Source organism: Nuphar pumila, chromosome 6 (genome assembly GCF_984573655.1).
Source record: "Nuphar pumila chromosome 6, dmNupPumi1.hap1.1, whole genome shotgun sequence".
Lineage (NCBI taxonomy): Eukaryota > Viridiplantae > Streptophyta > Magnoliopsida > Nymphaeales > Nymphaeaceae > Nuphar > Nuphar pumila.
The window spans coordinates 7435481-7507569 of record NC_143254.1 but is presented as its reverse complement, the minus strand read 5'-3'; the positions used below and the strand labels follow the sequence as shown (position 1 = coordinate 7507569).

Genomic DNA, 72089 nt, shown 5'->3' with positions numbered 1-72089 from the left:
TATCACGCATGGCATAAAGCAGACCAACTTGCCTTAAGTTTGATCAAGGCTACGGTCTCTGAGGCAATCCTTAGGCAAATAATAAGAACTAAGTCCACCCTTGAAGCTTGGATAATGTTGGAAAAAGTCTATGGTTTGTAATCACCTTTGTGTATCATGATGTTGAAAAAAGAACTAACCTTCATTAAGAGAGAATCGATGAACATGTTGGCCTATCTCTACAAGATCAGATTTTTATCTGACTCGTTGGCGGCCTCAAGTCATCCTGTCAACGATTCAAATCTTACTCAGATAACTCTAAATGGCCTCCCCATCAAATACGAAAGCTTCATCACGCCAGGCATGACGGACTCCACTATTTACGAGTTTATTGATTTATATGATTTACTAATCAACCAAGAAAAAAGAGTGCTCATGTTGCACTCTAAACCGACTAAAGTCCAAGAAATCAACCAAAATCCGTTCTCTACCTCTCGAGGTAGAGGCTGCGATTGTGGCTCCTATAAAGGATGGTGGAATCAAGGTAGGGGGAATGGACGTGGTTCGCCTTTGAACAACAACCAAGGCTACTCCAACTCTCGAGCACCTATAACCTGTCAATACTGTGTCAGACGATGGCACATTGCTAAGGACTGCTGGGACATTCCAAAAGTTTTCTCAGTAATGTTTATGCAATAAGGAGAAGATGATTATTGGTATCCCAACACAGGTGCCATGAATCATTTGACTATACATGAGCAAAATCTTACCAATAAATCTTCATATCTTGACAGTGACTCTATTATGGTAGGCAATGGTAAGACTCTCCCTATTTTCAATATAAGAGATATGGTTCTCTCATCTAAAGGAACTCAGTTCTCGTTAAAAGATGTCTTGCATGTTTCAGCCATCACAAAGAACTTATTATATGTTGGTCAATTTACTCTGAAAAATGATTGTATTTTTTAGTTCTCACAATCTCACTTTATTGTTAAGGACCGTCAGACAGACAAGATTAAGCTTCAGGACTCGAAAATCAGTGCGGGACTATATCCTATCAAGGCAAGCAATGACCAGTTATTTTCAACAGCATATACAGCCAATCGCCAGTCCTTCGGCCTATGGCATCAGTGGCTTGAACATGCCAACAAACTCTTGTTTCCTTCCTTGGATCCAATAATAGTATTTTTTTAAATAAAGAGAGACATATAAAAACTTGTATTAATTGTCTCACCGGCAAGGCTCATAAATTACCTTTTGATCATTCTCAATCTTGTAGTTCACGAGCTCTAGAACCTTTGCATGCAGACGTCTGGGGTCCTGCAACTGTGGTGTCTAGAGAAGGCTTTAGATATTACTTATTATTGGTTGATGATTATTCAAGATTTTGTTGGTTATTTTCCATGAAAAATAAATCTCAAGTCTTTGACTGCTTCAAAAGTTTTAAGCCTATTGTTGAAACTCAAGTTAGCTTTACTATTAAGTCTTTTCAATCTGATAATGGTGGTGAATTTACTAGTTCAGAGTTCAAGAGCAATTTTCAACAACACAACATACTCCATCGTCTCTCATACTCACACACACTCGAGCAGAACGGTCTGGTTGAGTGCAAGCATCGCCATGTTGTTGAAACTGACTTGAGCATGCTCTGTGGTACTTGTTTAACTTTTGAATATTGAGTCGATGCGTTTTTAATGGCTGTTTACATCATCAATCGACTACCAACCCTTGTCCTAAAACGTCGTATGCCATATAAACTCTTCTTCTACCATAAGCCCGATTACTCTCACCTACGCTTATTTGGATGCCTCTGTTACCCTTTACTCACGCCTTACAATAAGTCCAAGTTTCAACCCAAAATCCTACCTTGTATTTTTCTAGGTTATGCATCTTGTCAAAAAGGCTATATTTGCTTTCATCTTCAAACCGTCCGTACATGCATCTCTGGTCACGTATATTTTGATGAGCCTTCTCCTCCTAATATATATCCCCGTTTTATCCAACTCATCTTCCCTCCCTTCGTCAGTTGTGTCTCAGTGGAGTCCTCTGTCCGCTTCACCTGTCGTACCTTCCAACCCATACTCTACCGCTTCTTCCCTTGTGCCCTTCTCTTACCCACCTACTACCAAAAATATTGTGCATGAGTCACTGCCTCAACCGGCTTCCCCTCCTGTTCCAGATTCATCTTTAGATGCCCCCTTGTCTCCTACTTTCCTTTCAACTCCAACTCCCATCTCTCCCCCGCCTTTATCCGGTTGTTACTCGTCCACCGGATCACTCCCATCTAATGGTCACCTGATCCATCCATGACTGGCTCCCTAAAGCCCAAAACTTTTGTGACTTCTCTTTACCCACTTGTCCTTACCGGTCTCCATGCCTCGTTCCTTGAATCGGAACCCACTACCTTTAAACACGCCTCTCAACTTCCTCAATGGCAGCTAGCGATGCAACAGGAATACAATGGTTACAATACATTGAGTTATCTAATTCAACGATAACTCATATCATTTGTGAATCTTGATCAAACTACCTTGGTGGCCTCGTTTGGAATCTGATAGTTGGGATGGACGTTTATGCATTTGAGATGAGGAGTGAGGCACTTTCTCCTTTGTGTTTACACTAAAGAATGGATTTGGCAGCTACCACCTAGCTGCCAAATCCAGTATTTGACAGCTGCTACTTCTTCAAATGGGTAAACTCACATGATTTCATCCCAGCTACCAGATTCCAAACAGGGCCTAAGCTATGATAAGACAGCAGTCCACAGTTAATCTCAAATTCAGCATGCTCTCATACAAGGCAGCTCATCCTGGACACGATTGTTTTGGACACTTTTGCCAAGAGGTGCGACAAAGGTATCCACAACTGAAACTTGTAGAAACTTAGTATACCCCCCAACCTCTGCTTTTCTTGGCAACCGAACTGCTCTCCCTGGACTCAGAGTTTCTCCTATTTTGGGCAGCACTGGTCCTCAGCTTACATGCTACATTAAACATTGTTGGTGCTAGTAATGTTGCACGAAATATAAGCTCTGGTGGTGGATTGATTGTGCCTGCATTGCCATCACGTGTAAATCTGACGGCTAATAGTGACACTGGTGGCCTAAATGTGTAAGGACCAAGTAGACTTATGGTTGGTGTGCTTCAGCAAGGTTTTTCTCTCATCCTATGGTCATCATTTGGTTTTGGTTGAAGCCTTTTTTTTCTTCTCCATTTTGTAAACAGATTCTGATTATATTTGTTCTGTTTCAAGTAGTTGTATGGTTCCTGAATGTGGTAGCAAAATATGTTATGTTGGAGTTAAAAATGGCATTATGCTTACCTGGAATCAGGGGAATCAAAGCCTTGATTATGCCTCTTCATTGTGTTAGTGTGGGGAAATTAACACTGTTAACAGTAAAATGGAAGTAGAAAATTTGATTGAGAGAATGAAGAGTGTTGTCAAAGAATGGGATCCGTTTTGTAGCATCCATGACATCATTTGAGCCATCCAATCCTATTCGATCTAATGGCTCATATCTATTTTTGAAATTCAAATATTCATAAGTGAAAACTCATTGTAGCCATCATTTGTGGTACCCTTGTGCATGGCAATCCACTTACAAATATCATATACTGTGCATGGCCCATGTCTGAATGGCTCTTGGGGTTCCATTTTGTAAGACCCTATGTCAACAATTAGGATCCAGTACTTCGATCCAACATTATTGTTTTTTCTTTTTTAGTAACAAATCTTACATGGTCAGTTTATTAAATCTGAGTCAATAGATTAGATTCAATATTTAATGAATAAAAAATGACTGTATTGTACTACAAAAATAACACATTTTTCAAAAATTCTTACAATTTTAGAATTATTCTTTGTATCCAAATCTACAAATGCTTGACTTTTTTAAAACTATTTTACCTTTTGCACAAGCGAACCCCCTAAAGTTTGTGTGATATATCGGACACTCTCCAATTATCGTAAACTCTCACTGAAAGGTAGATTCATGCTTTTTTTTGTACCTCATGAAATCTGCATAACTATATATGCAAATTGCTTGTAACTGAAACTTATTGAAACTTTGCAAATATTTCACTAAATTCACACACACACACACATATATATATATATATATATAATACAAAGTTTGCTTAAACATATTTGTAGCTGAAACATGTAAAAACTTAGCAAATATTACACAAAATTCACATATATATATATATATATATATATATATATATATACAAAGATTAGATAAACACATCTACGAACTTTCGTAACTTTGTATATATAATACAAAATTCGCATAACCACATCCATGAACTTTTTGTAATAGAAACCTGTCAAAACTTTTACATATATAGTATCAAGTTTGCATAAATAAATTTATGAATTTTTTGTTAAATATTTTACTTAATTTGCATATATAATACAAAGTTTGAATAACCAAATTCGTGAACTTTTTGTTACTAAAACCTTTCAAAACTTCATAAATATTTCACTAAATTTGTATATATAATATGAAGTTTGCATAAATAAATCTACAAACTTTTTATTACTGAAACTTCAAGAAAGTTGATTTTGCGTAGGATAAAATGGTCCTAAAGAAGTCAGACATTTACAAATTTGGACATGGGATAGATTTTGAAAATTATAGGGCATTTCAAAAAATGTGTCATTTTTGCCTTATAGCACAATCATTTTTCGTTTAATAAATACCACCTAACCCCATAGGTGTTTGCCAACGGGGGTTTTGGGAGAAGAATGTTGTTGAGTAGGGATGGACATGAGCTGAGCCTGTGCTGTTTGAACTCGGCTCATTTCAAAATGCCCTTGTTCAAGCTCGAAATTGAGCTTCAACAACATTGTTCAGGCTTGACTTGGTTTTGAGCTCGAGCTGAGCCAAGCTTAAACAATATTCTAAAAATATAAATACATGGAGAAGGTGAGATTTGATCCCTAACCTATCCAATCGCTGCACAAACGACCCACTACTCTGCTAGAACATGCTTTTTTATTATTGTGACCCCCAAACATGTATAAATACTAAAAAAACGTAGATTATTCAATCTCAACACCAATTTCAAAAGAGGCTAATGCCCCACCCAGTAAGGTAGCAATAATACTTATGAATTAAATTAAAACATAATATATATATATATATATATATATATATATATATATATATATATATATATATATATATATTCAAGCTAATTGAGGTTTTAGAGCTTAATTAAGTTCAACGACTTGATCAAGCTCGACTTGTTTATGCACGCCGAGCCTAGACTTGTGTTCAAGCTTGGCTCATTTATGCTCATAGACAAGCTTGGACCCAGCTTAATTAAACAAGCTGATCACGAGCTCGTTGTGCTCCCCTAGTGTTGAAAGCATATATGAGAGTAGAGATGGACCATTTTCAACTATATCCTCACAAGAATGTTATCGTGAGTCTCATTTCCTATTTTCTTCACTCCCATCCCCTCTTATTTCCTGCCCAACATCTACATGGAACTGTACACCTTTTCCCACATGTGGGTAAATATATGTGACAAAAGTACATTCCAAAATTGTGTTTTTATACAAGTGCATATTAAGTAAAATAGTGTTTTACAAAGCTATTGTAAAATTTCATCACAAGATGTGACATCTGTCTTGTTTGCATACTAAGTAGCCAGTGGATTCACTACATAGGACAGGTTTCATTTATTTGTTGGTTGGTTTGTATAAAACGTTTTACCGGTTTTCGTAAAGAGGCAGAGATGCAAATCGGTCGGAGTTCCAACCCGGGTTTAAATTGGATCTGGTTCATATTTTCAGATAGGTAGCACATATCCGAATATAAGTCGGATTCAGAACATACATGTCAAATCTGGCTCTAGAATCAACTAAATTAATGCAGTTAGATCCTAGATTCAAATTCAGAATTGGAGCTCTACTATGCGATCCAAGTTGGATCCAGATTCTTGACTCACTTTTTCAAATTCGGATGTAGTATCAAGTCATGCATGACTTGACTCATAGCCAACCTATTTAAATCCCCTGATGGCAATTTCAGCCTGGCTACATAGGGTCAAATATATATTTTAACATATAAAAAAGCTTATCCGAGTCAGAGAACCAAACTTGGCCACTTTCTGTGAATGACTTTGCTTTATACAGGACAGACAGAGATGAGACTTTCTGCAAAATGTGTATCCAAATTCTGATTCACATAACTATACAAGTAATCCAATAATAGGATCTGGATACTTTTGGATTTTTATTGGACTTGGGATTTTAAAAACTCAAATGGGACAGTATCTAACCCATTATGATGCATCTGATTTGCCCAAATAACATGTAGCCAGGTTTGGTTTTGGTTAAGGTTATGTTGGTCAGGAAAATGGGAGCTCAAATCCAACCCATACAATTCAAAGAGGATATATTTTTTACTTAATACACGCGAGTACCCAGATTGGATCTGGGTCCAAAAATGGATCATATATCAAATGGGACCCTAAATTGTATCAGGTTTAGTAAAATTTTAGTTGATCGATTTTTTATGCCCATGTATGATAAATTGTATTTTTCATGTAGTTGAGATAAGGCTTGTTGATAATGATGATGATGATAATGATGAGAGAGAATCGTTTCCAAATTTAAACTTAACTATATAAAAAAAATCTAAAAAATATCAATAACAAATTGTGAGGTGTAGTGGCTAGTTTCTTGTTTTCTATTAGGAAGGTCAAGAGTTCAAATTTATTGGAACTTAATAAAGTTTTTACATTAAATAAATTGTTATAGGGGTAAAATGTTAACTTTAAAACATGAATTAGTGTGTTCGCCCAGGAATAATCCAACTTAGTTTATGATTAGAGTAATTTGATTAAACAATAATAAAACTTTGATGAGCATTTGGAAACTCTCAAACGTTTTGTGAGCACATGACATTTGGTGGGAGTATTTGAAAATTTTTGTATTATTTATATATACATTTAACAAGAATGATTTTATAATTTATATTTCAATAGCTTACGCTTTATCGTAAAATCATTCAGTTGACCATTATTATTAAAAAAAAATGACTAACATGCTTTTTTTATTCAATTAAGGGATGTTTGACTGCTCGATCTCATATATGAATTTGAGACCTTAAGACAGGAAAACATTATTTTATCTTTGGTCCAACCCTCGTGGAAAACATTTGTATATTTTTATTTAAAATTTGAGGCATGTTTGGTTTGCTGGTCCAGGCGTGACTCCATATTAGATTTGGAGTAAGAATTACGGGTGTCAACTGGTCGGGTTTATCCGGACCTGATATGTACCAAACCCTATAGGGTTCGGGTATGGTGATAAATAAGAAGATCCCATTAAGATCCAGGTCCAGACCAGAAGGTCCGATTAATACATGGAGCCAGGTATATTTTGTGAAATTTTATACCAGACCCGGGCCCGATCCGAATTCTGAATAAGACCTGCAATTTTTCAATGTAAAAATGATAAAAAATATTATTTTACCGGGTATGACCCGAGTCTGATTCATGTAGTTCTTATCGGGTCCAGGTGTGGTTTCTCTTATGTTAAATCCGATTAAACCCGGGTTCGGACCCAAAACCATACCCAAAAATCGGAGCCAGGTCTGGTTCAACCTGGGTCTGAACCAAATCCGACCCGTTGACACCAGTAGTAAGAATCTCAAGGGGTCTGATTCTCACCCAAATCAGAAAATGCCTTTGATTATTTTTTCACGTTTGTTCTGATGTGAGAGAATGGGACCGATAAGAATCATTCTCTCATTTGTATGTGATTTGAAGTTTTGTGAATTAGAATTTCAAGGGGTTTGATTCTCACCCAAATGAGAAAAAGACTCTCATTTATATGAAGAAGTAAATGAGAATCATTTTTCGAACTCTGTTTGTATGTGATTTGAAGTTTTGTGAATTAGAATTTCAAGGGGTTTGATTCTCACCCAAATGAGAAAAAGACTCTCATTTATATGAAGAAGTAAATGAGAATCGTTTTTAGAACTCTGTTTGTATGTGATTTGGAGTCATGTGAATCAGAATCTCAAGCAGTCTGATTCTCACCCAAATGAGAAAATGGCTTATTCATTTGCAAAAGTGAACGAGTCATTGTTCTCAAACTCTTTTTTCGCGTTGGTTCTGATGTGAGAGAATGGGGCCAATAAGAATTATTGTCATTTGTATGTGATATGGAGTTGTGTGAATCAGAACCTCAAGGGATTTGATTCTCACCCAAATAAGGAAACGACTCTTATTCATTTGAAAAAACGAATGAGTAAATTTTTCTCAAACTCCATTGTTTCATGTTTGTTCTGATGTGAGAAAATTGGGCCAATAAGAATCACTTTTGTATGAGAGAATGATTCTCATGGCGCAAAAACAAATGTCTCATTGAATATGAAATCTCTTTATTTAAGTTTCAACGTTTGAAAACTCACATGCTAAAATAATTATTGTTTCTGTTAATTTGTTTAAGAGTGACATAAGATCGAGTTTTTTTATAAGTTGTATAATTAATGGCCCTGAGCCTAATCATGTTTATGTTAATATTTTTATGAGAAATAAATAAGTGAAGACATATAAATATATATGTGTTAAACACACAATATACCATATTTTTTGTTACACAACAAAAAAATAACAAAAATAAATACCCTTTATATGGCTTAATATATATTTAATTTGAAACATGCAATTAAAAAAACTAAAGCAAATACATAACATTATACAAAAGATTGTCTTATCTCTTTTACCCATTCATTTAGTGAGAAAAAAAGAAGTTAATATTTTGTTTCTATTTTTTTTTTCAACAGAGAAAGCCGGGGTTAGGCAGACCCCAACCAGTATTACAACCATAACATTTGGGGTTCGAACTTGCAACGTCCCAACACAAGGTGACGTGCACTAACTGCTCCTGCCAGATCACTTTGATTAGGATTTATTCCCAAACACTATTTTTAAATGCTCTGGTAGTGCGATTCTCTCGCTTTCAAAGACTGACAGAACAATCCACTAATGGATGTCATACCACCCAATGAGAGATCCAACGAATCAATTCAAGTATTCATTGATTTCCCTGCCGGGTAAGCTAGGTTCATTGCTTGCATGGTTCGGTCCGTGTGCGTAAACACGCTTTACCTCTACCCCTCTAACGCTCACTTCGTGTCTTTCAGTTTTCTTTAAGAATAAGAATGGAGAATGGGAAAGCCAAAAGAAATATTCGATTTAGACTTCGTGGATCCGGTGTTGTTGTGGACCATGCGTAGGGTCATTCCCCCCTCTTGTCCTAGGGCGTAAAGGGGTTTTTGTTTTGGAACAGGTGACAATATTTGCTGATGCGTTATTCAGATGACCACCACCTAATAGTGATCGAAGCAGGTTATATGTTACCCCCCGAACAGGGCCGGTACCTCCATCTCATGTTCGGGGGTTCCCAAATAGCGCCACGTATAAGATGCCGAGCGCCACGTATAAGAAAGATGACCAACTTGTTAACAGAAGAGCTAAGGGTGAGGATGGGTATATTGGGCACGATAATGCTAAGGTCAAATGCGGGCACGATAATGCTAATGGCGTCAAGAATATTGGATACGATAATGTTAATGTTGATAAGGTCAAATGTGCAGTCACTTATGATAAAGATCATGACAAACTCAGCCATGATAGTGGGACTCTCACGAGAGATGCTGATAAGGCCAAATGTGAAGCCCGTCCTGATAAAGATTCCAATAATATCGGACACGATAATGAGACTCTCATAAGAAGTTTTGATAAAACTACACATTGAAGCCAACATGATCAAAACCACCCACAATGGGATTCTCTCAAACGATGAGATAAAGACCAAGAATATCGACAATATCAAGTGTGAAGCTAATACCAAGATTATCATTGATAACAATAATCTTGATAATTCGGTTAAAATGAAGAGAGGTCAAGGTAGCAAATGTAACAATGTTATAAAAAAGAAGAATCTAAAAAAAATGACAGAAGTCGATAACAATGTAATTCTTTTAAATAGTGAAAAAAACTCCACACGTGAATTGTTGAGTGGAGTACCGTGGATAGTTCACCGAACCATATGTTAAAATTTGTGTGTGAATCTTTTCTTTTACAACTTTCCTACTTTTGGTGCCATATCTTCCAAAACCAATGTCTCGTTTCAGGTATCCTAAGGCAAGTCAGAGAAACTCAAGCGTGAGATGAATGAGTTATCATAGGGAAGCTTACCTTGTTCTCTTGCATGCCTAGCTCTTTTTTCAAATCCTCGCATTCTTCTCTTACTTTTCTGTCTCCCTCCTCGCCGAAAGGCAAAAAGAACTGTTCACTGTCTTGAAGAGAGGCTCTGAGAAACAGACAAAGCAAAGCACATCACTAGTTGAGCTAATATGCTTACAGAACGAAGTGAACACAAGGGAATGAAGAAAAAGTTGAGCCAAAGATGTGATTCAACGTTAAGATTATATTGGTTAGTACAACTGATCTCACATCCAAGAGAGATGTTTGAAATAAGGAGAGATATGTACTTGGTTTATACTAAACTATTGAGCTGAAAATCATACGTTCAAGCCTTATCAACTCAATTTGACTACATAGCATAGCATAAAGGTTTGTTTGCTAAGAATCAAACCTTGAATTGTGTGATATTTTGAGTAATGAAATTTTAATGCATTGTAGACGTTTATTTTTATTTTTGAAGCCCTTAAAAAGCTTGCATATAAGTCACAGGACTCATTTTTCACTAAACAAACATTGTAGATCACATCATAAGATTTAATAAAAAAAACTAAAACATATGATTTTCAGCTCAATAGTTTCATACCATTTGTTGTCTTCAAAAGCACTAAATAATAACCCATATATATATATATATATATATATATGTGTGTGTGTGTGCACGCGTGTGTGTGTTTTATTTTGGACAGGAAGAAGAGGCTTTATTAGAGAAAGAAAGAGGTTTGGGATACAAATGTAATAACTCTTTCTATGTCATCACAAGGACACCATTTTGGTGGCATATCTCCATGACATGATCAAACACACAGACACTCATACGTATGGTTAATATTTTGTAATAACTTTAAGTATTATTAAATTTTTTAATATTAAAATATCAAACAATAGTTTTTTATTAATAAAAAAAATAAAAAATTCATGTTTTATTTTCAAAAAAATTTCAAACTTGCACATCAAGTCCTTGTCATACGTACGTGAAAAAAATTACAAAATGGTGTGTAACACCTTTTTTATTTGGAAAAAATTTATTCAAAAGACCGAACAAATTGATAATGACATTTTCAAAACACACGTGACAAAAATATCGATTAATAAAAGATCATAAAACATTTAATGTTTGGCACCTGTTACCTTTGGCCTGCTTTTGTAATATTTAGGATTTAGAAAATAACAAAAATACCAATTATACTTCAGCTTCAGCACGGAGTCACGGATAACCGAATATGATAGCTTAAATGTTGGGAGTTTTTTTGTAAATTATTGATAAATTTGAGGTTTTCTATAAATAACTGATAAGTTGATCGGATTTTATAAATTGCGCTTTTAACCGGCTGCGATCCCTCAAACTTGACAAACCCATTTAGTAAATTTCTCTTCCCGAAAAGCCGTGTTTTGGAAAAAAACAGAAAGGCATTCCTCGGTATGAAAAAATTACTTTCCTTTTAGTAGCGGACTGAAATTTTCTTTTTTTTCGTTGGAGGAAGCGTCTGCCTCGACGCCGTCTTAGAGAGAGAGAGAGAGAGAGAGTGTGTATGTGGACAAAGGGGAAAGAGAAAATAAAAAGGGGAAAATTTTAAAAAGGAAGGAATTTCCTCTCTCTCTCAGATCTGAAACATATTCTCCGGGAACGATAAGGCTCTCCTTTTCCCTCACTGCGTCTCTCTCTCTCTCGCGCTCGCTCGGTCGCCTTTTCGGCTTCCACTGCACGCTTTCTTCGGGTAAGTGTTTCGTCTCCCTTCTCTCTTCATTCAAGCCGTTGCTTTTTCCTCTGCTCGCATTCTGATGTTCGTGTTTGGATTGATCGGATAGTGGGAGAAGACTCTGACGATAGAGGAGTTTTCGCGGGTTCGAAGAGGTCCGGGAGCTGGAGCAGGTCAAGTTTGTGTTTTTTTCGTTTGGATTTTGGTGTTATATTTCTAATTCTGCTGGATTTTTCGAGTGTTTAGCTGTTGAGACAGGTTAGATCCGTGTAAAAGGTTCTAGGGAGTAGGAGAGAACGGAATTTCTGTTATTTTTTTGTTGGTTCCCTGATGATCTCTGTGCTTGAGCTCCGATGGATTCCAATTCGTTGAGCAGCTGGAAACTCGCGAGATTGCTGATATTCAAAGTTTTTGCAAAAACCATCCAATTTATGATTTTGTTTCCTTTTTATCTGGATTTTTGATGTTCGTATACATATCCTGTTCGAATTTTCATGGATCAGAGCCATGGGAGTTGTTGATGGTTAGGATTTTAGATAGTGGAAATCCGTTAGTTTATGACATGTTTTGATATTTTGTTGCTTTATTTTGTTTTTGAGGTTTCTGTCGACCTCTGTTGGATTGTTTCCAGGTGAAATATGATCTCTGACTAGACTGTCGGGAGTTTCGGAGTCGAGATGTAATGCATCTATGAACGTTTCCAATTTTTTGGCTGCTTCCTTTCTGATTAGCATGCGCATTGCTAAGGAGACTATTCTATCTAAAGAGTAGTGTATGACGAGGGACATTAAACTTTTGGCCGATCTTTCTCCTTTGCTGTCTTTATTTCACGATGTGGATCTGTTTGTTGATCTGAAAACTTTTGTATTTTGGCTTGTCTTGACTGCTGCGAATTGGTACTTTCACTTTATTATAGCTTCAAAACTTTGACGAGAAGGATTAGACTTTTGCATTAAATTTATCAGAAATTGTGGCAGGGCACTGTTGGGAGTTTTGGTATACTGCTTTGATGGTGACTTTTTGAGCGAGGCTTGGCAGAGAGGAATTGAAGACATGCAAACGCCACGCAATAGATCATCTAAGAGGCCATTATGGATTATTGTCTTAGTCACCATGGTGTGTATGTCTCTGATAGGTGCTTATATTTATCCTCCTCGCCGGTATGCAGCTTGTTACTTCTTTGCTTCAACTGTTTGCCACCCTTTCGGGATAAGCGTTCAGACTGTCCCTGCAAGATCTTACACTGATAATGAGATTGCAGCTCGTGCTGTCATTAGTGATATACTTAAGATGCCTCAAGTTCCACCCAAGAACGCAAAAATTGCCTTCATGTTTTTAACCCCAGGTTCTCTGCCTTTTGAGAAGCTCTGGGAGAAGTTCTTTCTTGTAAGTAATTCCTCTTGCATTTGTTAATATTCGTGGTATATGATATTAGAAGACATCAAAACGTGCATTTGTTGTGCTTCTCAATTATGTTCCCTAATTCAGTAGATTGTAGTATACAGCTTAAAGTCATAAAAGTTTTGGCTAAATTATGGTTACAAAAGCAACGGTTTATGGATTTTCTATGCCTTATTGTAAAGTTGTAGAATATTATTGAATGATGTTGGTCCATGGTTCACGTGATACATTAACGTTAACTGAACCATATCTCACATAAGAGCATGCTACAGCAAGCTGTTGCTTAACATTTCTGCTTGAACGTTCATAATTGTATCTCAAGTTCTTGTCGTAACTGGTCTTCTTAACCATTGTTATGGTTCGACAAATTCTTGCTAATTCTCGGATGAAGTCTTGGAAAAGAAGACAGCATCAAGAAATTCATATCAATCATCTCCAAGTGAGGAACAGAGAGGGATATCAAAACAAAATACTCTGACATGATCTTTCAACGTTCACTCTTTATATGCTTTGTCCCATAACAAGCTGAGATGCTAAACTCCTTTATCTGGTGACTGGTCAAGATAGGGGGTCTATAGCTGGTGAATGCTTATTTAAGTTGGGAATAATCTTGCAAATCCCTGGAAGATCCAGAGTTGTTTTACAAGGTTTATTCAGTAGACATCAACGAGTGGCTGGAAAAGATGGAATTGCAGAAGTTATGCCACTGGTTCTCATCTAAAATATCAAATCTAAGTGCAAAATCTTTCTGCTACACTTGTAACTAAAGAGTGCCCATGCATCAATGGATGTGATCTAATAAATCATGTAGCTACAGTGCAGTGGTAAATGGGCATGTACATGGTGTTACTGCTGTCTAATGAATGCAGTAGCTTCCCTGATTAAGGTACCTACTAAATGGGTAGGCATAGGCAAGTATTCCACACACTAAAATAGAGGGGCAGTTGCATGACTTCTAGCCTATGAGTAGGATTCATCATTCAAGGGGTTACTTGATGTTGACATGAATATTGGTGTCGGAAAGAAAGAGAAGTACTTAAATAAAGAATGAAATAGCTATTTCAAAAGAAGAGAGGGAGACAACATTGATTTCCTTTCTCTTGTATGTGGCACCAAATAATTTAATATGCATTAAAATGAAAGGAACAGGCAGGGGGTCGGCTCTTAAATCAGGCTGACCGAGGGTTAGTTGTGGTAATAGCGAAAGGGAGAGTCCTTGCATTGACTGGCTTGATGCCTTTCTTCTTGGGTAGCAACAAAGAGAGAGAGAGAGAGAGAGAGAGGTGTCAATGGGTTGAGCCCCTATAAATATAGCTGTTGGGATCTCCCAACAGCTATATTTGGGCAATGCCAATATTGCCCATTACAAAAATAGGAATTTACAAAACAAAAAAATAAAAGAAACAAAAAATATACAACGACACTAGTGCCCCTAGTGAGCACAACCTATACAGTGAAAAGACTGAAATGCCCCCATTGGGTATTACCTATTACATCATTATATATATATGCACACACACACACATGTACAACTTAATGGTAACATGCTAAGTCATAGGGATTCTGCCAACCAGGTGCCGACTCGACGCGGGTGCGGCACCTGGTGCGATCAACGTACCTAGGATCATAACTGTCCAATGTTTAGACTTAAAAAAAAATGAAGCCCGATAAAAAAGGGTTGAGGGGAGGATTAGGGCAATTTTTTTTTGCCCTAATTCCGACCTCTCCTTCCCGATCTCGACTGTGCGACGACCCCGACGCCGGCGATGGCCAGTCTCCCTACCCTGATGCCGGCGACGACCTCGAGCGACACCGTCCGGTATGCATCCTCTCTCTTTCAATCTCTCTCATTTAGATTGATGAAAAATCTGTAATTTTAGGTGTTGAAAAATCTGGTTTTATTTATAGATGTTCACGTTGGGTTTTAAAGCAACGAAAATCAGTTTTTTTTTTACAGAGGTTCACGTTGGATTTTAGGGAAAAATTTGGTGTTATTTATAGATGTTCACGTTGGGTTCTAAAGCAACAAGAATCAGATTTTTTTTATAGAGGTTCACGCTGGATTTTAGGGAAAAATCTGGTTTTATTTATAGATGTTCAGAGGTTCACGTTGGATTTTAGGGAAACATTTGGTTTTATTTATAGATGTTCACGTTGGGTTTTAAAGCAACGAGAATCATATTTTTTTTATAGAGGTTCATGTTGGATTTTAGGGAAAAATCTGGTTTTATTTATAGATGTTCACGTTGGGTTACTGTTGTTATTTGTTAACAGTTAAAACTTAAAAATTATATTATATATATAATTTTTTATATTTTTCCGCACCCCCGCACCCACACCTGCACCCATGTGACATAGGTAACATGGGTATGTGTGGGAGCCAGAGTACCTATTTCGAGATGGGTGCAGGTTGGGTTGTGTTAAAATGTATTCCTATATATATATATATATATATATATATATATATATATATATATATATATATATATATATATATATATAGAGAGAGAGAGAGAGAGAGAGAGAGAGAGAGAGAGAGAGAGAGAGAGAGAGTATATATGTATACGTATCTCTCTCTCTCTCTATATATATAAACCCCATAAATGGTAATTTAGACTGTTCACATTTTATGCATATTCCAATGGGAATATGCTTGTACTTTTTATCAAGGTTTTAAAACCCGTGACTCGGGACTCGACTCGTTCTTTATTGACTCGGCAGGTCAACTCGGTGACTCGGACCGGGTTTTGTTAACTTTTGATTTCAAAAGAAAAACAATATATAATTTGTCTCAAACCATGTTTTTCAGTAAACATATAGTCTAAAGAGTTGACAGAATAAAAAATTGCAAGTTCAGAGAGTAGAAAAAGTACAAACTTCTTCATAACAAGGTCACATGGAAAGATCAAGTTACATGAAGAAGCTGATGAACCATAATACAACTACAGCGAAAGATAAATAGAAATAAAAAGGACATTAATGAATACCTTAAATTCAAAGGTGATTAGCTTATTGAGCCAAAGCATGCTGCTCATATTTGACTCAGGTTTAGCTAGATGAATATTGATTGTCCCCAGCTAGAACCTCTAGGTAGAAGAAATGGTTAGAAGAGGCAGGACAAAGGAGGGACTGAGCAATTTTCATTTGCATGTCTTTGGTATTCAATGAAGGCCCCATGTAACTGAGTCTAGAAACATACTTAAAATCAAGTTTCTAAATAGAATGGTTTAGGAATTTCAGCTAAACTTCTCCAGAAGACACCCTAGCTTTTGTTAGCTTTCCTTTCTAGTGATCTCACCTCAATGAGAACAACAACACATCATCTTGCATAAAAAACCAGATTGAATTAGTTGCAACAAGGTAAAACAACAATAAGAGAATGAATCACCGGAAGAAATTCCAATTATGACCAAGGGAAATGCTGTCACATGGATACATGTACAAGCATACTGTACAAGATCAGCACAACTGGTATGATATGGGTGTTTCTGTCAAAAAATAAGGATGCCAGGGTACAGATTGTTATGCACAGGTGTGGGTGCAGGTATATTTAAGATTGCAAAAAAAGAAATTCACAAGAATATAAAGATACAGAATTTCAAACTTTGTACAAGAATATATTTGTATATACAATGAAGGATATGATATGAGTGCATAAAGTGAGAGGTGTATTTAAGATTGCAAATAGAGAAATTCACAAGAATATGAAGATAAGCAAATACAGACTTTGTACAAAAATGTATTTTTATATACAACGAAGGATATGATGTGTTCATAAAACAACACTCAAAGGCACCCAACACCAGAACATGAAGTACAAGCACCGATATGTGTATGCTTCACTTTTTTGTTAGATCTTTGAATCATTTCTTTTGCCAATATGTTTAATCAATACATAAAGATTGATAGATTATTGTATCTTTGAACTGGTTTGTCTTGTAATTTATTATTTATTATTAAACTGTTATTTTAAAATACCCAATAAATCAAATTTCAAATATCCCAGAACTCGGCCGAGTCAAGGCAAGCCGAGTTTACCCTGCCGGGTTGACTCGCTGGAGGGCCGAGCCGAGTCACCGAGTTGACTCGGCGAGTTTTAAAACCTTGCTTTTTATTTTCTGCTTATTTTCTTCTTTATTTTTTCTTCCTTTTTCTTTTTTCCTTTTCTTTTTTTTATCTTGTACTTGCGTTGGGGGGGGGCAATCTAGTCGTTGGGCCCCTCCAACGGTCACAATAGTGATCGTTGGAGGGGCTCCAACGACTGGATTGGAGCCCCTCCAAGGGTCCCTCTTTGGTTCTTATAAATAGGGGTTCTCTCCTTGTACATTGGTGTCGTTTTTATGTGTGAGAGCTCAAGCTCCTTTGCATTTCAATAAAGAGATTTATTTTTATGCCTTTGTGCATGTGTGTGCTACTTTTATGCCTTTGTTCATAATTATTCAAGTGTTCTTTGGGTGCCTTTGTGCACATCTCTTGTGAGGAATTAGTGCTTGTATGCATACTGTCTCTTTGAAGACATTTTTATATGATATCACAACTTGGTTATTATAGAAGTGAATAGTGTGCCACTTCATTTCATTGTGCGCCTCGAAAGTTGTGCACTCCTCTCTCTCTCTCTCTTGGATTTCAGCGTGAAGACCTCTTGCCATTTGTATCAAGTAAGCTCCAAGGAACTCTTTTTGTGGTAAGAATTTAGTAAGCAACGAAGTAGTGATGGGAGTGTAGTGAAACTTGGTGAGCACGAAATACCGGTGGATGATTCTTTCAAATATTTGGGATCTATCATTCAAAAGTATGGAGAAATTGATGGAGATGTAAATCATAGGATAAAGGTTGGGTGGATGAAATGGAGTGCAACTGGAGTGTTGTGCGATCGTAGAATGCCATTGCGGTTGAAGGGAAAGTTTTATAGGACGACTATTAGGCCCGCTTTACTATATAGTACGGAATGTTGGGCTGCCAAGAGACATCATATTCAAAAAATGAGTGTAGCTGAGATGCGTATGCTGAGATGGATGTGTGGAAATACAATAAAAGATAAGATTCGGAACGAGGAGATACGTAAGAAGGTAGGCGTTGCACCCATTGAAAATAAGATGAGAGAGAATCGTTTACGGTGGTTTGGGCATATTCGACGAAGGCCTAATGATGCTCCAGCTAGAAGGATGGAGAAATGGAAAAATATATTAGTTAAAAGAGGTCGGGGTAGGCCTAGGAAGACATGGATGGAGGTGATAAGAAAGGATATGAATGCTTTGAACCTCACTGAGGACATGGCATTGGATAGAAATGAATGGAGGAGAAGGATTCATGTGGAAGACCCATAATGATTTTCTTTGTTGGTTCATATCGCCGACCCCAATTGTTTTGGGATGAAGGCGTAGTTGTTGTTGTTGTTGTTGTTCTTCTCTTCTTAAATGGGGGAAAATGATTTACACTTTTCTCTTGGGTTCAAATTTAATGGCTCAAATTATCATGTTTGGGCCGGAAATATGGAAGCTCATATCAAGGGCAAAGGGCTTTGGGGATATGTTCAAGGCTCAATACCGAAACTGGAATCAAAGATTACTTTGGTAGAAAGAGGAGAAATAAAAATTCTTGAAGGTGAAGAAAGGGATAAAGCTCTTGAAGACTATTCCAAGAAGCATGAGGAATGGGAGATGAAAATTTTTAAAATCCTATCGTGGATTTTCTCATCCGTTGAGATAAAGATCAATGCCAACATTATAAAATTCAAAAAAGCTTCTCAAGCATGGCAATATCTTGAAAAGATGTATACTTCAAGAGATTTATCTTACAAGTATTATCTTCGAAAAAGGGCCTTGACCCTCCAACAAAATGAAATGACTATTAGATAATATTTTGCAGAATTGTCATCCATTTGGGTTGAACTTGCCATGCTTGAACCCAAATGGAGTTGCGAAGCCATTGAGCTTAGGCATAAGCAACTGGAGGGGGATCGATTTTTCAATTTTTTAAATGGGCTTAGATCCGAATTCGAACAAATACGATCCTTCCTTCTTTCCTCCTTCACTTCCTTTTCTCTTGAGGATGTTATTACCAAACTAAGTGGGGAAGAAACCCGTATGGGTATAAGCAAAAACAACCCAAGTGTCCTTGCAACACCCTCCAACCAAGAAGAAAGTGATGGTGTAAATGTCGTTTCAAGACCGGAGAACAATTTGAGAACCTACAAATCTCCCCACTTCAAAAATCAAAATCAATGATCACACCAAACCGGTTTGTCCAAAATGGAAGAAGTTGCTAGCTATGACTACCACATCTCAACTTTAAAAGGAAGGAAGTTCATCTTCTTCAAATGGAGCTATTTCCTTGCATCAAATTGTGGAAGCACTTCAACCACTTCTTAAGAGGGCAATTTCCGGAGCGGACACATCCACCTTTTCTCCTCCCAAGAAGACTTCTTGGCTTTTGGATTCGGGTGCCCCTTTTCATATGTCTCCAAATATTTGTTCTCTTTTCGAATATTTAAAAAATTCCTCTCCAACTTGTGTTTCAACCGCGAATGACACTTCTCTTGAAATCAAAAGAATCAAAAATTTTAAAGAAGGTTTTTTTATCCCTAAAATTCAAGATTTATACCAAAATTGAATTTAAATTTGCTTTCGGTCTCTCAACTCTCGGACCATGGATGTGATATAAAATTCTCATCTAATAAATGTTGGATACAGGATCGCCGATCCGGGAAGTTAATTGGAAGAGGCTCTAGGAAGGGAGATCTATACTATGTAGACTTTCTTCGTATTCCAAAGAATCCATTTGTAATGTTGTGCAACATAAAGACATTAATGTATGGCACCAAAGATTTGAGCATCCCAATGTCACCAAGATTTCTTATTTACCTTTTGCCAAACACCTATGTAAGAATAATTTCACTTGTAATGATTGCACTCTTGGAAAAATGTGAAGTTTGCCTTTTTATCAAAGATCTGTGTTTACTACAAAACCATTTGAACTTGTTCATTCGGATGTTTGGGGATCGACACCCGTTACTTCAAAATGAGGGTTTGCATATTATATGATCTTTGTAGATGATTATTCTAGATATTCTTGGATATACTTTCTCAAACATAAACATAAGGTTTTCTCAACGTTTAAAACCTATCATATGATGATTAAAAATCAATTTGACGAAAATTTGAAAATTTTTAAAACTGATTTAGGAGGTGAATATCTCTCAAATGAATTTAAGAGTTATCTTGAAAAACATGGGATAATCCATCAAAAATTTGGTCCCAAAACACCTCAACCCGAAAGAAAATATAGACACATCATTGAGACATCTAGAACCTTACTTATCTCTAAGACATTCCAAAAAGATTTTGGGCTTAGGCGGCTCTTGCGTCCATCTATCTCATCAATCGTCTTCCATATAAAAGATTAAATAAGGTTTCACCCTTTGAAATTTTGTATAAAAGAGACCCTGATTATAGTAGGATAAGAATTTTTGGGTGCAAGTGTTTTGTTCTTACAGATAAGAACGATAAACTTTCACCAAAGGCCATTCCATGTGTTTTTCTTGGATACTCCGAAACTCAAAAAGGGTTTCAATGTTATGATGTTGAAAACGATAAATTGTATGTGTCTAGAAATGTAAGTTTTCTAGAAAATGTTAGTGGGTTTGAAAGATATGAATTGCATGAGGAAAATGTAGATTACTCTTTCCTATTCGATCATAGGAAAGGGATAAAGCCCTACCACCATGATCATAGGAGGAGAGAGTTTTCCAAAGTGTAGTCTACAAGGCATATCATGCATGTACTACAGACTATTTCTAAACCCAAGGGAGATAAGAGAAGCTATTGGGGGCTTTTGGATGTTACAAAACTAATAACATAGAGAAGTTGGTATTATGTGAATCCTCTAAAGGTAGAGTGACACCTTAAGGCATCACTTGATGTAATTCAAGTGTTGTAATTGAATGAAGTTTTTTTATAAATTTCATTCTCGAAGGTACAGGAAAATTGACTGAAGTTGGCCTTATGTGAATTGTCTAGAGGTAGAGTGACACCTAAGGGCATCACTTGATGTAATTCAAGTGTTGTATTTGTATCAAGCTTTTTATGATTTTTTTTTCATTTATGTAATTGTGTTTTGAAGTATTTTGTAGTCAACATGTTTCTGACTTCAATAAAGATAGCATTGCCATCATCATGAATATTGATAAATCAGATTAACCTGAAAATCATTTTCTTCCAACGGTTTTGCATCTTTGCAAAACCTATGCGATATATTTCTGTAGGTAACACATGCTTTGTACTCCTTATGGTGACTATTAGTTGCATGTATGAAAGATTTGAAAGTGAGTTCCCTTTCACACTAACACAGGCTCACTATCGAGAATGATGGTTTTCTAATTCATCTTTACATCTGAGCCTCAGGGTCATGAAGAGAGGATCTCGATCTATGTACATGCATCTAAGAAAAAACCAGAGCATCAGAGTTCTTTGTTCATGAACAGAGAAATTCCAAGTGAGAAGGTATATCTTCTCTTTCTTTTGGGCCACCATTTCTTTGCTTTTGTATCAAATTCTCAGTGTTATCCATTTTTGTTATATGTGCTTCATGCCTTTTAATCTGATGCTTGATATGCTGTACTCTGAAAGTAGAGTTCATTGGTGCTTCATACAGTGATGTGATGGCAGGGCTGCTGTCCTTTTGGCTGTTGGTGATCTTGCCTATATCTCCATTTGATAAATGGAAAGAGGAAAGTCACCACATATCACTCATGGACATAGGATCTAAGCCAGCCATCGGTTGCCAGCCAATGGGAGGGGATATTGTTGGTCGGATTTGGTCAGTAGTAGGGCTCCGCCGGATGTGGCCTATGAAAATCATACCTGACACTTTTTTCTAGATTTGTTAAAGGAAGAGGGGTTGCTGGGTTCCATTAGGGAATTTTCAATTGGTTTTTTAGATCTGGCTTAAAAATAAGTTGGAAAGAAAACCTCCTGTAACCAATGGGGAACTTTGGTCCAATGAAAAACCAACAGATGGATTTGTTTGCAAAAAGCAGATTGCCTGCCAGTGTACCTTTGTTGGATGGATTTGGGTAGGGACAAAAAAACAGCATTTATAAATTGTTGTGGCTGTTGATCTTGTGCATGTGTCCTATGTGAGCATTCGTTGTTTTTGACATGTTTTGGACAGTCTCATAATACATAGGATGTGTTTTTTTTTTTTTTGGATTCAAACTTGATAATGTTAATTTTCCTTTCCTTTCAAACATGGCAAGAGGTATAACATGAGAACTTTTCTATTGCCTAATTGCTTTGATTGTTCCATTGGTTTGTTTCTTAATATATTAAATTCTTCATCTACTTCAAATGGAGTTAATTAATATGTTGTTTGATCACCTCTACTGCAGAATTTACCCATGAACTTTCTTTTGATGTCATGAATAAAGAATTGGAGACAAAAACTTTGCACTAATACCATTTGATGCAAACCAAAGAGTATCCACTAGTCTGGGATATAAACTTACTATCCGTTAACAATTAATGGATTACTATAAAAAAATCAGAAAATAATCGAAGCGAAATGATAAAAAAAAAATCAATCTCCATTTTATTGTGTTTCGTTTGACCTTCTATTTAAAGCTTTAAAATAGCATCATTCTTTAATTGAGTTGGGTTTGAATCTAGGATTAAACCAAATTTGATACTACTTCATATGCCAGTTGGATCTGGAGTCAAGTGTTGGGGTAATATGTCAAGAATTTATTTCATGGATATCATATTAGACAGTTTATAATCTTAAGCTGTGTGAATAATGTATTATGCTTGATGCATGCTGAAAACATCAATCATTCTGATTTACCCGGGGATGCATCCTCATGTCATAATGGTGTTTTAATAGATGTGCTTGATTTCAATTTGTTTTTTAAAGAATGGTAATCTTAATATAAAAACTTTGCTTGTTTTTTCTCTGTTGTGGACTGCGAAACTTAGGGGTGTGGTTTACATTTTGGATTTTTTTTGTCATAAAAAAGGTTACATTGTCACATTTTTCAAGCTGTGTGCATTTATGGATCAAGTTTGATAATGTGGCTGGATTTTAAACTTCAAAACATATCAAATTTTATGGTTTCCAAAACATCTTGATGCGATATTGCCCTTTCTTCCAAAAATTATTGTCTTGCTTGGCCGGATGTTATGCCTCATATCAAAGAGGATTCCATTAGGGATCTTCTTGTCAGACTAACCAAACGTTTGGAAGTCAAGGAGTTCACAAACTGTTTGGAAGTGGTGGCTGCATTCTGTATAGTGGTTTATATACCTTGAAAGGAGTAACCGAATTTCCAAAAATCAACTTTGCAATCTGAAAATAATACATATTCAGATAAATTGAATACTGACACGTGCTGGGAATAGGTAGTCTAATTTGGATTTATCATGGATTGGCTAACATCGATTCCATTGTAAGGTGTGATGCCTTGTCACCTTACTGATTACTTAATAAACTACTTCAAAATGGAAAAGCCCTTTAAGCCAGCAAAGATTGTTCCTTGGCAATATATATAAATCAGACTGACATCTTGTGTACAGCTCTTTGACCTATGAATGAAATTAATGTGTAATCAATGTGGTTTGGGGGTGTTTGTTGCTTAACTTGGATATAAACACACAATACAAATTTATTCTTAAATTCATTTTTCCCTTGGTTTGCGATTTTTTTAATAATCTGCAAGATCTTATTGAAGAGATAAAGAAGGTGCATCAGAAAATTAGTTCCGTCAAGCTATGTCACATGGGTGTGGGTGCGGGGATGCGGCACTTTCAAAAAACCCGGGTGCGGGGGTGCGGCAAAAAAAAAAAAAAATATATATATATATATATATATATATATATATATATATATATATATATATATATATATATATATATATATATATATAAAGTCCAAAAGTTGGACATAAATGACCCTGGGTGCCTGACTGCACCCAGGGTCAGGTTGACCACATCGGGTGCGGGTGCAGGTGCGGCACCTAGTTGGAGAATCTCTATGACATATAGGGCAAACAAAATTTTCTTGGCAATTTTTTTTAAGTCCGAAAAATTGGACCAAAATGACCCTGGGTGCGTTGACCGCACCCAGGGTCGGGTTGACCGTTGACCACACCTGCACCTGCGTCGACGATGCGACGTGGGTGCGGCACCCTGCTAGCCGAATCCCTGTGACATAGCCGTCAACCATGAGAATGCAGGCTCTGCTATTAAATCTGTGGGATATTTCAAACAATTGAGCTTTCTCTTACAAGCATCTCTTTTGGCATCAGCCATTCTCGGTTTATTGAATATTATATTCATGTTATTGAGACAAGCAGCATCATGCAGGTTGACTGGGGCAAAATTTCAATGGTTGATGCAGAAAAGAGACTTCTGGCAAATGCCCTTCAAGATCCTCATAACCAACATTTTGTTTTGCTTTCTGACAGGTTTGGAATTTATCACTTTTCCCATGAATCACTCGCTTCTTAATATTTTTTCAGTTCAGGATTACAAATACTTTATTTATTCTCTGTTGCTTGGTTGCAGCTGTGTGCCGCTGCATAATTTTGACTATGTGTATAGGTACCTCATGGAGACGAACCTTAGTTTTATTGACAGGTAAGATATCTGTGGAATATTCAAAACGGCATCATTCCACCGTCAAATAGTAACAGCTTGTTTTTACCTGCCTTTTACATGGCTTGGATAAGTTAGAAACTGAATACTTTATGATGGCTACACAAGAAGGCTCTAGTATCCATGTTTTGGAAGTTTGGATCAGAGTTACCGGAAGCGCCTAGCTAAAAGGGGAAGCGCGCTTCGGAAGCGCGAAACGTCGCGCTTCCGAAGGGTGGGGGGAAGCGTCCCCCTTTTTTGGGAAGCGCGCTTCCCTTTAATGGGGGACGCGTTTCCCTTTAATGGGGGACGCGCTTCCCTTTAATGGGAAGCGCGCTTCCCCCACGCTTCCCCAACGCTTCCCCCACGCTTCCCCCTCGTTTCCCCCACGCTTCCCCCACGCTTCCCCATCGCTTCCCCTGTTTTTTCAAATTTTTTGTATTTTTTATTTTTTATTTTTATTTTTTTCGCTTCCCCCTCGCTTCCGAGACGCTTCCTGGGTCGCTTCCGAGACGCTTCCTAGGTCGCTTCCGAGACGCTTCCCGAATCGCTCCTAAGTGGTCCCACGCTTCCCCGCTTCCTAAAATTTTGAAAGTGCCTCGCTTCCCGCTCCCGCTTCCCGTATCGCTTCCCGCTCCCGCTTCCTCAACTGGCAACCATGGTTTGGATCACCTGCAAATTGTAACCTTCCATGAACCATGCTTATTGAATTCAAGAAACATTCTTCTGGTTTCTGAGAAAATTCCTCCTTTTAGAATGACCTTTTGGAATGCTAAGATTTGCACAACAGATAGTGCCATACAAGAATGTTTACTTGTTCATTAACTTATTTCAAAACTTTAATCAAGAAGCAGGAATAAGGTTCTTTAAATTGATAAATGCACGTCATATAAAATTATCTCCATTCCCAAATTTGTAACCTGACCTACATGATTGTTGGATAGTAGTATTAACTCATTGAATCGGTACCCGTATTGGTTAGGCCCAAAATAAGATATGTATCATAAAAAGTGATAATTTTTAATATTTTTTTTTCAAAAAATCATGAAAAATCAGAAAAAATAAAAAAAAATTATAAAAAATCATAACACATGAAACAATAATGAACGGCACAAAATACAACAATAAAAATCCAATGTTGCAAGTATCGTACCACATCGTACGATACAACATGGTACATATCGTTACTATGGGAAACTATGTCACATGGGTGCGGGTGCGGGTGCGGGGGTGCGGCAAAAATATAAAAAATGATATATATATATATATATATATATATATATATATATATATATATATAAAGTTCAAAAGTTTGACATAAATGACCTTGGTTGCATTGACTGCACCCAGGGTCAGGTTGACCACATTGGGTGCGGGTGCGGGTGCGGCACCTAGTTGAAGAGTCCCTGTGACATAGATGGGAAATAACGATACACATTCGTATTGCAATACAAGTATCATATATGTATAGTACAATACAACCCTATATCGTATCGTATCAATACAAGGTGTATCGTACGATACACCTTCGGTGCACTTTAAAAAAGGGCTGAATTGTTATTTTATTTTTGAGTTTTAAAGACCTCTTTAGGGCCGACTCCCTCATTTGTGTAGAGGCCATTAGAGGGGTATCCACGCACCCTAGGATACGTGAGAGTGATTTGGGGGGCCGATCTATGTGCAAGGGAGCGATCTTTTGTGGTTTGCTCTAGTAAGCGTGTATTTTCACCATTTTTTCACTCAAGCAAGTGAATTAAGGTAAAAAATCTCTATTATGAGTAAAATTAAAAAATTACCTTAATTTTTTTTTGCCTTAGGAGGCGCTGCCCCCTGCAACCCCCACCAACTTCCCACTGTGGAAATTAGGGATTTATATCAAGGTATAAATCAGGCTTCACACTCCAACAAAGATGACATCAAATGATCTGGAATGACAATGGGGCATGAAAATCGATTAAAAATCATGTTTAACTATTTCCATAATATTTTTATTTATGTAATATGAAAGTATGCGCCTTGTGGCATGTTCTTAATTGCAAGATATTTAATACTTTGCATTGTTCTTGTGAGATAGTTGATGTTTGATGATGTCTTATGCATCTCATAGAGACATAAATGATTCATATGTGATTTTATGGTTGTATTTTGTTCAATTCATCATTGTTTTGTGTTATGATTTTTTTGTTTTTTTGCTATTTTTTTTTATTTTTCATGATTTTTTGAAAAATTTTATTGAAAATTTATGATACATATCTTATTTTGGGTCTGATCGATACAAGTAATGATATGATACTTACAATCTTAATAAAATCACATATGAAGCATTTATGTCTTTATGAGCTGCATAAGACATCATCAAACATCAACTATCTCTCAAGAACAATGCAAAATATTAAATATCTTACAATTAAGAACATGTTATAAGACTCATACTTTCATATTAAATAAATAAAAATATTATGACAATAATTGCATTCGATTTCCACTCATTACTTGAGTGCCTTATTCTCATGCTTAATCATCTGATGTCATCTTTGTTGGAGTGTAAAGCCTGATTTCTACCTTGATATAAATCCCTAATTTTCGCGGATCAACTTCATGGTAAGTTGGCAGGGGGTTGCAGGGAGGCAGCGCCTCCCTACCATAAGGTGGGGGTTTGGGGGCGTGAGTGGAGGCAATTTTTTTGGAGGGTAGTTTTGTAATTTTACATATAATTAAGAATTTTTTACCTTAACCCACTTCATTCAGTGAAAAATGGTGGAAATACACTCTTACCTAAGCAAACTGCAAAATCTCTCTTGCGCAAAGATCGACCCTCAAATCGCTCTCAAGACTCTTAGGGTGCGTGAATACCCCTCTAATGGCCTCTACACCAATGAGGAAGTTGGTCCTCAAGAGGTCTTTAAAACCAAAAAAATAAAAAACAAGTTTCGTCCCTTTTTAAAGTGCGTTGAAGGTGTATCGTACGATACACCCTGTATAGCATGGGACTCTATCGTATCACTTTTCCCCATAGTAATGACACATACTGTATCGATACTTACAACATTGATTTTTTTTTTTATAATGGTACACACGCATTGTGTGTGAGTGATTTTACTGCTGCGGTACATTGTTTTCAAAAGCATTCATTTCAAATCTATTTCTGCCTGCTTTCCTTATATCTACAGTATTCTGGAACTCTCGCGGAATTTTGGGTGATCTCATTTTTTATTCTTCTTTAATCTTTTCATTTTAGCTTTGATGATCCTGGTCCACATGGAGTAGGCAGGTATTCAAATCATATGGCACCAGAAATTGAAAAAGAAGACTGGAGGAAGGGGGCACAGGTATTATTTTTTATCAAGATCATTGTGTGCTGCTGGTGATGCTCTTTTCATCACTGAGATCAAGTTCATGTGTTGCTCTTCTGCACATGCTAATTCCTGTTATGCTGATCCTTGATAGAATGGCATGTTGATAGAAGGAAAATGAAAAGTCAGGCAGGGAAAAATTCACATGATTTTTTGCTGCCACCTGTGCAGTTATATTATACTTTTTCCAAAAGTTGCCTTCAGCTTCATGTTATCCCCTGACTGCACCTTGACATTGCACACATGGCAAAACTGCAATATTTATTTTAAGTATTTTCTTTGGGATACCAGTATATTATTGCATTTAATACAACTACTTGGTTGCTAGAAAGCTATAGAATTGCAGATCATGGATATGATGCAGTAACTGTCTTATTTCATATTGCAGTGGTTTACAATGAAGCGACAACATGCATTGATAGTATTGGCTGACAGCCTGTACTACTCAAAATTCAAGCAATTCTGCAAGGTACTTGATTAATCACATGTAAACTATGTTTTCTGTATTGCTGCTAGCAGGTTTTAAGCATACCTGAAGTTTAATATTTTGTTCTCTTGCATTTGCCCTCTAAAGTGCATATTAACTACCTTCCTTTCTAAACTCAAATATGTTCAATCATTTACAAAGGAGTGAAGGAGGTTTACTTTTTGGTTTAGCATCATATTCACATTTTGGAAGTTTATTCCTGTTGTACCTTGTAGAGTTGAGATAGCTGGAATTTGTTAACTAATCTGTAATTTTGTAGTCTTTTCTTGTTGATACATCTTTGATTGATTGTATGTTTTTTTTTTCGAAATGCCATGTTTCTAATAAGTTCTTCCATTAATGTTACAGCCAGGTGCTGAGGGCCGTAACTGTTATGCGGATGAACATTATTTGCCAACATTTTTCCATGTCAGCCCATTAAATGTTTCTTGTTTTTGTCTTTACTCGATAAATTGTTTTTTAAAATGTTGGATTACATATATGAATGAGGGGGATAAGCTTATCAAACTATTTTGTTGGTCTTGCAGTTGCTGGACCCTTCTGGAATATCAAATTGGTCTGTGACACATGTAGATTGGTCTGAAGGTAAATGGCATCCCAAGATGTACATGGCGAAGGATGTTAACTATGAGCTCTTCAAGAATATCACTGTACGGATTTAAATTCATCATAACGTTTCTTATTTTGCTGCATAACACTAATATTTCTTTCGTTAATATTGTTTTCTGATGTTTTTCCGTTATCCACAGTCTATTGATGAGCGTACACATGTTTCAAGTGATGAGAAGGTATACTGCGTGTTTAAAGTAGAAATTGTGTTTAACCAGATTCAATAATAACACTGATAGACAGTCATGCTTGAATATGTTGTTGGTAGTTTTGTTTCCTTGCTTTTGCAAGTAGCATACTTTTTCTGTTACATTTACTGCTAGCTGTAGTGGTTTGAACCAAGGTTGTAAGTGGCGTATCATAGCATAGCATATCGTAAAAAATCATAAATTTCACTAAAAATTCTTTAAAAATTTAAAAAAAGTATGAAAAAACAAAAAAAACCATAGAATAGAAGAACACAATATATTTATGTAATAAGATTAACTAAACATAAATATGTCATTAAACATTTAACATCCATGCATTTAGTAGTGCAACCACGCATCTAATCACCACAAATACAATCGGTTAAGACAAAATAATGATACATTCTAGGGCCAAAAGGTTTTCATAACTCATTACAAAAGTTGAAGTTACATTTTTTAGTTACAGAATGCCATGCTAAGGGGAAATACATACAAGCTAGAGTTCAGAAACATGTCTATATATAAAAGTCATCTTCAATATCAAACTTCAGCTCAATGATTTTCTTTGTTGATTGCATTTTTTCAGTGATTTTAAATGATGATGGGTCATCTTCATCTTTTAAATCAAGGTGTTAAATGTGTGTGTGTGTTTTGATGTACTTGTGTATGTAATATAGTATATATACATTTCTATGTATATATTACTATACTTTTGTACATTGTAATAGGTAATACCCTCTAGGGGTATTTTTGGTCTTTTCCTATTTGTAATAGTTATTGTCCCTTAGTCACATTTTTATAATTTTCTTTTTTCTTTTTCTTTTTCTTTTTTTCCTTTTTATCTTAGCTAGGGGCTCTATCGTCTTTTGACCATAGAGTCGTTGAAAGCTCCCAATGGTCACATTTATAGAGACTTCATTCGGAGCTCCCTTTGACCCCTTCATGTGTATAAATATGAACCTCTTGCCCCTATTTTTCTCAATGTTTTTCTTAAGCATTTTATGAAAGATTTATATTTTTTATGTGTGGTTTCTTGCTCTTTGTGAGCGTTTGCTTAACCCTTTGTGGCTTATTGTATTTTGCCCATTAGATGCTTTATGTGTTTGTGCACTCTTCCAGCCCTTTAGTGGCATTGTGTTTGTGCACACTTTGTTTTATTACATGGTATCAGAGCGCCTTGGTGTTCTCACTCTTGGGCATTGGTGATCGTGCTACTCAAAGTGTTTGTAGTGATTGGTGTGGTCGTGATTCATCCTCAACCATTCCCATTCTCTTTTCTCTTATCTTCTTTCTTCATCATGATGAAAAAGATTCAAAGATTGATCTCTCCTTCAAATTGAATGGCTCCAATTATCTAATGTGGGCAGCTGCCATGAAAAATCACCTCAAAGGCAAAAACTTTGGGGTTATGTTCACTGTACCGTACCCAAGCCTATTCTTAAACTCACCCAGAAGGAAGGAGATCAAGGGAAGGTTCTTAATGAGGAAGAAAGAGAGCAAGCCATAATTAAATATCAATCCAAAGTTGAAGATTGAGAAAGTGAACATGCCAAAATCTTGGCATGGTTTATGAACAATGTTGAACTCAAAATTTGTGCCAACCTTGCAAAATTTAGAAAAGTCAACGAGGCTTGAAATTTTTTGAAGGGTATGTATACCCAAAAAACTTAGCAAGGCAATACTTTTTGGAAGAAAAAGTAAGAGCTACTTTAGTACATTATCTCCTTTGTGGGATGAACTATCCCTTCATGAACTCAAATGGGTATTCGCCGTAGATGTTAAACTAAGGCGGGAACAAATGGAGAAGGAACAGTTTTTTCAATTTTTTCATGGTCTTCGTCCGGAATTTGAGCAAGTCCGATCATACTTAACAACTAACTACAAAAGACAGTTAAATCAATCTACTTAGCTGATGACATAAAGCAATAAAAACTAATATCTGATCTAAACTAACTAAAAATTAAAATGAATCTAATTAGCTAACGCAGCTAAAAAAAAATCTGTGGGTCGACGATTGACCAGCGTCAATCACGCTGGTGATGTGCATGATCAACTGCGTGATCTACATGACATGCACACGGTCTGCTGAAGACGTTCCAGCAATAAAAGTTTTATTTTAGACGTGTTCGCTGGGTTCCACAGACCGAGAATCTTGTTGATCCAAAACAGAATTCCAAGAGTTTAGGTCCACGCCAAATCCGTCAAACCCTCTGTTCTGCGTGATTTTGACAATCACGTAAACAATGGTATTTAGCGAATCTGATCAAAAGAAAAATCTAACTCTGTTTTGGCAAAACTTGATTTCCCTTGCGCACAACAATGTGGATCAGAAAAAACACGATCTGCAAATCACGCAAATCTGCGTGATTTACAGATGACGTTTTTCTAAAAACTGTTAGATCAAGTTTTAGCGTGAAACCAGAGGTTCACGCTAATCTCCTAATGTTTCACAAGATCAAACCGATCTGCGTGAATACGCAAATCATGCAAATCTGTTTGTTGGCCTTTAGAAAGATTAATATAGGCTGTGTATTCTAATAAAACAAAATATTAACTGGACGAAAACAAAATACAAGAACTATTATACGATGCAATATATGCCTAATCTAATATGCAGGAAACACAAACAAAAAATCACTAATCTAGATAATACGATGTTGCTGAAAACAAACAACATGATATGCAATGCTAAAATATATTCTTATGTATCCAATGAACTAAAAAAACTAGATCTAAACTACCTACGACTCAAATAAAGAGATGGGGGAGAAGAAGCAAACCTTGCAATTTGCCTCCGACGGAGGGGTTGAGAAGAAGCGATCTTTCTCCGGGCTGCATGTACCTCCGACGATGGGGACAAGAAGAAGCCAACGACAACGAGGGCAAGAAATAAAGAAGAAAGAACAGAGGAAGAAAATCGACCAAGGATTGAAAAGGAGAAAGAAGAGAGAAGAGAGAGGAAGGAAGAGGCTGGGCGTGAATCCCTAGAGGAAGACGCCAGCCTCTTCTCAAAAAATAATTTTTATATTAAAAAAATTTAGGTTAAAACGATTTTTCTAAAATAAACCAATTAAGTTTAAAAAATTCTAAAAATCCCCACTTCTAAAAACGTGTTTTCAGAAGTGTGTATTCCTAAACAATTTAAAACACCAATTAAAAACTCCTAAATCACTTGAACTACTGTGAAACACGTAGGGAAGGTTTTAAATGTGCATTTTTTTCTTAATTTTGATTTTAAATCAATTTCTCAAAAAACGTTGACAAAAATGGGTTCTTAATTCATTTTTTCGACAGATCATGCAAAAAAACATGTACCTAAAATATAGAAATTATGCATGATCAACTCTCTTAGTGAGAATTCTTCTAATGAGTTACGGGTTTATACTCGATGTGAGGGTGAAAATTATTTACGAGGTCAACCATTAGGAGAATCTTTGTCTAGAAAGTCTTAAAGAACTTCTAGGCCTCCAAGTAAGTTTGTGTCTTACGAATCCTTTTACCTAAAATATAGGGTTTGCTTGATGACTATTCATGCCTACCATGAACCCTCTAATTTCAATAACGCTGAACAACATTCCAATTAGATAGAAGCTCTTCATAAAGCCAAAACATGGGAAGTTGTTAATTTACCTATAGGAAAAGGGTGTAGATGAGTTTTTAAAGACAAAACCAAAAGTAATGGGTCCTTAGAAAGGTATAAAACTAGAATTGTGGCTAAAGATTATCTATAAGAATATGGTATTGACTATGATGAGACTTTTGCCCCTGTTGCAAGGATGACTAGTGCTGGGACATTAATTGTCTTAACATTCATCAAACAATGACCTATTTATCAGTTATATGTGAAAACTTTTTTTCTTAATGGTGACCTTTGTGAAATTTTTTTTATGGATCCTCCACCCAGGAATAATATTGAAAATGACCGAATTCTTAAACTTAAGAAAAGCTCTTTATGGTCTTAAAAGGGCCTCGAAGGCCTAATAAGATCGATTTAACAATGTTATTATTGATAGTGGTTTTATCTCTTGTTATACTAACACTACTCTCTTTATTAAAAATGCAATGATTAGTATAACCTTTTGTTATTATATGATGATGATATGATCATCATTGAAAATAAAAAAAAGGGCATCGAAGAAATTAAGAATATTCTTAAAAAAAAATTTGATATGTCTGACCATGGGTATCTGAGGTATTTTTTAGGTATTGAAGTTGCTTACTCTCCTATGGGATATGTGTTATCTCATATGAAACTTGCAACGGATATTATTAGTAGATCTGGTCTAAGTGACTAAAAGAAGGTAGATACTCTAGAGGTGATCAATGCCAAGTTATGCGCCAATGATAGTATTCCATTAGAGGATCCGAGTCTCTTATATACTTATCCATCATTAGGCCGGATATAGCACATGTACTTCATAGTTCAAGTCAATTTCAGCATCCTCCCACTTCCGTTCATATGACAGCAGTCTGTTAAAATATATGGATCACACACACACACACACACACACATATATATATATATATATATATATATATAGAGAGAGAGAGAGAGAGAGAGAGACTGAAAAAGAAAGAAAATCATCTCATATATATGTATATATATATATATATATTCTTATATTCTAAATCAGATTTTTTCCCTTTCCTTCATTTTCTTTTCCACCAAAAACATTACATAAACTTAACTTAAACTATTTCTCCCCGTTCAAATCGAGAGAGGGACCTGTACCTTCCTTTGAACACGAAAAAAGACCCGAAATACGCCGGACGATCGAAATGGAAGGAGATCCTCTCCTTCTTCCTCTTTTTCTTCTTTCCCTTCTTCCTTCTCTCTCTCTCTCCCTCTCTCTAGAAAACGAAATTTCGAGAGAGGGGCGAGTTAGACCCTTTTATAGTTTATTTTTTAATTTTTATAATTTTTTATTTTTTTTGGTCTTCTAGAGAGAGGGTGACATCCTTCTTGAGTTTCTCACCCATTTGGCTTGGAGATAGAGTTCTACCGGTGTAGAACTCTATCTCTAACCTCTTCTTTCCTTTTTAACTACTTTTATGCATTTGGTATTTTATTTTGTTTTACTATTTTACTTTAATCTCATTTGGGCTCTTCTAGAATCCCTACATAAGAGGTAGCTGCCCTATCTAAAAGAATTTTTAGAATAAATTAATATTTAATAATTAATTATTTATTTACTTATTTATTAAATAATAATTTTTCAAAAAGTTCTAGAGGGTATTTCACTCCTCTGAGAGTCTTTTTAACTTTGAATTTCATTCAATTTAACCTTTATGTTAAATTTAAAACATTAAATTGGTTGGAATTGAATTTTGGATCTGGATCTAGATCAAAGATCCAAATCCACATCCAATAGCCATATGGATCTTAGTCTAGATCAGATCCTAATTAATATGGGTCTTGAAAAATGGGTCCAGATCCATATTAACTTGGATCATATTGATCGAATCTGATTCAATCCGATCTAATCCAGAACCGGCCACATCGAAGCGGGCCTTTTTTAAAAAAATGCGATTTTTGGGCCAACCATAGCCCGAATTTATAAAAATAAAATATCGTTGTTTTCAGAATTTTGAGGCGCATCTAATGATATATGATCTGAATTTTGTCTCTGAATTTTGCTTGATTTTAACCCGAATTTCGCTTGATTTTAAAGGTCATAAGTAAAAAGTTTTACCACATCTTAGTTGGCTTGTTTAGGTCTTGTCAATGAGACATGAGCCAAACCCAAACTCAATTGACGCCACTTGAAATCGAGGATTTATCGATTTTACTACAACGCTTAGCTAATTTTTCTAAAATCTTAGAATTTAACATAGTATAAAAACACACGATATTACACATTGTGTGTGTTTCGTGGTTGCCCTTTGTGGCATATTGTATCTTGTCCATTAGAGACATTTTGCTTATGTGATTGTACCTTCTTGTAGTCACTTTGTGACATTATTCTTCACACTTATACTTCATTACATGGTATCAGAGACCCTAGATATTTGAGTGTGTTTAAGTTTATACTCTTGTTCTTCTTCAACTCTTTTGGCTGACAAAGATGCAAAGATTGACCTTTTAATCAAATTGAATATAACTAACTATAGAATGTGGGCGGCCGCTATGAAAACAACTTCAAAGGCAAGAAACTTTGGAGATATGTATGTGGCACCATTCCGGAACCACAATCAAAGCTCACCAAGAAGGAAGAAAATAAAGTAAAAAAGCTTTGAATGATGAAGAAAAAGCTAAAGCCATTGAAGCATATCAATCCAAAGTTGAAGATTTGGAAAGTGAGTTTGCCAAAATATTGGCATAGTTCATGAATAATGTGGAGCTCAACATTTGTGTTAATCTAGCCAAATTTAAGAAGGCAAATGAAACATGGTTCTTCATCAAAGGTATGTATACTCAAAGAGACCTTGCTAGGCATTTCTTTTTGAAGAAAAAAGTGAGAGCAACCAAGCAAGGAGATATGCGTATTAGAGATTACTATTGTACTTTATCTCATCTATGGGATGAACTTTCTCTCTTTGAATCTCAATAGGAAAAAACTGATATTTCCACGAGGCAGGAGCAAATGAAGAGAGATTTTTTAATTCGTCCATGGGCTTAGGCCTGAATTTGATAAACTAAGAGGATCCTACTTCATAGGGCTTCAACTCCTCTTAGTAAATTCTTGCCGATCTATGCCAAGAAGAAACTTGCTTAGCTCTAAAAAAGGATATTGATGAAGTGCATGTGGTATCTAAACAGGACAACAATATGAGAACAGATAAACCTCCCCATTTTTAAAAAAATAACTATAATAGTGGTGGAAGCAAAATTGATTGTCACCATTATAATGAATCGGGACATCTTAGACTCAATTGTCCTAAGCTTAAAAAGGTGGTGTAACATCGCGTATTTTCATACCTAGTTAAATTTGATTTTTGTCGAAAATTTGGCTAAGTCTGGGAGAAAAATTGTTTGAGGCTCGATTTTTAGACTGATGTCTTTGAGTCTTGGCTTGACCCAGGTCTCATCGACAAGGTCGAGGCGAGCCAATCGAAACATGGTAAAGAGTTTTAATTTCGACCTTTAAATTCAAGCAAAATTCGAGCGAAATTCGGGTTATTTTCAGTCGAAATTCGGAATTTGGTATTTGTGTAATATATCGTTGGATGTGTCTCTGAATTCTGAGCTCAACAATATTTTACTTTTCTAAATTCGAGTTCCGGTTTGCCCGAAAATCGTGTTTTTCTGAAAATTGAGCTGTTTGTCGAAATGGGTCCAGAGTTTGATCGATTGGTTCCAAGGCCTAGGATCCAAATTTTTATGGATTTGGGTTCTATTTAGGTCCTACTTAAATCTAGATTTGATCCAGGTCTTGATCCATTTTCGGTTTGGGTATGAGTTTGGATCTGGATCCAGACCCAAATCCAAGTTCAACATTTTCAGCTTTAAATTCAATATAAAGCCTTAATTTGGGGTTTAATAAAGTTAAGAAGCCTTTTGGGTTAATTTGGTTATTTTTTAAAGTTTTTAGATAATTTTAATTAATTAAATAATATCAATTCTGATTTTTTTATTTTTGGGCTGAGTGGGACTCTCTAAAAGAGTCCCTATTCTTACCTAAGAGAGGTTAAGAGGGAGTTTTAGAAGGGTTGAAAGTTTTAAGAAAAGAAAAGTCAACAAAAGAAAGAGTTAAAAAAAATGTTGGAAAATAGCAATAGGGAAGAGGGTTCCCTTTTTGGGAACTCTCTTAGAGAGGGTTGGAGAAGGGGGAACGTCACCCCCTCTCCCTCACTTTATAAAAGAAAAAAAAAGAGAAGAAAGAGAAGAAAGAAAGAAAAGAAGAAAGAGAGGTAAGAAAGAAAAGAGAAAGGGAAGAAGAAGAAGAAGAAGCCTTCTTCTCCAGTCCATCCACTCCTTCCACCGTTGTTTTCTTTGTTTTTCGCACAAGGTACAAGTCTTTTCTTTTGAAACTAAGTGAGAAATCGAATGCCGGTTCGATTTCATGTAATCTCTTGGATGAAATCCATGGGAAAAGTGTTTTTATGGTTGTTTCCTCAAAACGCATGGAGGAAGATCTTCCTCCATGGCTGATTTTCGGATGTTCTTTCATCCTTTAAAAAAAACATATGTTTGATTATGGCTCACGATTTTCTGTTTTGTTTTGTTGGGTTAATATGCATATTATGGGTGTTGGAAGTTTGGTGTTCATACGTATGCATAAGTGCACATAAGTATGTATTGCTGGGAAATCTGTGCATGCATCTTTCTCATGGTTTTAGATGTGGCAGGTTCATGCACGTGGATCATAAAAAAAAAAAATAATAATAAGGGGTTGTGTTTCAAATACTGTTGTGCTCCAGTCAACCCATGGTCGGCTGATGCATTTGGGCTGTCAGCCCCAGCCGACCCAGTCGGCTGGGCTAGGTGTTTGACCCAGTTGACTGGGTCGGCTGGGTTGTTTGGCTGCATGTCAGACTCAGCCGACTGGGTCGGCTAGGTCACGTTCTATAAAGAAAAAAAAAGATAGTATATATTTTTTTTGTGTTAGGTGGGGACCTGCGAGGCCTGGCCAAGCTGGTCGGACCTCCCCCAGCGTGACTCAGTCTCGCCCAGCCTGGTCTGCCAGGCCTGGCTGAATCTTTGAGTTCAATCGAGTGGTGCTCGGCTGGGCAGCAATGTATAGCAGATCAAAAAAAAAAAGGGGAGAAACCCCAGCCAAATGGCAGCAGAAAAGATATACTGATAACTACTACACAACCACTGGCTGTTTTGAATTCAACAGGGGGATAATCATGTAGCAAAATACTTTGGTATATGCACTACGAAATTTGAAAATGCAGAAAAGATTATTCAACAATTTTGCAACATGCCCTAAAGAAAGATATTAAACAGTAGCCGAGTTTATCATGGTATGCAATTTCATGGTCAAGTAGTTATCTGTTTATCAGACAATTTCTTTAAAGAAGGATGAAGATATCATATTTTTAAGAATAAATAACTCTTGTTGGTTAAGATGAAAATCCCCTAAGCCCTGCGAGATGTCACAATTTACCCTTTAACATAAAATAAGTTGCCTCCTCTGAGACCATCACCCTTAATTAGCTGGTTCATAATAACTTGAGATGACAACAGTAGAAGTCCTAATTATGAGGATACCTCTGTTATTTAAGTATGACAGGAGTAACCATAGCTCAATTGACTGGCCAATGTATAATTTTCTCCCAGGAGAGTTTGATTAATTACAAGTTTAGCAGGAAAGAGCATTGTTGCAGCAGTAAAATCCAATCAATTAGACTGGTCAATCTTAGTTTTTTTGATAGATATATCAGCCATGAAAACGTCAAAGGAATAAAAAAAAGGGGAGAAACCCCTAGCCAACTGACAGTTGGATAGGTGCAGGCTGAGTTCTAGACCCTATGTTTTCTTTCCGCTAGTCCATTTTGTTGTGGAGTTCTAGGGCACGATTTTTTATGACAAATTTTATTTAGTTTTAAATAATTTTGAAATTCGGTAGATAGATATTCTCCACCGAAATCGGATATAGGAATGGATATATTGCTTTGAAATTGATTTTGAATTTTCATATGAAATTCTTTAAAAAAGGAAAATACTTTCGATTTATGACTAAGAAAATAAATTCAAACATATCTAGTGAAGTCATCTATGAAAATGACATAGTAAGAGTAACCACCTTTAGATATGACCGGAGATGGACTCCAAACATCCGAGTGCACCAATTCAAAAGCTCTTGTAGAAAGAAAAGTTCTAGTTGGAAATGGAATAGACTTTATTTTCTAAAAAATGCAATCTTTGCAATTAATATCTTTTTTCTTACAAAATTTGTTTCCAAATAGAAAAAGATACATTTTTGAATAACTTGGATGTCTAAGTCTTTTATGCCAAGTTTCAATGCTTTTATCTTGGATATAAGTACAAAAAGATTTTGTAGGAAGGTTTAGATGATACATATAGTAGAAGTCCCCCTTCCTATGGTCTTGCCCAATCCGCTTCCCGGACTGAAGATTCTGCACAAAGCATTCATTAGATGAGAAAGATATTTTACATCCATGGTCGGCGATTTGGGAAATGGAAAAAAGATTTAAGTTTAGTTTTGGAACAACTCTAAATTTTGGAACAAAAAATTTTTGAGAATTTTTAGAATTAAGTGTTCTAATACTTGTAATTTTTAAAAAGGTTTCATCGGTCGTGAAAACACATGAACTTTTTGAATTGGTGCATGCATCGGTTAATGCATTCTCACGTGGGGTCATATGAAAAGATGCTCCAGAGTCTAAGATTCAAGAATACGTACCGGAAGACGAAGTAGATGCAATGGCCGCACCCGATATGGAGGAAGTGGCTTTGAGAATTTGTTGTAGAGTCATAGAGATTTGACCAAGAGTTTCTTTGAGGTCGCCGCTCTTGCCTTCATCTTCTTTGGTGGTGGATTCTTTAAGGGAGGCCACCTTAGGCTTGAATATTTCATTTAGCTTTGGGCAAGCGGGTTTAATGTCACCCGTCTCATAACAATGATGACATATAATAATCTTTCTTCCTCCACTATAGTTTCCTTGTTTTCCAAAGTGAGGTGGTTTATAGGTTTTGACATTGTTGCCGGGTTTGGATATGGCAAGCACTTATCAATATTCTTACTCATGCCAAGCCTAGTTTTCTCTTGTGTAATTTCGGCTATGACATCTTCTATTGGAGGAAAAATAAACCTACGGAGAAGTGATAACCTCACTTGCTTAAATTCGGGGCGTAGCCCAAACAAAAATTGAAATAATCGATCTTGTTCATTTGTTTTTGTCTTAGTTCAACATCCTCCATAGCAACCCATTTTGGCTCTAAAAGAGCCAACTCATCCCATAGTGGATTTAATGCACTATAGTAATCTTGTATACTCGAATCACCTTGTTTGGTGGTTCTAATTTTTTCTTGCAAAAGATATGCTCTTGCATGGTCTTTTTGGGTATACATACCCTTCATAAAGAACTAAGCCTCATTGGCTCGGTGGAATTTAGCTATATTTGCACATACCTTGAGTTCAATATTGTTCATGAACCAAGTAAGAATCTTAGCGTGATTGCTTTCCCAATCTTCAACTTTCTTTTGATGGTCTTCAATGACTTTGAGGCGAGCATCTTCCTAAAGAGCATTTTCTTGGTCTCCTTCAATCTTGGTGAGAACTAATTGAGGTTTCGGAATAGAACCCATTACATAACTCCAAAGTTTTTTACCTTAGAGGTTGTTTTCCATTGCTGATGCCCACATCGTGTAGTTCTTTCCATTGAACTTGAAGGATAGATCGATTTTGGCTTCCATGATGCCACCAAAGTGTGTGAAGAAAAAGGACAATGAGTAAAGAGATGAATATCACGCATTTGCTTCTATGAACCGAATGGCTCTGATACCATGTAATGAAGTATGCAGAAAGATAAAGAATGCTACAAGCATTCACAATGTCCAACAATGGATAAATACACAGATGAAATAATAGCCAAGTCCACTATTGGACATTACATACACAAGCTTTAAGAGAATCACAAACTAAAAATATAAAATCTCTTTTCTTGAAAGAGGGCACAAAAGCTTCACTAATCAAATACAAGGGGTTTCACCCCTATTTATACACTCACAAAGGATTCAAAAAGGAGGCCAAAAGGGGGCTCCCAAAGAGTCATTGGGAGCCCCCAACGGTCACATTTGTAACCGTTGGGGGCCCCAATGACTCTATTGTGGGGCCCCTATTTGGCGTGAAATAAAACAAAACAAAAAAGAAAAACAGAAAATAAAGAAAAAATAATTGTTTAATAAAACAACTGTAAAAAGACTATAATACCCCTATCAGGTATTATAGTGTTATATATATATGCATTAATACATATGATTTAACAGTTTCATGCTTTCATGTACTTTCAACTAATGGGAGGTTGCTCCCGAAAGATGGAACCACAGCTTTTTCCTGAAGCAAGAGCTGTGTAAAATTTCATCCTGTATGTATCCAAGTGAGAAGTGAATGTCTTATAAAATGCACATAGATTTCAATATTTGTAGTAGAAACTAATAATTTTAGATGTTTCAGCGATAGATATGGATGCCTATGTATGTAGGTGTGGGGTTCTAATAGACACATTCGCACACACACACATATGTATGGTGAATGGATGCTTAATAGGTGATCCTCTTTTCTATCCTTATGCTTCCATGCTCTTGCTCTTGCTCCTACTAAGTGCTTATAGTTTGTGCAAACTTAAAGATCTTAAATGATAACTTGGACGTCTTGAGAATATGTTGGTGGCATGTTAAAATTGTTGATATATTTGCTTGTATTATTCCCATTGCATGCTTCTTGTATGTCGTATGATCTATTTAAATATGTTTTGTTGCTTGCTTGGCTTGCTGCAAGTTTTGAAATGTGTTTGTTTGTATGCATGCTTGTGCATGTGTGTGTGTGTGTGCATGCACACATGTGGGGGTGCGTGTTTTGTAGTGTTGACATTGTGTTTTGTCTTGTTGCAGAAAGAAAAAACTCAAAAGCCATGCTTATGGAATGGGGTGAAGCGACCATGTTATTTATTTGCAAGAAAGTTCTTTCCGGAGGCACTGGGCAATTTGCTTGAAATTTTCTCTAATTATACAGAAACTATTTAAATGGATATTTTAAGATATTCTTTAAATCATTTTTGGGCATCAAACTGCAGCTTCTATATTCTGTGAATTTATTGCAAGCTCCCGTTGCTGGTTTTCTGCTGATTGTAGAAGTGACCCGGATGCCTATGTTGAAGCCCTAGAGGAATCAAGCTGCAAAGCGCTCAAGTTACATGATTAGATTGCCTGAAAGGCTAATTTTTCTAAAATGTTTTGGTTTCTCTGAGTAACATGTTAAAATAAGAAATTTTAGACATTCGATGGTATATTATTCGACACATTCCATTCTTGGTGAACCAGGATTAATTGAAATTGTAAATCTCTTTTTCATTCTGCTTTTAGCATCCTCCTCTAGGTGACTCATCGTTTGGGAACATTGATGAATTTAGATTTTTGTCAATGTATATATATTTTTTTGCATTTTTTTTTCAATTAGAACCTTTTTATTCTCCTCTCCTGTTCTGAGCATTTGATGAGCAATCTGGATGATTCTTAGTCTTTAAATTCTGTTTTTTCCTCGCTTCTTGTTTTCACGTGTAGTGCAGGTTATGTAGCTTTTGTCTCCATCTTACTTCTAGAACTGTAGTTCTGAATTTGAGGAGCAATATGCTGAGACCAGCAATTCAAGTGCGGCAGGCTCGAGTTGGATGCTTGACCTTCCAGTGTCCTACTTCAGTTCAGTGGACCATATCAACTCAAATGGAAAGGGATCTTCAGGCGCCCATCCGGGTTGCCCGCCTAATTCAAATGATATAGAATATTATTTTTCTTTACCTATTGCAGGATTTTTCAACAAGTCTGGAGAACACAATTTGTGACATTGATCTTTTTTCATTCTGGAAAAAAAAATTATGTATTTGACAGCTAGGTGTCTGGTAGCCAGATTTTGTCAAAGATGAGTAGTGGTTAGGTGGTGACTTAAGACTATCTAAAACATACGCATATCAATGGCTAGTTTGTCAAGCTGCTTATGAAACTGAGTCTGAAATTGAACAAGATTATACATGTAGAATTGAATCCACATCCAAATTTTATATGGCAATGCTGGATTTCAGTAAAAGAAGAGTTTAATACATTCTCTACACTTATAAACCACAAACAGATCAGATTCGATTTGAATCATAATATTGATGGAACAAAACATTGTTGATCCGATTAGAGTCTTTCAGAATTTGAAAAGAGTTTGATCATTCTGATTGAAAAAACGTTTATATTTGTTCTTGAAATCCATATTAAAAAAAAACATGTTGGGCTTGGATTTAAGGTCCGGGCAAATCCGATTCATTTATATCCCTAGTTGGGTGGTCCCCGAGCTTTGCCAAGCTGCCTAGACGAGTGCCTTTTATTCTTAGCTTGAGTCCTTATCAGGGCTACTGGAAATGCTATAAGAGAGTGGGAACCGTTTTGGAAATGGGAACACTGCATTTTCGAAACGTTTGGGAAGCATCGGAAAATTCATGGGAAACCGTTTCCCTTTTGTGGGATACATACTTTTTGTTTTTTGTTTTATTGATTTATTATATTACTTTTTCTTAAACGTTTCCGATGCGTTTCCCAGTCATTTCCCAAATTGTTTCTCGTTTCACATGCACTTCAAAAGCCTCGTTTCCTGGTTCTGTTTCCCAAGACGTTTCCGTTTCCCTTTCTGGCAACATTGGTTCTTATGCTAAGTTGCTGCTTGAGGGATGAACTGAAAGTCATGTCAATTCTCTTATCGTATTCACGGATCAAATGGCTTAATCCTACTTGGTTAGTTCTAAAATTCTGTAAATCCACATATCAGATGAGCTGCTTTTGCTTCTTGCCCAAGAATTAGACAGAAACCTCTAATTTTGGGCCTACAAGCTCCAGTTCCAGCAGTAGGGTCGGATCTAGGGATGACAACGGGCCGGGTTTACCTGGACCCAGCCCAAACCAAACCTTATAGGGTCCGGGTATGGTGATAAATAATAAGAGCCAATTAAGACCTGGGTCTGGACCTGAAGGTCCGATTAATACAAGGACCCAGGTATAGTTTGTGAAATTTTATACCAGACTCGGACCTGACCCGAGTTTTGATTAAGACCCGCAAATTTTCAATGTAAAAATGATAAAAAATATGGGTTTAACGGGTCTGGTTCATGTAGTTTTTATCGGGTCCGGGTATGGTTTTACTTATAGTGGACCTGATTAGACCTGTGTTCAGGCCCAATACTATACCCAAAAACTGGGTCCAAGTCTCGTACCACCTGGGTCCGAACCAAGCCTGACCCGTTGACATCCTTAGTTGGATCCAGGAAGAGGAAAATTTGGTTGTCTTGAATCTGAGCAGACCTGACTCCCCAGTGTATTTTGGGATCCGAAACCCGACCAGTTTGCATCCCTATCAAGCACCTAAGCACATTGGATAAACCATGGTCATTGGAAGTTTTAACGTAACTCGAGAAATTCACTCTCTAGAAAGCGGATTATAAAAGTTGGAAGCTAATGGCTTTCACTCAATTCTCTTACCATGTAATGCATGCTTCCAAAGACATCATATTTTTGGCCTCAGAATTAAATTTTCACTATAATATAATAGATTAAAACAACTAATTCATACATGAACAACAATTCCATAGACAAATCAAGAAGCCGAATCCAAAGTGGAACGAAATTCAAAATCTCTAGTTTAAGTTTTACTGTTATATCAAGTTGTCGCTTGTTCATAATGAAAGTCTGCCCAGCTGGTGACCTCCGACAATCGGTTCCCAAACAGAGACTTAGATTAAAGAATAAATCTTAATTGGCAATGCACTTTTATATTTCTTTTAAAATGCAAAAAATTTACATTTACATTAAATTCAGAGTTATTTTTAAATTGTGTCTATCAGGTCAGAGTGGGTCTGACTGTGATCCAAAATGCCATGGATGGACTCTGTATCTCTTTAGATGGGTCCCACATTTTTTTTTCAGAGTTGATGCCTTAGATGAATGACATCTAGAGTGTGCAAAATGAAGGGCTGAAAACATAGGTTCATCCACTGCACTCTGGATGCCGTTCATCACATGCATCAAAGTGAGCGCGTAGGGTAATCTGTCCAGGACCACTCTGACCTGATACACACTCTTTTACTTTTTCTGTTTAACTAAATAAGTCAAAGGACGTGTCGGCCAAAACTTTTTTTGCTTTTTATCATGTAGGCTACTAAGTACTCCGCTACTTATAATTTATAAGTGTATGACGATCTACTGCTTACTAGTTATCAGGGAACTGAAATATGTTTACCAACCAAATATGTTTGCTGCTATGAATCAAGATTTTCATATGTTTTTTTATATATATTTAATACTGCAGATGCATTAGGCGTGGTCCATTTGCTAGGAATAGACTGTTGGATCATTGTGATATGATAAAAAATATAATTTTTTATGCTTGCATATTTATAAAAATTCTAAGCCATTGATTTTTAACCCTTAAAAGATCATTCTTCTACTAATTGGATGATCCAAAAGTCTATTTCTATAAAGCCAAGTGTCTAGCTCACATCAGTGCCATGAAATTTTTGAAAAAAAGTAAAAAAAACCTATAAAAATCTTGGTCCATACTAGTAAACATATTTTAGTTACCCCTTGTTATTATCAAGGTTGTTAAATGCGATGAGGCGAAGTGAGGCGTTGAGCCTGAGCTTCGCCTCTGAGGCGTACGCCTCTCACAACGTGAGACTCTCAAGCAAGGTTGTAAATGCGATGAGGCGAAGCTAGGCGTACGCCTCTCACAACTGGTTATTATACTAAAAAAATAATAGTTTTTTTAGGATATCTTTAAGTCAGATTTTGTTTTTATTTTTTATACGTACAATAAGTAATTTTACAATCATATAGTAAATAGTACCCTAAAAAATCAGTGGTTTTTCCCAATGTTGTCAGTATCGGCTGATACTTAAATACTATACGATGCTAACGTGAATCGGTTATTTTTACTAAATATAAAAAAATGCTTAAAAATAATTTTTAAAATTATTTTAATAGTTTCAATATGTGTCACATTCTGATTGACACTACTTTTTAATTATTTTTTAGCCGATTCAGAAAGATTCACTTGAGAATCCGTATTTGCCCATTCACCTGAATCGTTGGCCAAACGGTTCAGGGCTGATACCGATACAGACAACATTCTCCTCAACATAAAAAAGTATCATATTAACACATACTTGAGGTTTTTTGTAAATAAATTTAATTAGTAAATCTTAAATCATACAGTAGTATCATGTAGTATAACAATTTTGACTCTTTTCATCATTAACAAAAATTCTTAATTTACTTTTTAAGTGCTTCCTAGTCATTATTTCTTACTTTCTCCTTTACGTGTGCTTATGAACCTTTCATTTCTCGCTTCCACTTCACCCATCATTGCGTGATTTCGTTTTGGTTTCTTTGGCAACCTTGGAATAAACCAGCTTAAATTCCACCCCTCGTCATGCCAAAACATTGGTTGAATTCAGATGGGGTTGGGACCTGAACATGAATCTCATGGTTGCTCTGGGACTAGGGATGTAAACAGTTCGGATTGGGATCGGATGTGGCCAATACCGTATGTTGTCTAAACCAATTCGGATTCGGATGGTGAATATTTGTGGATAGCAAAAGATCAAAATCATATCGGCATCTGATTATAGGCGGATATGGTTTTAGCTTACTAATTGCAACTAAACCGAATCAAATCCGGTAGGATATCAGATAAAATTGGATTCATTGACATCCCTATCTTGGACCATAATGAGCATGGGACACCTTTGCAATTTTGAACCAGACGAGGGTTGTAAAGCTTGAAATCAAAAACCAAACTTGGAGTCCCTGTTGTTGTCATGTGAATACCAAATAACCTTCCTCACGTCACAGGCCCACATTGTATTCTTATTTCTTTCAAAGTTCAAACTTTCTGGTCATTTCAAGATCTAATATAAGTATTGGGCCGACACTTTAGCATTTCTCGCCATCGGAAATCATGGGGAATCTTCAAAGTCACCGTTAAGAGTTGATGGATATGAAGAGGTTTAAGAGGCAGACACCCAACCCAGGGGATGCAGACCCTGAGAAAGATGGTGGGTGCAGAGCTCCAGGCAGGAAACTGGGCCTGAATATGGGCAGACCGATTGTGATCTTTGTTGGGTGTCTGGTGGTTTTGTCACTCTTTGTCACACTGAGCTGTGTGTACCAAGATCTCCCACTCGGATGGTACAGTATTGATGATGTCAGAAGGGGACATCGTTTGTATAGAAAGGATGGTTTTGTAAGTGGCAGTGTTGGAAGCAGAGGGGAGAAGTCTGTAGATGGAGTCGGTGGGATTATAGGAGGCAGAGATCTAGAAGGGCAGACCAAGGGAGGTATGATTTTTTAGCTTTGCAAGTTGTTTGTTTTCTTTTATTATAGAAGAGTGATGTAATTTTATATGGGTGTTGGAAATCTGCATTGGATCTCCATTGATGGGTTCTATTGTTTTCGTGTATTTCTTTGGTCTAAATGGTGTATTTCACTTAGATCTGCATTGGGTGTTGATGACCTTCTTGTTCTTCTCTCTTGGTAGTACATTTCTGCTTTAGTGGTCTGTTGGTGTGGTTATCTTTTGTTTGGACCCTTGAAAGAAATTGGTTTTGGTGGATGTATTGAGAAAGGAGGAAAAAAGGCGTGGAAATTGGTTTGGTGGAGGTTTAATAGACAGAATTTTGAAGGGAAATTGCAGATCTGACATCTTTGCTGAATGAAGCCGTTGGTTGTGTGACTTATCTGTAATCTCTGTTGATGGTTTTCTATCTTCTTGGAGGTTTCTTCGGAACAGTCTTGTTGTCTACATGATATTCGATTCTGGGCTAAGTGCCAAGTTGCTGTTCTCTTTTGGTTGTGTTTGTCTACTTTCAGATAAAACAAGTTTTCTATTTTTTTTTTTGCTCGCATGGCTTTCTAGATTTCATGTATGTAGACTTTTCTTTTATAGAATCCCTTGTTACTTGTCATCATGTTGTATAATTTTAACTTAAATTTTCAAGCTTCCAACAGCTACAATATTGATTCTCCTAGTTTTAATGTTTGCATGTGTCTTCTTGTAGTTTTATCACCTGCATGATAATCCATGCAAGTCCTTATTCTAGATTTGATAAGAGTTGTTGATGTAGAAACTTGTTTCAATGCTTCACTTATGGTCGACAATATTGAAAATATTGATGTAGTTGGAGAAAGAACATACATTTTCAATGTTTGTCTCTTGCATGGTTATCCTGTTTTTTTCCCTTTCATGATAGAACTGAAATGGAATAGGTAAACCAAGCATCTATACTCTATAGGCGTCAAGACATTAACTTTTCTTTCTCCCCTTCTCTTTCTTGCTTTCTTTTGTCCTTGGATGGAAAAACATGGTATGTAGCCCAAGATCCTATGCTTAAGATGTATAACCAACAATACTCAATGTCTACTAATTTTGAGACTTGAAGATTTTGGATGGAAACTCTTGTAAGCATGGACTATTTGTTCTTTCAATATCGAGCATAATGTTAATGCTTCTTGTATCTTCTCTGAAATATTGTGAAGCAATTCAGTCTTCCAAAAATTTGGAGGCGGTTCTCAATAATAAACTCTGCATATGACTAGAAATGTAGGTGCCATTAAGTGTATTTTCAATGAGTATTATAGTAATTTAAAGTCATAAGTGTCCAGCTGTATGAATTATGTCCTTTTTAATCTATGAGTTTGATGGTTGATGGAATCCAGAGTTTGACATTGTGTGACAGTTCGGATTTGACCATAAAAACCTTTTTTATGTAGGCGTTCTAACAGATATATTTCCTCCTTTTGTATCTTAAGCCAACCATCTGTTCTAATGTGCTAAAACTGTTCTCTGTATTTTAATTTGGGTACTTACAGCTTTCATTATATCATGTTTGGTGCTTTTATATGCATGGTTGTTGTTAGCATATTTTCATACCAAAAATGAGATCTTCTCAGGCTTACTGACTCCATTTGATATTTAGTACGAGAAAAGAATGTTCTGTGATTATTTGGATTGCTTTACCATCGAAATTATGGAACTTTGGGTCTGTTTAAATATAATTTTATCTGCCTTTGTGAACCTGCTACGGATTGTGAAAAAGGTTTTGCTTGAAAAAAGATTTTGGTGCCATGTCATACCTATTGTCATGGTTCAAAAAGAAAAAAATATATCTAGAAACTCCTTGGAGTCACATAATCATTGATGATGGTGGTAAAGCATGATTGGTCAGATGACAAGTCTTCCAGGTCACATTGATGTTAAATTATAGTGTTATGTATTGTATGTACATATATATAAACTGAAATACCCATCAGGGTGATGGGTTTCTCTGTCTTTTCACTTGTGTAATAGGTGTCAGCCCACTAGGGGCTGACTCATAAAATGTATTTTTATTCTTTTTTATTTTTCTTTTTTTACTGTTGTATTTTATAGCTGTTGGGCCAGTCCAACGAGTCGTTGGACTGGTCCCAATGGCTATATTTATAGCCGTTGGGACTGGTCCAACGACTAGTTGGATCAGCCCATTTGAGTCCTCTTGTGCCTATTTAAAGGCACTCTCTCCATTGTATTTTATGCTTTGTTTAGCATTCTTCAAAGTGAATAAGATTTATTTTTTTATGATTTGTGCTTGCCCATAGTGGCTCTTGTTTGCACTTGTGCTTTTGTGATTGTTTTCACTTGGTTATTGTATTGTCCCTTGGTGGACTAGTGCTTGTGCACTCTTTATTGTATTCTTGTTAGCCCTTAGTGAGTTTTCTTTTGTATTTTTGTGTGTTTCATTACATGGTATCAAAGCCATAGGCTCTTGGGACCATGAAACCACTTCAAAGATCATGTTTGCGGCAAAGCAGAAATCTTCTTCAATCTAAGGATCTTCTTCAAACTCTTGCTCTTCTCCTTCAAGATGGTGGATGAAGAACCCATGATGGTCATCACATTCAAGGTAAACAAGTCCAACTACCTAATGTGGGTCGCCGCTATGGAGAATCACCTTAAGGGGAAGAAATTGTGGGGATATGTAAGTGGTACTACATGTGAACTACAACTCATGCTTACCAAAAAGGATGGAGATCAAATTAAAGTCTTTGATGATGATGAGAGAGAAAAAGCGCTTAAAGAATACTGCATCAAAGTTGAAGATTGGAAAGCCAATAATGCCCAAATTCTCTCTTGGTTCCAAATAGTATGGAACTCAAGATTGCTGCAAACATAGTAAAATTTAAGAAAGCATGTGATGCATGGGTTTTTCTCATGAACATGTTCGTGCAAAAAAGACTTGGTACACCAATATTTCCTTCAAGAGAAGATCTGGACCACAAAACAAGGTGACAATAATGTGAGAGATTATTATGGCACTCTTTCACCTCTTTGAGATGAATTGGATTTGCTTGAGCCTAAGTGGGAAGGCTCCACCATCAATTTGAGGCAAAAACAACCCGAGAAGGAATATTTGTTTGCGTTCCTATTTGGGTTAAGTCCTAAGTTTGAGCAAGTGAGGTCCACAATTTTGCATAGTACCGTCACCACCTCTCTAAGTGATGCCCTTGTTGAAGTGTACCAAGTCGAAACTCGGCTTGGCATGTCTAAAGGAAGTGAGGTACTTGTCGTGTCAAGACCCGACAACAATGTGAAAGCGCATAAACCTCCTTATTTTGGGAGGAACAACAATGGAGGAGGGAGAGTTATTTGACACTTTTGCCAAGAACCAGAACACATCAAATCGAAGTGTCCTAAGCTCAAAAAGAAAGTAGCAACCGTTGAAGAGTCATTAAAAAAGGGCGAAGAAGCTATCAAGAAAGGAGGGGATCTTAAGGATTCAATTCATCAACTAATGGAAGCATTACAACTATTCCTTAAGACATCCTCCACATCTACTTTCGGTGTTGTCTTATCCACCTCCTCTCCTTCAGATACACTCTTTTGGATACTTGACTCCAATGGCTTCTTTCCCATGACCCTTTTAGAATCCCTCTTATCCGAACACACAAAACCTTTTTATATTTCTTGTGTTTCTACGACCGATGGAACCAATTTAGTGCCCTGTTTGGGATCTCCTGACCGGAGGGCGTCAGAATGGATTTGTGGAATCCACGTCTTTTCCCTCCGTTTGGGACGAGAGAAAAACGATGAATCATGGAACTATCATGGGAAAAGCCAAAGCCAGTTCCATGATTTGACTACCATCATGGATAGGTGGTAGTCAACAACACCCACGACGATGTTGCCAGCCGACGTTTTCCTCATTTTCAAACACTAATTTGATTTATCCTCCTCCTTCCTTTCGATCTGCAAATTGAGTTATCAAGAGAAAGCAAATCCTTGTTTTTTTACTCCCTCTCTTAGTTGTCATTAGGTGCTAGGCAGAGCCTAGGCGGTGAGCCCCTAAAAAGGCCTAGGCAGTACCCAAAATAAGAAAATTTAAAAAAAAACATAAAAAACATAATAAGAAACATGTATACAACATAAATAACATGTCTTCTCTTTCTTCTTCTTCTTCTTCTTCTCCTCCTCGAAGAAGAAAACAAATAATATATCTTAAAAAAAATAAAAAAGAATAAAGCTTAGGCGATGAAGGCCTAGGTTGCGCCTAGGCGGCAATATAGGGCTCCACCGCCCAGACCTAGTCGCCAAGCTTGTGGGGCTGCGCCTAGGTGTCACCTTTGACAACTAAGGTCTCTCTTTCCACCTATCTTAAAGATTTTATCTATTTTCATAATGATTGAATGGCTCAGAACGATTTCAAATTGAAGTCAGCGAAAAATGCCTACAAGGAGGCACTAGCCACCGAAAACCGGCAAGAAGAAGTCCGATGGGCGAATGTCATGGGCGATATCCCAAGGCCGGCGGGGGGAGTACATCGAGGCCCTGTGGTGGCTCCACATCATGGTTGCCAGTTGAGGAAGCGGGAGCGGGAAGCGATACGGGAAGCGGGAGCGGGAAGCGAGGCACTTTCAAAATTTTAGGAAGCGGGGAAGCGTGGGACCACTTAGGACCGATTCGGGAAGTGTCTCGGAAGCGACCTAGGAAGCGTCTCGGAAGCGACCTAGGAAGCGTCTCGGAAGTGAGGGGGAAGCGAAAAAAATAAAAATAAAAATAAAAAATACAAAAAATTGAAAAAAAATAGGGGAAGCGTGAGGGAAGTGAGGGGGAAGCGTGGGGGAAGCGTGATGGGAAGCGCGCTTCCCATTAAAGGGAAGTGCGTCCCCCCATTAAAGGGAAACGCGTCCCCCATTAAAGGGAAGCGCGCTTCCCAAAAAAGGGGGACGCTTCCCCCCACGCTTCGGAAGCGCGACGTTTCGCGCTTCCGAAGCGCGACGTTTCGCGCTTCCGAAGCGCGCTTCGGGGAAGCGCGCTTCCCCTTTTAGCTAGGCGCTTCCGGTAACCCTGCTCCACATTGATTACGATATCTCCGTCAAGCACTTGCCAGAGAAGCACCTGATCCCGACGTGTCAGTCCCTCAACGAGGTCTACCTTCGGCTGAAGAGGTTTGAGGATGCCCTTATTTATGAGGTTGCTCCTTCTAGTTCCCTCCCTTAAATTTTTTTTCTTTGAATTCAAATATGTTTTTCTTCAGGTTTCTATTAGGGGTTTTGGTCATTTAGGGTTTTCTTAAACAATTTGTTGCTTAAAAAAACTTCTCAAAAATTCTTCATGGACGCTATCGAGAACACCGCCGCTGTTAAGCTCTCCCAGCAAGAACACTGCAGGCATTGTGGACGCCCTCGAAGAGGGGAGTGGTCAATCTTTTGTTCCAATTTTTTTTGTTTATTTTGTTTTACAACTTTATTTTATTTGCTACTTTTTATATATTATCTATTTATAAATTATATATTATATTATATTATATATACTTTTATATATTATCAAGCTTTAAAAAACACTTAAAAATATGTTTTTTAAGAAAACGAGCTTGAAGAGGTAACTATGAAATTCACACATCCTCCCAAACAACTTCAAAATAAATTTGGTAAGTGCTTGCTGGAATTTTGATGGTGCTCCCAAAAAAGCAGGTGGGAAGTACCAAATTCACTGGATTTGTGCATTCCATACTTCCTACCCCAACTACCATGGATGCCAAGATTCCAAACAGGTCCTAGAAATAAAAAATATTGGAACTTTCACAAACATTTCATAACATTTTCAAGTCCCTAAAGTTAGAGTTGTTCCAAATCTCAATCTAAACTTGTTTTCAGTTTCACAAATTTTGGATTTTGTGTATGAGGTCTCCTCTCATCAAAAAAATGTTGGGTACAAGATCACCAACTAGAAAAGCTGATTGGGGAAGGCCATAGAAGGGGAGATCTCTATTACATGATTTTCTTTTTATATTCTTAAAGAATCATTTTATAATTTTGTTAAGAAAATATATATATTTTTATGGCATAAAAAAATAGGCCATATTAATGTATCTAAATTGTCTCTTTTTCCTTTTTTGAAAGACTTTTGTATTGAAAACGAGTTCATATGTAATGACTGTATTCTTGGAAAAATGACGAAAATTTCTTTTGGCTCTAGAATTTTTCTCTTCTAAACCTTTTTATTTTGTGCATTCGGATGTGTGGGGACTGGCTCCGGTCATATCGAAATGACTCTCTTATTATGTTATATTCATTGATGACTATACTAGATTTATTTTCTTAGGCAAAAATCCTATGTGTTCTCGTGTTTTAAGGAATTTCACAAAATTGTGCAAAACCAATTTCAAACCAATATTGTTATTTTTCGATTTGTCTCAGGGGAGAATATTTGTCTAATGATTTAAAATTTTACTTGAAATAAAATGAGATTTCACATCAATGATTTTGTCCAAATACCCTTCAACAAAATGGATTAGCCAAAAGAAAACATCATCATATCATTAAAACCACAAGAACATTGCTTATTTAAAAAAAATGTTCTAAAAAGACTTTGGGCTAAAGGTGCCTTGACTTCTGGATATCTTATCGACCAAATGCCCTCATCCTCTTTACAAAAAATATCTCCAATAGAAAAACTTTATCAAACTTTTCCTGATTTAAGTAGATTAAGAGTTTTTTTATATTAATATTTTGTGCATATGAAAAAATGAGACAAATTATCCCCTAAAGCCATTGACTATGTGTTTGTTTGTTATGCAAACAACCAAAAAGGGTATAGATGCTATGATATGAAAAATGACAAATTATATATTTTAAGAAATGTGAATTTTCTCAAAGATAAAAATGGTTTTGATTTGGATAAGCCTAAGGATGATTTTGAGTATTTCTTTTTATTTGATTTATTACCTAAGAAAGCTTCCAATGAAATTATACATGTTGATAATGATCATGATGATGATATGAATATTGATGATTTTGGTGTTTCCTTGGAGGATACCTAGAATCGTGATATTCAAATTTATTTTAGACAAACTGTCGAAAATCCTCCATATGCACTTGATAGGTATTTTCATAACCAAAATCTTGGAGAAATTAGTGTTAGGAAATCCAGTAGAATCTCTTGACCTCCTAAAAGGTTTGTCTTATGAGACATTTTCACCTAGATATGTATTGCTTGTCTTATGTCTATTTACTCATTTCATGAACCTTCAACCTGCAAATTTGGCTAAAGATATTTTCAAATTGGTTGATGTCATAAATCTAGAACTAGAAGCCCTCGAAAAGGCCAAGACCTGGGAAAACCAACTATTACCCATAAGATGTAGTTGGGTTTATATAGTCAAAACAAATGGGGATGGATTCTTAGAAAAATATAAGGCTAGGCTAGTGGCCAAAAGGTTATTCCCAAGAATATGGGATTGACTCTGAAGATACTTTTGCTCTCATAACTCGTATGATTAGTGTAAGAACACTCGTTGCCTTAGCATCTATTAGGAAGTAACCTATTTACCAACTTGATGTCAAGAATGCATTTTTGAATGGTGACCTAAATGAAAAAGTATACGTGGATCTTCCTCCTGACTTTGAGGTCGAGAGAGAAAAGGTTCTTCGTTTAAGAAAAACTTTATTTAGAATTAAGCATTCCCCCAAAGCTTCATGTGATAGGTTTGACAAAGTAATGTTAAACTTGGGTTATAGATCGTGTTATATTGACACTACTACTCTTTTTGTCAAAGATACATGTACTGACATTGTTATTCTTCTGTTATATCAATGTTAATGATATGATCATTACAGAGAGTGACAAAAAGGGGATTGATGAAATTAAAAATATTCTTAAAAATCATTTTGATATGTCTGATTTTGGTTTTCTAAGATATTTTTTGAGTATCAAAGAGACTTACTCACCTAGAGGATATATCTTGTCTCAAATGAAGCTAGTTGTAGATATTATTGCCAAATTTGAAATTTTTGATGATAATAAGGTTGACATAACGGAATCCGTTAATGCAAAATTATGATTGAAAGATGAGACTCTTCTTGAAGATCTAACTCCATACCGGCAATTGATTGAATCCTTGACATAGTTATCTATTACAAGATCAGACATTGCTCATGTTGTGCATTTAGCCGGTCAGTTTCAACGTGCACCAACTATGATGCACATGAGTGTTGTTTTAAGAATGATCAAATATATCAAGAATTCTATAACCAATTGGATATTTTTATCCTCCTCTTTTTAGATTTAATTGCTTATACTGATGCAAATTATGGAGGTAATCCTAATGATATTCTTAACTACTGGTTTTTGTGTGTTTTTAGGAGACTCTTATATCTTAAAGGTGTAAGAAACAACATAAGGTCTCTTTATCATCCATCGAAACTGAATATTGAGCCATGACAACAACTATGGAGATTATCTGTTATCTACATTGCAAGCAACCACACCTTCCACAAATAAACTAGTTATATAGAGATGGATTATCACTATATTCGAGAGGAATACCTGAGAAGAACTATTGAGTTTCCCTATGTGATTTCAAAATGACAGCTGACAAACTTTTTCACTAAGGCCTTGCCTTCACCTCATTTTGTATCTCTTCTTGGAAAACTTTCGGTGATCGCACCGTAAGTTTGAGGGAGAGTATTAAATTATTGTATTATGTATTGTTAGTATGTATATATACATTGTTTTTAGATATATGTAAACTGAAATACCCATAAGGGGTATTTTAGTTTTTTCACTTGTGTAATAGGTGTCGGCTCACTAGGGTCTGACTCATAAAATGTATTTTATTGTTTTTTATTTTTCTTTTTTTACTGTTGTATTTTATAGCTGTTGGGCCAGTTCAACTAGTCGTCGGACCAGCCCATTTGAGTCCCCTTGTGCCTATTTAAAGCATAGTCATAAATATCAACGATATTTTGAAAATATTGCGATATTATCACCTTATGTTCATCAAATGATATTATAGGTAAAATATCATGATATTTTGAAAATATCACCAATTTGATAATATCGTGATATTATCAATTATTGTTATTGTTTTTACTTATTTTCTACATCTTAAAAGTGTTTTTCTTTTTTCTTTTGTATTTTTTACTTATTTCTTTTAGTATATATGTATTTTATTAACTAAACATGATATTTTCTTACTTATTTTTGTTTTATATATATATATTTATTTATTTATGCCCCAAGATGTTTCCGAGATTTATCACCAAACCTATAATATTGCGAGATATAGTCGATACCAATATTTTTGACTATGATTTAAAGGCACTCTCTCCATTGTATTTTTCATGCTTTGTGAAGCATTCTTCCAAGTGAATAAAATTATTTTTTTATGATTTGTGCTTGCCCATAGTGGCTCTTGTTTGCACTTGTGCTTTTGTGATTGTTTTCACTTGGTTATTGTATTGTCCCTTGGTCAACTAGTTGTGCACTCTTTATTGTATTCTTATTAGCCCTTAGTGGGTTTTCTATTGTATTTCTGCTTGTTTCATTACAATTGATAGCCCTCTTTTCTCCCACAATAGCCATATCTATGCGAAATAAAAAGGATAGTCTATGTCACATGGGTGCGGGTGTGGCACTTTCAAAAAACTTGGGTGCGGGGGTGTGGCAAAAAAAAATTATATATATATATATATATATATATATATAATTTTTAAGTTTTAACAGTTAACAACATTAACACTAATGAAATTAAAAACAATTATCACAATATCAAAAAAAAGTTCTTGAAAACACAAAAAAAGTTATAACTTATATTAAAATCAATCAATTATGCACACAATCAAGATTTATTCGTCATTTATAATATTGAGTGCAAAATTATAAGTCTCCATTCATTAAGAAAAAAAAACCCGACACCAATAAGTTTACTAAAAATATGTTTAACAGAGTATAAACCCGAGACTTTTGTAGTTTTTTTATTATTTTTTTTTAAATCTCACCATACAGACGCGATCTACATGCTCAAGACGGAGAGCGAGTGAGAGTGAGAGAGAGAGCGAGTGAGAGAGACAGAGAGAAGAGAGGCAGTGAGAGTGAGAGAGACAGAGAGAAGAGGGGCAGCGAGTGAGAGAGAAGAGAGAGAGCTAGTACCTGAGGAGGAGGGGTCAGAAGGAGTCGTTGGAGAGCGTCGGCGTCGGGGTCGGGGTTGACGTCGACTTCAGGAGGAATACTCGGGCAGGAGGAAAACTCGGGTGCCCTAATCCTCCTCCCCTCAGCCCTTTTCATCGGGCCTTTTTTTTGTCCAAAAATTAGACACAAATGACCCTAGGTGCATTGACCGCACCCAGGGTCTGGTTGACCGCATCGGGTGCCGCACCCGCATCGCGTCGCGTTGACGCGGGTGCAGCACCCAGTTGGTCGAGTCCTTGTGACATAGGGGATAGTATTTGGCTGGATCCAAGTGTTAAATATGTATATGTAAATGAATATATTTCTGTACTGTATTGTACCACTTGTACAACATACTGTATTGTATTGTACTACTGTACTGTATTGTACTGTATTGTACAACATACTGTACTGTATTGTACTATTGTACTGTATTGTACTGTATTGTACAACATACTGTACTGTATTGTACTATTGTACTGTATTGTACCACTCGTACAACATATAAATATCAATGGAAAGGGGAGAAGACATGATTGCCGCCCAACATTTTTTTTCTCTCTTCCCTCTTACCTCTCTCTCTATCTCTTGCTACGATAGTAAGGTGACTCCCACATCTGATTTCTCATATGGTATCAGAGCCAAGGGCGTGGTAATCACGATCATCTGGAAGGCCCCTAAGGACCTTGACGTGCGTTTTTGGGCGTTCTCAAGGAAAGTGTTTTTTTTTTCATCTTTTCTCTGTTGTTTCTCCGTTGAATCACTATATTTCGACGTCGTTTCTTCATTTCCTCATATCGTGCACCTTTTCCTTCTTACATATTCTGTTATCCCCAATTTTATCAACCCTAATTTCTGTTTTCCCCAAATTTGGGAACCCTCATTTCTCAAAAGTGCCTCTTTTCTCAAACTTCTTGTGATTTCTTATCTATTTCTTGCAATATAGTTGATAAATCGTACATTCTGCACGATTAACTAAAAAAAAAATCGTGATTTCCAAAACTCAAAAATTTCTGTCCGTACGGTTCTGTCCGTACAACCTACGAATTTCTGTCGTGCTGTTTGATTCATCTTTGATCTTCTTCCTTATGGATTCTAAAATCAGCCCCGGATTTCTTTCTCAACTTGTTTCTCACAAATTAACTCATGATAACTACTTACTTTGGAAACGCCAAATTCTGCCGTTTATCCGAAGTCATGGTCTTTCCGGGCATCTGGATGGGGGATCACCCGCCCCACCTATGACTATTACGCAAGAGGTAACTGGTAATGATGAGAAGGTGAGTTGCATTGCTATTCCAAATCCTGCGTATGATGTTTGGTTTCAGAAGGACCAATCTGTGGTTGCCTATTTGACTGCCACGTTATCTGATCGTATATTACAAACTATCTCTGACCATTTTACTGCTGCAGAACTATGGAGACATCTTGCTCACTCTTATTCACAGGTTTCTGAATCACGTGCACTTCAACTGAAATGGCAGTTCCAATCTATGCGAAAGGGAACTAAGACCATTACTGAATTTCTAGGGGATATCAAAATTATCATTGATCAGTTGGCCGCTATTGGATATCCTGTTTCTGACAGAGATGTTGTTCAGCAGGTATTGGGAAGCCTTGGGCCCCAATATCGTATGTTTTGCACTGCATTACAGGTTGCCTCTACACTTCCATGCTTTGAGGATTTACAGGCCAAACTCCTACAGTATGAAGTTAGTTTGACTCAAGATCATCTTATTGATGATCCTCATTTCGTCCACCTGCTGCTCATATGGGCCGTGGAGGACTCCTTCCTACTCCTATTGCTCCACCTGCCACTAGAGGTACCCGTGTCCCTACTTGCTTCCATTGCAACAAGCGTGGCCATGTGAAAGCAGATTGTTGGCACAACCCACAGAATCGCAACAAGGCAGGGAGGCCAGGACCAAGAGCTGGACAGATGAATGTTAGACAGTTTCAGGGGCAGCCGCAGGGAAATTTTCGAGCACATCAGGGTACTGATCAGGGACAGAGTGCAGGGTTGCCACATGATGTGCAACAAATTCTGATGACTGCATTTAACAACATGAATTTGCGTCAGAATGATGATGGAGTTTGGTATATTGATTCTGGAGCAGCCGCACATGTTACTTCTGATGCAGGTAAACTTTCCAACATGGTTCCTTATATTGGCACTGGCACTATTGTCACGGGAGATGGTTCCCACCACCCTATTTCTCATACTGGAAATGCATCTCTCTCTTTGTCACAATCTACACTACCATTGAAAAATGTCTTACTCACTCCTGCCATTGAGAAAAACATTTTATCTGTTTCTAAATTGGTTGATGAAACAAATTCATCCATGGAATTTACTCCATCTTCTGTTTGTCTTAAGGACCTTCGAACCAAGAAGATGCTCGCTAAGGGTGAACGACGCGGAAACATGTACGTCTTCGAAGCAGCCCCCGGGACTTTGAAGACGTCATCTACCGTGTCTCCATCTTTTCCTGCTTATTTGAGTCAGTCTTCTTCTGTTATGCAATGTAATAAGCCAGTTTCTTGGCATCGTCGGTTAGGTCATTGTAGTCAAGGGTTCCTTGACAAATTGTCTTCTCAGGGTTTTATTCCCAAAGTCAAATTAGATCATAAGTGTCCTAGTTGTAATGTCTGCAAGAGTCATGTACTTCCCTTTCAAAGTATCGATAAAAGAGCTTCCAAGCCATTTGAAATTATTCACTCTGATGTTTGGGGCCCAGCTCCTGTTTCATCTCTATCTGGCTCTCGTTATTATGTGTTATTTCTTGACTCTTTCAATCGTTACACTTGGATTTACTTTATGAAATCTAAATCTGAAGTGTTCAAACTTTTCAAACAATTCCATGCTCTTGTTCAGAACCTTTTCAATTCAAATATCACTTATTTCCAGTGTGATGGTGGTGGAGAATACATATCTCATGATTTTAGTGAATATTTAAAGGACCATGGCATCACACGTAACTCCTCTTGTCCTTACACTCCACAACAGAATGGAGTAGCAGAACGTAAGCATCGGCATATTGTTGAAACCGCGTTAAGTATGATGCACAATATTGATATTTCTTTCTCTCTTTGGACTGAGGCCTTTCACACTGCAGTGCATATCATTAACAGGTTGCCTATGGAATTATTAGGAGATCAGTCTCCTTATTATTTGCTTCACGGTTCTCACCCTTCTTATGATGATTTGCATGCTTTCGGATGCATTTGTTATGTCCATGTGGATCATTATTTACGTAACAAGTTTCAGGACAGAGCAGTTCAATGTAGATTTCTGGGATATGCCGATGGGTATAAAGGATATAGATGTTATGATCCTATTTTGGGTAAGATTAAGGTGTCTAGAAATGTTGTTTTTGATGATGACCATTTCAGCACTTGTGATACTTCTCAGGTATATGAGCAAACTACTTATGATCCATGGCTTTGTGATACTTTGCTATATGACTCTATCAGAGATCCTGTTGTTGATGAACCAATTCAGTTTGAAGCAGACAACTCCATCATCCAGGATGCACCTTCACGGTTTTCAGGTTTGGTTTATGCCCGTCGAGGAGCCCCTTCAACTCCATCTCACGAGGCTCCCCCTCTTCGACGATCCACACGTGAAAGGCATCCTATCCATCGTTGGGTTAGTTACAACAATTTTTCCTTTGACTTTCAGTTGTTTCTAACCAATGTGGCCAAAGAGAAAGAGCCGTCTACTTTCCATCAGGCAGCCTATTCTCGAGCTTGGGTTGAAGCTATGAACGAAGAAATGGCAGCACTTCATGAATGTCATACATGGGATATTGTTCCTCGACCTGTTGATAGAAATGTTGTTGGTTCCAAATGGGTTTACAAGATCAAGCGTAAACCAGATGGTAGCATTGAAAGATATAAAGCTCGCCTTGTTGCACGCGGATTCACACAACAATATGGGCAAGATTATGAGGAAACTTTTAGCCCTGTTGTCAAAATTGGCACCATTCGTGTGATCCTCACTTTGGCACTTCAGCATGGTTGGTCTCTTAGCCAGTTGGATGTCAAGAATGCGTTCCTACATGGGGACTTGAAGGAAGAGGTGTATATGGAGCAACCTCCTGGATATAGTGAACATGATGCGGCTACATGGGTTTGTAAATTGAGAAGGTCTCTTTATGGTTTAAAACAGGCATCTCGGTCTTGGTTTGAGAGTTTCTCCATGGAAATTCAGCAACATGGCTTTTCTAAGAGTATACTTGATCATTCTTTATTTATGTATAAGAATGATCATGTTACTACTTGGGTTCTTATATATGTTGATGACATCATTATCACTGGGAGTGATGATGCACATATTGCCTTGGTCAAGTCTTTACTCATGGCCAAATTCAAGATGAAGGACTTAGGACCATTGCGATACTTCTTGGGAGTTGAAGTCGATAGACAAGATGATCGACTCACTCTAAGTCAACATAAGTATACTCTTGACATTCTTCACACCACTGGTATGATTAATTGTAAACCTCTCAGCACCCCATCTGTCTTAAATCATAAGTTTAGTGCAAAAGAAGGCCAATTATATCATGATTCCACTTTATATCGCCGCATTGTTGGTATGTTGCAATATCTTACATTTACAAGACCTGACATTGCTTATGCTGTAAATCAAGCATCTCAGTTTATGCATGCTCCCACTGATTGTCATATGGAATGTATTAAGCGTATTCTCAGATATCTGAAAGGGACTATTGGAGATGGATTGCTCTATCACAAAGATGAAAGCTTCACTACAGGACACCGTTTACTTACATATTGTGATGCAGATTGGGGTGGGGACCCTGATGAGCGTAGGTCGGTTTCAGGATATTGTGTTTTTATTGGCCCAAATATTGTCACTTGGAGTAGTAAGAAACAAAAGGCCATTGCTAAATCCAGCACTGAGGCAGAGTACAGGGCAATGGCAGCAGGGACAGCTGATGTCACTTGGGTACGACATCTTCTTCAAGAGTTGAATGAACCTATCTCTTCCTCTCTGCTTTTATATGATAATCAAAGTGCCATTAATATTTCTTTTAACCCTATTCATCATTGTCGCACGAAGCACATTGAGATTGATCAACATTTTGTTAGACAAAAGATTGAAACAGAAGAAATTGAGGCTTCGTATGTCAGATCAGAAGACCAAGTAGCAGACATCTTCACCAAAGGATTGGTTAGTCATCAATTTTGGTTACTTAAGGGCAAGTTGAGCATGATTGAAGATCATCCTCAACTTGAGGGAGGCTGTTAAATATGTATATGTAAATGAATATATTTCTGTACTGTATTGTACCACTTGTACAACATACTGTACTGTATTGTACTACTGTACTGTATTGTACAGCATACTGTACTGTATTGTACTGTATTGTACTGTATTGTATAACATACTGTACTGTATTGTACTATTGTACTGTATTGTACCACTCGTACAACATATAAATATCAATGGAAAGGGGAGAAGACATGATTGCCGCCCAACATTTTTTTTCTCTCTTCCCTCTTACCTCTCTCTCTATCTCTTGCTACGATAGTAAGGTGACTCCCACATCTGATTTCTCACACCAAGAAACATAAACAATAATCCATATATTGCTGGTTGTGCACATTAACATATTCGTTTGAGGAAGAGGCAACTAAAAGACATTGGTGATCTATAATTCATTAGTACACTTTGCTTGACAGTGACAGGACAGATTTATTATAACATGTCTGCTTATCAGAGACAGGAGTTTTAGGTATTTTGACTAATTGATGAAACAATCACCTGAGAGAAGAACTGAAAAAGCTAGAACATGAAGTCTTTACTGAATGATGAAGTATGTAATATTTCTGTAGCTTTATTTTTTTCCTGCATTTTATTTGCTTTAGCTCCTTTGCAGATTTAAAAGGCCATAACCACTAACCAGAGAGGGTAGGATGTATAATTTACGAGACTTGTCTATGATGATGAGGGTTGTGTTTCTGTTGGTTTGTCCTGAATTTTTTGTGTGCTTGCATGTGTGCACGCATATATGCAAGAAAACTGATCAATTACGTGCCAACGCAACATACAACTTAGATGCTCACATACATTTACATGCATGTACAAGATTCATGAACAAACTCACAATTTGTATATGGTCATTCCTGATGTCTCATTGACATGAAATGTTTTGCTTTTTTATAAGATAATCTTAAGCTATGTCACATGGGTGCGGGTGCGGGTGCGGGGGTGATGACTCACATAATGAGCCCACCTGGCTGTGAGGTAAAACTCTGGGTTGAGGACATGACCATCCAGCCTCACGAGCCTCAAAGCAATGGCAGCCTCAGTGGGATTTGATCCGGATTCTTCAACTTGAGAAAACAAACACATTTTTGTATTGCGTGAATGCGCTACTTATGTGGCCTCCCACCTTTTCACAAAGGTGTCCACATTTGGCCACTGAGCCTTTCGAAAGTCTTGATGCCCCTGCGGGAAGGGGTACCTTTTTTCTTCACAAGGTTAAGGATGCCCTTGGAGACCCCTTGAAGTTCCAAACCCCTTGCTTTGAGGCTTGATCGAGATGTTGAAACAGTTCCGAAAACCTAGATTCATGGGGCTCTTATTCGAGCTTGAGTCCACGACCCGGGTCTGTTTGGGGTGTATAAAATCCAACGAAATGGGTAAAAACCAGGGGGGGCATCCGATTCATATTCAACCGAACAACCTAGCTTGATCTCACGTTTTTCAAGAACGAGGAGCCTCGGCCAACTGTCTGTCACGAGAGGAGAGAAGGAGAAGGGCGGTGGAGGCAGGCCAGGTGTCAGCACCTGCTCTGCTGATATGTGCCCTGCACCTAGGGATCCACATTCCATCGTACGAGTATCCTGCAGATGATATGACCCGTCATTGCAACTTTCTATAGGGTTGGGTTTCTGGATGTCCATAGTTTCACGACCCTCGTCGATCACCATGTTCGTTCCTGATTGCACGGTGAGCTCTTGGCGACGATTATCAGGCGTATAGCGGTGGTTTTTGGAAGGGATGGTCGGGCTTGCCATGGCGGGAAATTTGGGACAGAATCCTCTCTGAAGTAGGGTCTGGCCTCAATTTCTGCAGGTGCCGACTATAGTACTCTACTGCGACAGGGATGCTGATCTGCAGGCTTGTGGTTGGGCTTGGACGAGACGAAGGAGGAGGCTATTAGGGATGGTGGTTCCGGTATCGCCGTGAGATCTTGACCAACGTCCACCCATTAGGCTCCAGTCTGTCATTCTTTCAAGGATCTTCGGTCTCGACCCACAACAGTTGCCGGTATGGGCTATAGATCCACACATGACACATAAATGAATGATGTTCTCATACGCCACCACCTATGTCTAGGGTCGGCTTGATTCGATCGTGATTTTGACCTCCGACGAGGGAATAAAATCCAGTGGAACTTTCATTCGCACCCTAGCGAACTGTCGTTGTTCCTTCGTTTTGGTGAAGGAGTCCGCTCCTAGGTAAGAGCAGGTTGTAGCTCATCAGTGATTGACTGAGTTTCTAACGTTTTTGGATTTTGTTTACTAAGAATCCCTGCTTGGATATGAGCTTAATATCTATTTTTTTATAAATATCCAGGAGGTTTTCTCTTTAATCAATGGTCACTTTGTGTTTCAAAGGGATGGAATTTATGCTTTTGTCTTTTGTATGCATTACGTTCCAATGCTGGACTTCCTTTATTTGAAAGCATCACATTTTCTTGTTGATTAAATTAGGATAATTATTTTCATGGGTTTTAGATCAGTTGTACCACGTTAAGATTTTTCCTTTTGATGGAAGTTATATTCCCTCCAAGATTTTTTTTTTAAATTCCGCAGCCCGCCCATTTCATAGGGCAATTTTTTTTTTTTAAAAAATCCAAAAAAAATGGACTGAAATGACCTTGGGTGCGGTCAACGCACCCGGTGCCGCACCCGCACCCACACCCACACCCACGTCGGGTCGCGTTGACGGGGTGCGGCACCCTGCTAGCCGAATCCCTGTTACATAGATCTTAAGATTGCTGCTTGATTCCTATACAAGTTTTTTGCATTCAGCACCCATCCACTCGTAAACTTAAGTCATAGTACATTTCTTGGAATGTGGAATCTTTTTTCAATGTGAAAATCATTTCCAATTCATTCAGTTTTGGTGTAGAATGGTTTTTTTTCATTAGGTTCTTTTGTTTTTATGTATTTTTTATCGTCTTTGCCCCTTGTTGTAACCTAGAAATTGTTTTACTTAAAGGAGAAATTTTGAGGAGAGCAGAAAAAGGTCTCTTATGAAAGTTTCTCCATTATCTACTACCTAAACATTCACTCTTTGATACCTATAAAATATGTCTATCAAAAAACTTTTTTGTTTGCTTCATGTTAATTTTGTAGAATTTGCTTAAAAAGGTACATCAAGGGTTTCAATAATTCTACTGGTTGAATTAAAGTTTTCTGTTGTTTTAGTAAAAAATACTGCTTTTAGTTGGTTGGCTTTTGGTGGCATACAAGCTTTCAATAAAATCCATACTTTATAAGCTCCATTGCTGATTGCACAAAATTCTTTTATTTTTCTTGACATCCCTCTCTCTCTCAATTTTTATGCCTTATGTCTGATTATGTTGAGGCCTATGCTCCACCTCACAAGAGCTTCAACAATATGATTCCTTGCTATGCATGGTATTACTGGTCTTATCAGTATTTGTTGTGTTTGTCAACCTCATTAAGCATTTTCTGTGCGTCTCCTTTTTACCAATATATGCTTTTGTTTCCATTTTCAATCTAGAGTTGTTTTTTTCAATTTATCTCTCCATAGTTTTCTGTTTCAGAATATGAAAATTCTGAGAGCACTGAAGCCCTCAAGGACAAACTACTTGGCGGCCTGCTTTCCAGTGGATTTGATGAAAGAACATGCCTTAGCCGGTATCAATCTGCCTTTTACCGTAGAACATCACAACTCAAACCTTCTCCTTATCTTACAGATAGGCTGCGGAGGTATGAAGTTCTTAATAAACGATGTGGCCCATACACAGAATCATATAACAAAAGTGTAAGTCAACTCAAGTCTGACCCTGGTTCTGGAAATGTGGATTGTCAGTATGTGGTGTGGATATCAAATAGTGGGTTAGGGAACAAGATGTTGAGTATTGCTTCAGCATTTCTCTATGCTCTTCTCACCGACAGAATTTTGCTTGTTGATGGAGGAGCTGACTTGTCACATCTATTTTGTGAGCCTTTTCCTGAGAACTCATGGCTAGTTCCCTCTGATTTCCCCTTAAACCAGTTCAAGGATTTTGATAGGAGCTCTTCAGAAAGATTTGGCCATATGCTAAAAAGAACTAGTGAGAAAGAGACTGGTGTTTCAGATTGGCCGCCATCGACTTTTGTCTATTTACATCTAGCTCATGATTATGATGAGCATGATAAGTTATTCTTTTGTGATGATGAGCAACTTCTCCTTCAAAGAGTCTCTTGGCTTTTCTTGAGAACAGATAATTATTTCATACCATCTCTCTTTCTCATGCCAAAATTTGAACAAGAGCTGAGTAGACTTTTTCCTGAGAAAGAGACAGTTTTCCACCACTTGGGTCGATATCTTTTTCACCCTACAAACACTGTGTGGGGCATGATTACCAGGTTTTATGATGCTTATTTGGCCTATGCAGATGAGAGAATAGGCATTCAAATCAGGACCTTTGATACTGGAAAGGGACCATTCAAACATGTGCTGGATCAGATTCTTGCATGTGTGAGGAATATGGAACTTCTACCTCAAGTGTCTATGAATGAACCTTCCACTTCTTGGCATAAATCAAAGGGAAGGCCTAAAGCTGTTCTAATAACTTCACTTAGTGGTTGGTATTTTGAATGGATCAGAAACATGTATTGGGAACATCCAACTGTGAATGGGGAGATTGTAAGTGTTTATCAACCAAGCCATGAAGAGTACCAACAGACGGAGAAAGCGACCCATAATGTGAAGGCCTTGGCAGAAATGTACCTTTTGAGCTTGAATGATGTCTTGGTCACAAGTGCATGGTCTACTTTTGGATATGTAGCACAAGGTCTTGGAGGTATCAAGCCATGGATTCTTTTCAAGCCTGAGAATCATACTGCACCAGATCCTCCTTGTCGCCGAGCTATGTCAATTGAACCTTGTTTTCATGCGCCGCCATTTTATGATTGCAAAGCTAAGGTAGGTATTGACACTGGGAAACTTGTTCCATATGTGAAGCACTGTGAAGACATTAGCTGGGGACTTAAGGTGGTTGGAAAAGACGAGTTGTAGCAATTTGTATGTTGGTTACAATATGTGGTTAACACATTCTTTTTCCATCAATCCTTTTTGCAATTGCTTTTTCGCATGTTCACCACATTGGAATTAACCTCATTTTCTTTATAGAATACTGTTGCATATTTGAGTTGGAATGAACTGTATACCCAGGTTATCATAGGCAATAGAAAGATCAGAAGTATTTAGGATAATCTGCTTTTGAAATGTCTGGCCACAGCAACAAAAAAGTTGGAATCTATACAGGGTGCTTTTTGGAGAAACATTAACTTGAATTTGCTTCTGTTTTATCTGGGTAGGTGGTGGAATGGCTATCTTCAGTGTCATGGATTATGGATGATAAGTTTCATTCTGTATATGTTCGTCTTTTGGTTCTGGTTTTTCCTTCTAGCTTCCTTTTGTTTGCTTTTTATGTTTGGTTTAATTTGTCGTATATTTTTCATACTCGGGTTGGCAAATGGATTTATAGAAAAATAAGAAGAAAAAAGAAAAAAACTATTTGTTCAATTGATTATTACTCGTGCCAAAGAAATTAGAATTATCAAAATGCAAAACATGACAACAAATTATTATATGTAGCTGAAGGAAAGAGTTGGTTAAATGGTTGTACTTTAAGCTTTGCTAGGCTTTAGCAAACCACCACCGAGTATGTTTTTTACTCTTCTAAATTGTTGTTTAGTATGGTAGTGGTACTAATTCGAAATCTGTTGACCTTTGTATGATCTAAATCCAAGTAATGAGATCTCATATTTGTTTCGGTTTTAATAAGTGATCAATATTAATTTCCATCTGTAAGTCTTTATTTTCTTTAAATCTTGATAGACCTTGCAGTAATCTGTGTGTGCATGTGCACGTGCACGGGCTTGAGCATTTGCGTGGCTACAATTTTAGGAGGATGTGTCTTGTGTAGCAGCCAAATCCTCTTGGTTGAGAACTAAGACTTGTAATGTTCTAACTTGTGGCCCAACCATTGTTATCTTCCTAGTCACAGGTATAGTATGTATACAGATTTGATTCGGACTAGACATGAATATTTTAAAAAATTCAGACATGAGGACCCTCCCATGCGCATGCACACTCAAGTGCACACACACATACATATATATAGTTTATCTATCAATAAAGTAGTTATATTAATGTTAACCATATAATCAAAGCACCCTTAAAAGTATTGACATTATTGAAAATGCATGGTTATTTTTTTTGTCAAAAAATTGCATTTCACTTCTCAATTGTAATCATATTGGTTCACTTCAATAGCTCCATCAAGCTAGTCATTGCCACTAAGGTCACTGGGCAGGCACTATAGCTTTTAACATATCTTTGTTGAGGTAGGGTCATTTGACTCATGCCAACTAGGTGTAGGGATGCAAATGGATTGAATCCATGTTAGTTAAATACATAAGAAAGGCGGATCCGGATCGGGTTGTAACAGTCAAAAATCACAGAAATGGCATACTGGTCCGTTTACATCCCTAGGTGTAGGTGTAGATGTTCTGCTCCAACCTGGTAAACTTTCTTTCATGTTGCCACTCTCCACCTCCCAATCTTGATGCTTTTCTTGAGGATCTTGCATCTTTTGTCGCTTGGCTTGCATTCACAGCCAAAAGAGCCTCTCCCTCTGGTGTGCCCTGCATAAGGTTCTCCAGTGACTGTGACACTAGCTGAGGTTATTCTAGGATCAATCAGCAAGTAAGCAATTTGGAGGGGCAAAATCCATCGTTGATGCACCGGCTGACCCTGCATTCATGGAAGCCTGTCCTTTGAGACCATAAAACAGTGGTTAGTTAGGTGACTGGAGCCATGAGCCTTATAACTCTAGGCTGAAAGTGTTTTGAGCTCATACGCACTCACTCACTTGCTGACACCCTGGAGCATAGTTACCAAGAAGTGAAATGGATATGGGAAATGATGTGTGAAGCGGAAGCGAGTGTTAAAAAGTAGTATGAAGCATGAAGCGGAATTCTTTTGGAAGCGATTGTGGAAGTGCATGAGAAGCGAAAAAGGAAACATGAAGAAAACAAACTGGAAGCGAGAGAAAACAAAATAAATAAATGTTAACATAAAAAACACAAAAATAAGGGGGAAGAGATGGATAAACGAGGAGGGAGCGATAAGAATTGAGTGGAAACAAAAGGAAATGTGAAAGAAAAACAATTTGAGAAGTGCATGGGAAGCGAGTTGCCCCCACGCTTCCCCCAAGAGTAGAAGTGTGGCACTTCCTGCTTTGAAAGCATGCTTTCCCCTATAAGGAGGCACTTCCGATAATTATGCCCTGGAGTGCTTAGAAAAGGAAGTCGGTAGCACCAAACCTAGCCGAGCCATACTATGTGCTGGGTCCGCTTTGTTGCATGATACTATACCAGATTTGGATCTTGCTAGAGAAAGCCAGTGAACGTATGAGCCACTTAAGTGTGATAGCAAGTAATCCTTGGTTAGTTGGTGTTAATAAAATTTTGATCTGAATCACAATTTAGTTAATAGCATTAACTCATTCTTCTTTAGAGTGGTTTGTGCCGATCGAGTACCAACTGATTAATTAAACATGATTGAACCACCTAGCAATCCTTGATTAGTTGGTGTTAATACAGTTTTGATCTTAATCACATAGTTAATGACATTAACTCATTCTTCTCTAGTGGGGTTTGTACCAACTACCAAGTACCGACTGATTAATTAACATGATTGAACTATATATATTTGACAACAAGGGTGCGGTGGGCCTTCCTCTCTTCAGTTTTGGGAGGTAAATTCAGTGGATGTTTACATGTCGATGGATGAATCCAACGGCAGCAAACCTTCTGTTGGGATGTCATGAAATTACCAACGGGGGCTCTGCTTGTCTGGTTGGAGCAGCTAGTCACCTTGTGTTGGGACGTTGCAAGTTCAAATCCCAATGGTATCGTTGTATTACTGGCATCCTTGCTTGCCTTTCAAAAAAAAACAGCCACACCAACCTAAAATATGATTCTATTTTTGTTATCATTGACAAAAACCTGTTATCTAGGGGCACCAACTCATATCGTCAGCCCCCCCTAGATAATCTTCTTGAGGTGAGGTGAGGTGAGGTGCGTTTTTTGTGCCTTAAGGTGCATATTTAACAACTTGTGCTCTTGCAGGTGTGATTAGCCCACCGTTAGGGTTGTTGATGGATGAGTAGCACCCGAATGAACCCCAAAAATCTTGACTAAAGCCAGGTAATCTGTCCTGACTACATCAGTCACATTATCCCTGAATTGAAGATGCAATTTATAATACAGCAGTTTTTCTTATAACAAAAATCAGGAACTTTTGAATTTGAGAATATCTTGCTGTAGGGTTAGGGAACAAGATGAACTGCTCGTGGGCTTGTATTCAGCTCGTAAAGAGCTTGTTTTAACTCGCTAAATAGCTCGGCAAGCTGAACACAACCACTTGTGCCAACCCAATCTTCATCAGAATAGGCTTCTAAGTGAAACCGTGGGGTAGGTTATATCAAGAGACCAAGGTGGATGGTGTGCTTTAAGTATCGTAGGATGCATTTCACTATTGCCCAATGATCAATATGGGAGTATGTATAAACTGGCATACTTTGTTTACTGCAAACAACAGGTCTGGACGAGTCAACGTGAGATACGGCAGAGCTCCCACAACACTGTGATATTGAGTAGGATCTGTAAATAGATCTTTTGATTGCACAGACAAAACACCTGAAGAGGACAAGGGTGTTGTCATGGGTTTTGCACTGGACAAGTTTGTCTTTTCCAAAAGACTAAGAGCATACTTTTTTTGAGATAACAACAGTCCTTGTCTAAAAGCAACTTCAACCTCCAAAGAAGTAATATAATTCACTCAAATCCTTTAGGGAAAATTCTCTACTTAGGCACTCGATATATATGTTTTCAGATTGAAGTAAACGAGTTTCCATGGCTTCTCTACAGTGAGTATGACGATTGGCATGGGAAAAACTGTGAAGTGAACACCATCATAAATATATTAAGCAACAAGCGCAATAGGTAGATGATACATGTTAAGATACAACTTAGGACACGTGTACCATCTTGAGACCTGACAACCATAGAGTGAGACCGAATGGGTTGG

The 72089-nt window shown here is 37.1% G+C and overlaps 2 protein-coding genes across 4 annotated transcripts; both read left to right on the top strand.

Annotated features, from left to right (window-relative positions):
- The first annotated feature begins 11684 nt into the window (after positions 1-11684).
- Positions 11685-42678, top strand: LOC149833806 (glycosyltransferase BC10-like). Of its 3 annotated transcripts, XM_090009862.1 has the most exons (12): positions 11685-11929; positions 12021-12084; positions 12889-13297; positions 21715-21813; positions 24670-24770; positions 24871-24942; positions 28178-28268; positions 28681-28761; positions 29128-29187; positions 29307-29429; positions 29529-29567; positions 42100-42678. In XM_090009862.1, the coding sequence occupies exons 3-12, from the start codon at positions 12965-12967 to the stop codon at positions 42229-42231; spliced, it is 1131 nt and encodes a 376-aa protein (XP_089865988.1). In that variant the 5' UTR covers positions 11685-11929; positions 12021-12084; positions 12889-12964; the 3' UTR covers positions 42232-42678. The 3 variants fall into 3 exon arrangements, with proteins under 3 accessions (XP_089865988.1, XP_089865990.1, XP_089865989.1); XM_090009864.1 differs by lacking the exon at positions 29128-29187 and having other exon boundaries at positions 42100-42558; XM_090009863.1 differs by lacking the exon at positions 29529-29567 and having other exon boundaries at positions 42100-42371.
- Positions 42679-47184: 4506 nt separating this feature from the next.
- On the top strand, positions 47185-68277 carry LOC149833805 (galactoside 2-alpha-L-fucosyltransferase-like). Its single transcript, XM_090011032.1, has 2 exons — positions 47185-47573; positions 66547-68277. Exons 1-2 carry the CDS (start codon positions 47228-47230, stop codon positions 68004-68006), a joined length of 1806 nt encoding a protein of 601 aa, XP_089867158.1. The 5' UTR covers positions 47185-47227; the 3' UTR covers positions 68007-68277.
- The last annotated feature ends 3812 nt before the right edge of the window (positions 68278-72089 follow it).

What these genes read in the sequence shown, in the direction of transcription:
- LOC149833806 (XM_090009862.1), top strand. Translation starts at nt 12,965, where the DNA reads ATGCAAACGCCACGCAATAGATCATCTAAGAGGCCATTATGGATTATT. An exon ending in TTTGTTTTGCTTTCTGACAG is followed by an intron (nt 24,771 to 24,870) that starts GTTTGGAATTTA and finishes GCTTGGTTGCAG; the next exon opens with CTGTGTGCCGCTGCATAATT. An exon ending in ATTTGCCAACATTTTTCCAT is followed by an intron (nt 29,188 to 29,306) that starts GTCAGCCCATTA and finishes TTGGTCTTGCAG; the next exon opens with TTGCTGGACCCTTCTGGAAT.
- LOC149833805 (XM_090011032.1), top strand. Translation starts at nt 47,228, where the DNA reads ATGGATATGAAGAGGTTTAAGAGGCAGACACCCAACCCAGGGGATGCA. An exon ending in AGAAGGGCAGACCAAGGGAG is followed by an intron (nt 47,574 to 66,546) that starts GTATGATTTTTT and finishes TTTCTGTTTCAG; the next exon opens with AATATGAAAATTCTGAGAGC.